Consider the following 72,089-nt stretch of genomic DNA (forward strand, 5'->3'; position numbering starts at 1 on the left):
TCTAGCTTCAAGGGTTAATGCTGCAGATTGTTTTTTTCGTTAAAATACCCCCACATTTAGAGGTTTTTCGGCCGTTGCTAGGCAACGGAGGGGTCCATAGCAACGGTTCTTTCTCACCCATAACTAGGACATACCATGAACTTACCATACCAGTTTCATGTATATCTGACTCATAGAGATATAACGAACTTCGTTTTTTTATTGTTTTCGACCAGGGTTCATTCAAAGTCTATCTTCTCCGACAGTTTTCATAGGATCGGGCTGGAAATTTTTGACAATATGGCTGAATGTACAGCCCACAGTCGCTCATGGCCAGATTTTTGATTTTCGAAAAAATGATTTTTTTAAAGATTTTTCAAAAATTTCAAAGTCCTGTTGCTCGGCAACGGTGGTGTCCAAGGCAAGGGTTCTCATTTGCACACAACTAAATCATGGTATGAACCTACCAACCAAGTTTCATCGAAATCGCCATTGTATTAACGGAGCACTGGACCGAACAGCGGGACAGACAGACAGACAGACAAACATATCGACGGAAATACTGATAAGGGTAGAAAAAAAAAATCTCTAAAATTTTTATTTTTTTATTTTTTTTTCGACTAGATCGACTACCCAACAGACAGACAGACAAACATATCGACGGAAATACTGACAATAAGGGTAGAAATTTTTTCAAAAAAATCTCAATAGATTGACTACCCAACAAACGAACCCAAACGCAATACCCTCTCCTTCTGCGTGGGTCATAACTCAACTCACCAGAAGCTATGATTGGGTTGGACAGGATGTAACGACGCAGACGTGACATAATATGTGAGTTTAAATCAAGGAGCTGGAGACGTCGAGGCCACGCCCACAAAGCCGCAAAATGTCATTTTGGATTGAATTAAATAATATCATTATTGATGGTCATTTAAAAAAAATTAAAAACAACCAAGTAGCCCATGTTCACCACGAGGTCGAACTTGATCCATGTGCCACGTTTGGTGGAAATTGGCCCAGTTGGCGTGATTTGTGTTACACACACACACAGACAATAACATTTATTACATATTTTTTCAATTATGTATTTTTTTTTTTATAAGCAGCTGGTGATTTTGTAGATTCATTCATAAATACTTAAATACGGTTATAGTCGGACCTTGGGTGTCATGTAACATCTAGGTATTATTAGAGTAAGTTCACAATCAAAACTGTAACATACCATCCTTGAGGCCATCACTAACATCGTGCACTTAAACAGAATATTGAGGATGGATACTTAAGTGGACAACAATCAGTCTTTGTGTCTTCAGCAATGACCCTAAGAGTTCGCAGAGCAGGGTTTTCCTTTTGCTTGATCAGTCCGCAGTGATCTGGGGTGTGTTCAGTTACGATTTTGTCATTTGTCATTTGTATTCGATTGGTCAAGTTGTGCGCGTCTAAAAAAATATTTTTTTGTTGTTGGGGGCCGAAAACACCTCCCCACACCAACGATGGAATGGAGTCAGGAATCATTTAATATTTACCTTTCACATAGCAATAAAGGCTTAGGCTTTATAGAGCGGTTTTAAAATGTCCCGTCGTGGTCACCTGTCCAACTCACAATCCGGTGAGATTTGCACAAACGCCGTGGAATAGCAACTGTCAAGTGACCATGGGATCCGAAACCAAGAGATTGCAAAATCAACTTCGCATATAGAGAAATGTACTGTACCCTACACAGTGGTCACAAAATCCCATTACCGCTCCCCCCCCCACTCCTCAATCATCATCTACCCTGGTACGTTTCATATTCACATATTAGATGTGTTCATGTTAATGTTACGATTTTGTTTTTATAATAATATGAGTCTCATGCATTCATAGTTCACATTTATACCTCTTGTGTGTTCATTATATTCATTTATCAAGTTCTGCGGAGGGGGTAACAGGACTTTGTAAACATCTTGTAGATTATTGGCCAAGAGGCACATTGTAAAAGTGTTACCTTAGAAGTGGAATTTGATGTTATTTGTCGAATGGATGATGCTCGTGAATATGCCATGCTGTTGATGGTTCTTGGGTTAAGTTTGTCCTGATATATTAATCATGATGCATTCAGGAAGAAGATGTACCGCCAACTTTTCCGCTTCCGGAAAAGGTTTATTTGTATTTCAACGTCTGGTAATTGTTTTGCATTTATTTATATGTATGTGTACTTGAATATAACTGGCATTAATCAAAAACGCTTCGGCACTATAGAATAGAGCGATGAAAAAAATATAAAATAAATGCAAAAACAAATCAAACTTTCATTTTCAAAGTTTTTTTTTGGCCTAAAACACTTCCTGGAATTCACTGATGAACTTCTAAAAGTTTGACGAAGATCCGTTCAGCCATCTCTGAAAATAGGACCATGCGTCCTGAAGCTCACCTGGATCAGGAGCAACAGTCACTCAAACTCCTCAGATCCCCGAGACCCAGATTTATTTCATGTCCTGACCAAACTTTGGTATATCATGAGTGATGAAGGTTGTGGTCAAGTTTCATCAAAATCGTATGTGTAATTTTGGAGAAGAGAGCAAGTACTTATATCGGGGGGGGGGGGGCTCAAATCCCCGCAGCCACCCTCAGACCATGATTTTTTTATGCCGTGAATAAACTGGTACATCACAGATGATGAAGGTTATGGTCAAGTTTGATGAAAATCGTGTGTGCAGCTTCAGAAAAGAGAGCAAATACGTTGGGGGTAGTGTGTGTGTGTGTGTGTGTGTGTGTGTGTGTGTGTGTGTGTGTGTGTGTGTGTGTGTGTGTGTGTGTGTGTGTGTGTGTGTGTGTGTGTGTGTGTGTGTGTGTGTGTGTGTGTGTGTGTGTGTGTGTGTGTGGGGGGGGGAGTGGTAAACCCCCACCGCCCCCACCAGAAAACCTTTTAATGAGCACAGATTTTGATGTGGTTAATACATCTTTATTGTAAATCAGATATTTAAGCTTGTGGCCATCAAAATTGTGTTTGGCTCAAGCAATAATGACTGAAGTGTTTACAGACTCACTGACTGACCCACGGACACTGCTTGATCGCATAAGCTCACCGGACGAAAGTCCAGGTGGGCTAAAATGGCGACACACACACACGGCTCTCTTACAGTATAGATTGAAAGACATGTTCCAAATGTTTGACCAGCTTGCAATTTTATTCAGGTCTGCAGAGAGTGAAGAGGCTGCTGCTTGCCGATCTGTTCATACACATACGTTCTGTGTGGACAAAACAAACAAACAGACCCAAATGCAACTGACACCCTCTCTGGCAAGGGTAAATAAACAATTCCCACGTTTTGTTTATTTTATAAGATGCACAAATGATGTTCCTCTTGATTCATTGGTCAAAACATCCTTCACAACTGAGTTGAAGTTTTCATTCACTCAGGAGGTTTATGAACCAAATTATAAATGCTGAGTTGAAAAAACAACAAACAAAATCAGCTTTACTTTAAACAGATGACCCACGTTTCATGAACGTGACTGTTGAGGTCACAAAATGAGTAATTGAGATGTACATTTTAAAAAGTAATGAGAAAGATGGACAAAAACAATTTTGAGGAACCTCAGTGTGCAGTGTCCCATAATGGAGGAATTACCTCTTCCCTCAACCAACCCAACTCTCCTGCACTCATGTCTACTACTTATTTAGCACGTTTGCCGGCGGTGGACGTTAAAAATCCATATGGTGTCCTTCACAAAGAGTAGCCGAGCCATCGCCGGCACCAAGGAACAAATTACAAATTCCTGCTCTAACCTGGGAGCATTTCATCAGCAGCATTGCCACACTCCCTCCACTCCCCTCAGCCAATGATGTTTCCCCACAGCCATATGCTGCATATGAAAGAAGAACAATCTTTTGTCCAAAGAACCTCTTTCAATATTTTGCAGATTAAAAATAAATTTTTACAATTTAGAATTTTATTATAAATGCCAAATTTGTAACGCCAATCCTTTGCTGCATAAACCTGCATGTAAGGAACGGGGCTTGTTAAGTGCCTTCGAATGTATGATATAGATTGCAGTATTAGAGTCTCAAACTCGGACGTAATGTGCTTTCAATGTACAAAATCAACTTGTGTCTATATTAGGCATAAAATGAAATGGTTAGATCCAACAAGGTTGTTGAACTGTGCCTAAGGTCAGTTGGGCAACCTAGTTATGAAGCCCGTAGGCCTTGCAGCACAAGCTCAAACCATGGGTGCTGTGGGCAAACGCACCCTTGGGAACAAGCGCAGATTCGGCCAGAATCCACATTATGTCTGATAAAACAGGACAAAACGACTGCCATATCCAAGCTGATGAACTTTAATAGAAAATAAAAAAAAAAAGAGACAAATGTACAAGTAATAGATCCAATGATTATTAATCTTTAAAATTAATGGCGTACACAATGCAAGAAGCTCTCAGAATAGATATAGGCTGAAAAGTGATTTTAGCAATAATGTGCTCTTACCATTAAAAAACATTCCACACGTGAGTTTTGCAATGAACGCATCGACATTGGGTACAAGTTATCCCTGGAACCATGACATCTGAAGGTAGACTTGATCACCTTTTTGCAGCACCGTTTAAGTTTTGTTGTTTTTTTGTATAAAGTCACGTGATGCCCATGATAAATTGTGCAAAAACGGAATGTGTTACAGACTGACATTTTTGGGCCAAATGGCCTCGTTTCCGGTAACATTACATATGATAGCTGTGTAGCAAAAAGTAAAACAAATTTATAGATAAAAGAAGTATTTTTCCCCCATTTATAAAAAAGATGTTTTTTTTAATACTGTATATCTTTATGTCCATATTCTATTTTATGGCAACTTCACCAAATATTTGAACCATTTAAACTGGAGGATTGTTAAAAACAGGTTTTGATCCAATGATGGAATGCTACGAATACTAGTAAAAAATACTTTAAAATCGAAAAACTTGTAGATCACCCTCAATGGAAACGATCCCAAATATATACATTCAAGGTGGCATTTTGTGGAACACTGCTGCTGTTGGCACGATGTGACTTTACAAGGTTAATAAAAACTACATTCCATTGTAAAAATCACAAACGTACCGCACTCTCAGGTATGATAACTTTCATTCTGCATACTTCAAATACTTCAAAACAAAGGAAATTCTGACACGCAGATTCACTGGCAAATGAGCACTTGTACAAACTCAAACCACCTGAATGCAACAAACGCTTGCCTCGGGTTGGCAATCTTTTCACCATGCGAGGATAACTTTCTACCTGCAAACTTGATGCTTATTATCCACCCAATAGCAGCCATTCAGAAGCTTCCAATGGGACGAGCGAAACGGACGATGATCGTTCCTTCACAAGCTGTGAAGCTCTTGGAGGGTTTGGTCCAAGACACGTTGAAGGCCTATGTTATCCTGGTTTGCTTGAGACACCTTCTCTGTTTGGACAAGGGGATGAATGGCAAGACAAAAGTGTCATTAAACAAGTGAAAATTAGCTTTCCTAAAAACCTCGTTTAAAATCCGTTACCCGTACAAACGATGTCGAGTGTCAAAACACGTGATATGAAAAAGATTAACAAAGCAATTTAGTCCATGAAGGTCAGTCATCGGTGCAAAGCTATCGCAAAAATATCGCTATCGAATAGGGCACACAAAGCACGAATCATGCAGAACATAACAAAACAAACAATGAAAATTTCCTGAAGCAGTGACCAACTACTTGCAATGCAATACCCAGAGCACACTGCAAAATGTGCACAGTTCAGGCAAAGATGAGGAAGATATTTAGAAGAAAATTAACATGGCATTGGAAAGGGTAGGGAGGATGAATATTTGAGATCGACCACAAAGCAACATTTAATTCACACCGATGACAAACTGAAATGATTACGGGTGAAGTTTGAGATGAGCAACACAAAAAGTTCAACAACTAGTGCACTACCGCTATTTTTGTCATGCTCGATGGACAAATGGCCACAAAAGGAGGGGGAAGTAAGGCACACTGAAAAGTAGGGATGTTCTTTTCTTACCCTGTGAGCTCTGTGAGAGGGATTGGGATTTAAATCATGTTCAGGTGACAATTCCTTCCTGGAGAGCAAACTCTCATAAAGTTCCATTGTTCGAAAGAGAACGCAAGTACGGATTATTCCCACAGCAAAAAACAATCCCAAAAATGGAAAAAGCTCTTGACGAGCTGAAGATCTGATGTAATAACTTGCAAATTTGCGTGTGGTTTGGAGCCGTGAAAAAAGAAGAAGAAGAAAAAAAAAGAGATAATCATATAAACTGGTTTTTGCATGAGATCATGAAGGCACAAGTTGTTATAATAAGCATCGTTAAAACTTTATTATCAATACACAAAGGGCAAAAAAAGTGCAAACAAACAAAACATGGTTTAAAAACTTCAGTGCTGAATCGACACCGGAAGGTTTGAAGAAAAGAAAAGGGGGGGGGGGGAAAGAAGAAGAAGAAAAAAAGGACAATTAAAGAAATAACAGGGAAGAGCAGGAGAATCCAGATCGAACATTTGAGAATGATCTCAGGATAATTTGGGGACATGCGGGTATAAGAACTATGTCATGGCGAGCTCTGTTAAAGCATCGCCCAAACGATCACTGATGTCTTTGTACTTGACTTTTTGGTTGTACATTTCATCTGTGGGAAAGAAGGAAGGAAGAAAAGGAAGAAAGGACAGAGAAGAGGAAGAGAATCAGCAACTAGAGCTGTATCCACTGACTAAATAGTTTTCGATTTCTGGTCGATTCAAATGGGGGGGGGGGGGATAAAATAAAGTAAAAAAACCCTTGGAAGTACTTTGTTGTGGAATGAATACCTTTCTTTGAACAAGAGGAACAAACCAAAAAAGCGTTCATGTTTATAGCAATATAAGTTTTGCATTGCACTAAGCACGTTGCACCATTTCCCTTCGAAGCTTGTGATGGCTTTTCAGTGATTGGTTTCAACGTGCTTATTGCGGATGGAGGGATTAAAACAATTTGAAAGAAGATCGGATCAAAGAACTTGCGTGGACAATGGTGCGAGGTTCGGTGATGCTCTTCAAATTACGAGGAAGAGCTCAAAAAGTTCCCGGAACAATGTACTCGCAACAGTCCAAGAAAGACCAACGAACATTTCATATTTCCATTCACTCCCCCCCCCCCCAGCTTACTAATTATACTTATTTAGTTATACAATGAATAATAATGAATGTTGGTGCATTTTAGACTGTTGGGAGTGGATCGAATGCCCCCGATATATAAAAATCTAAGAACGTTTGAATACCCAAATAAATAAGGTTATTTATGATCAAGCAGGGAAATCGATGAAAAGAATGATCACCTGAGTAGAAAATGCAGCCTTCATGTTGGAATTGTTAGTCAGCAATTTAAATGCTATGATACACTTAAATGAAGGATAATTTAAGACACACCATGAGCATAAGCACTAGATTAATAATCGGCAACATAAATGAGGTACAGAACTATGTACATAATTATACCTTTTAAATGGTGCAATTTATAACCCCCCTTTCAAGTTTTAAAAACTTTTCATCCTCTCCCATTCCTGAAATCCTTTCCTCTCTCCTTCTGGAAGGCAATATTAAGATGGCATCCCAAGCTAGGTTTTCCAACAAGCTACACGGAGGTGACGAGATGAGACTGCGAGATCCACAATATCATGATTAAATAAGATATGTCAAAGCCAACCCACAAACACAATGCAGGAACAAAGTCTGTGGTGATCAAAATCCATGAGAATTAGCAGAAAATGCTTCAACCAATAAACAATTTTCACAATTCCAGAGCAGTGGGAATAAAAACATACGTTTAGAATAAACCGAATTGAGAAGCAGATCAGAACAGGAGCATAAAGTATGGCCGAGATCAATGGCGAAACTAAAATGGCCAAAACATCATCGACTACGCTACATATGAGTGTGGCCTATGTCCGAAGCAAGAAAGCAACTCTTGTAAGGCACAAACGAGTGCAAAAGCAATGCGTGAAGAAATCAGAAAATGAAAACTATCGAGCAAGCACGAGGGGAAGAGGGAGATAAGATAGTGCAACTGATGATGGGATGCAAGTTACATGAAGGGGTGAGGGTAACAATCAAATAGGAGTGCAAGATGCAAAGGTCACACAACGTTGCCTGTTAGAAATGCAAAAAAAAAAACCAAAACAAAAAACGGGAAAATCGTGAAGAGGAGGCACACAGGGCATTTACATGGCCGTAATGTCGTTGAGAGCATGGTCCAGTTCCTCACTGATGGCTTTGTACTTCAGCTTCTGAGAATAGAGCTCATCTTGAAGGTGACAGAGGTAAAGGGCAATTGGAACAGAGGTGTAGGAGCGGATGCAAGGAAGAGGGGGCAGCAGAGACAAGAGGAAGAAAGCAACCAAGGGAGGCAGGTGGAGAAAGGAATGAAAAAAAAGGAAGAAGTGACAAAGAACAGATAAAGCAGAATGTTTCTGCACAAAGGTGGAATTCAAGATTCTCAAAATCCAAGGATCAACGTTCCCTTGTCATTTCAATGTTTTGCCAATAGTGTCCGTTTGCAGACATGAAAGAAAACTCCACAAAAATTAACAATGGATGGAATCAACAGGACATTGATCAAGGTGTGTTAACCGCCGTGGGAAACAAGAAGAAGTTTAAGTTTCGGGTAATTAACCCTTCATCAGAGCAAAAGAGCAGACGAAGGGTTAACCACCCCCCAAAAAAACGTCAGCTTCTCCTTGCTTCTCATTTCGGTTAGCAAACCTCAATGAACTTCCTGTTGATTTCATCGATTGTTCCACCTGTCCGCCGATGCAGATCGACACGAGCCTTCAAGATTAAAGACGAGTTCTTCATTAATTACAGGATCTCACGACTGTGCAAGTCTATTTTCAATATACAATGACTTCTATGGCTGAGGGGGTGGGGAGAGTCACAAACTTACCCTCCAAATCATCAACAGTTTTCTCAAGTTTTGCCACAGACCTCTCAGCAAATTCGGCACGAGTTTCAGCCTGTAAAACGAGGTGGAACTTCTCAGAATATTGTCATTAAAATATACCAGACATGTTTTTTTGTTTCGTTTAAAACACTCAAAAAATAAATATTATTTATTCAAGCAAATTTTATGACTTTTATTTGGACAATCGTTACACTGCTCACCTCCTTCAGCTTGTCTGTAAGAATTTTTATTTCTTCCTCATACTTGTCTTCCTTTTGAGAGTACTGGCATATGTAAAGATGGAGGAAAAATAACATTCATTCTATTAATTTGAATAAAATGTGCATAAAACAAAAGCATGTTAACCTAATTGATAACATTTATTTAAATGTTATATTATATTGTGCATCAGATTAAAAACAAACAATGAAGTGTACATATCATATGGCTCAACATTACAGCTTCTGCACCTTTAATCAAGCATTTTGATATTTACTACAATGAAATCACAACCATACAATGGTACATAAACCTCATTCCAATTAAATTCCCTTCAAACCAATGTGTGTCCAAAATTAATCACTTGTTTTGCATTAATGGCCAAAGGCATCTTTTGATATTCTGAAGCTTGCAAAGGATTACCTACCACCTTAACATATTAATGTTATGACCAAAAAAAATACAATAAAAATGCTGAAAAACGATCAAGGCTTACGAGCAGCAACACTTAAGAGTTGAAAGAAGCTGCTTTTGTCGAAATGCACAGTATCTTGATTGCTATGGATGGATTTGTGGGATATGGTCACAAGTGTTCAAATATTAATTGTTATGCCCAATGACCTATATAGACACCAGTTTTTTCTATCAACTTCTTGATGTCGAAAAACAGTCGATTTTGATTGGGCTGTGGTGGCCATTTTATTTTAGAAATACTAACTGGTAATCGTTAAGCACCCCGGTCCATCAATGATGGGTCTGGGGTTTCGTATTGGTCGATTCTGAAGAAGCCATGAAAAATCCAAGTTGACCAACAGACACCAGACTTAGTTGTGTTATGGTTAGAGCGTCCACTCAGTCTGGGAGGTCAGCGGTTTCATTCTGACCCTGTCAGCCATATCAAAGACTAAAAATGGTATGTGCTGCTTCCTTGTTTGACACCCAGCATTTAAAAGATAGGCATAGACAAACCCTGGATGTCCACATCCACAAGAAGAAATTTCTCCTAAATTTCCCCGCTGAGTGCGGAGAGAAATGTGATGTCACAAGATTGCGTCGCCGGTATCCAGAGTGCCTCAGAAAGTTACATCACTTCCCCCAAGCTCAGCGACTGTTTGTCCGAATTGAAGTCTGGTGCTGTCTCAGGCAATTGTCTGTTTGTATGCGCATGACTTCCTGGCAACCTGTGTTGCAACTCAACGAGCCTTTCAACGAACCGAGTTCATTGAAAAAAATGCACAATATCTGATAACTTGGCATAATCCTGCAAATTCAAGTTTATCAGTTTATCAGTGTAGTGTTCTCGTAGCGATATCGGTGTAAATGTAGTGAAAAAACAAGATAACAGAAGGAAATCTAGAAGGGCACTTGGTAGAGCACATACCTACGCCATGTAATGTCTGATCCATGAGAACATATCGGACCCAATACATTTTTGAAATATCATGCTACATATCGTTTTTGGCCCTATCTCTAAATGGTGAAGAATCACTTTGAAAATTAAATTATTCTCGTATCCAGATCTGGATTCGGATCTTCACTAAAATCAAATTAACTCGTAGTGGTCACACACCCAACCTGTCCACCAAGCTTCATCCAAATCCATCCTCAAGTTTTTGAGATATCATGCTATATATTAATTTAGACCTATCTCTCAATGGTGAAAAATCACTTTAAAAAAATAATCAGATCTGGATCCAGATCTTCACAAAAAATCAAATCAAATTTAGGACTTTCCATTTACAAATAGAGGTTATTTTTAAAATGAGCATGCCTCCCGTCGCTTCGCTAACTGGTTTAATCAAAATACAACATGTTGCACTCCATCTGTGAGTGTCAATGAGGATGTTAAATTAAGTAAAACATGCAAAAAAGGATCTTTTATGACATGTAATTGTTGTCATGGCAGTGGTTGTTGTTTGTGTGTTCCTTCCATGTACATTTATATATTTTTCTTTGGCTTCGAGAAGTAATACTATATATAATTTTGTGCTCCTCTGCATCCTTGTAAAAGGTTCCTGCTATAGTACAATAATAAATATTACCGTTGGAACCTCAACATTAACGCTTGAGGTCCCGCTTCATCTTCCTCAATCCCAGAAACATGAGCTTTTAAAAGAGACAAGTTTGTGATTAAAGAAATAAATGTTGTTCCAATTAAATCGATTATTACCTTTCGAAGGTAACCATTTGTATTATTGTATGACAGCAGAAATGCTTTAGAACAGACAGCAGACTTAGTGGTGTAATGGTTAGAGCGTACACTCAGTCTGGGAGGTCGTATTTGTATTATTGTATGACAGCAGAAATGTTTTGGGAATAAAGCGGTATGGGGGAGAGACTCGGCTGATTTTACATATACACTCGTATAAAAGCCCATCAAAAATGACTGAGTTGGGAGTTATTTCATTAAACTGGAAGATATGATGATTCATCGCAAGAAAAGGCCTTATTTTAAAACACGACATGGACAAATGTGACTCTATTTTCCCTATCGTCTAGGACAGTGTTTCTCAACCGGGGTTCCCCGGAACCCTAGGGTTCCGCAAGAGGTCGCTAGGGGTTCCACGAGAAACAATAATAAATAGGCTAATGTATTTTTGAGTAGTTTTTGTTTGATTTAATATTCGTAATTTTACTATACACGTACGGCATATTGTTGAAACTCCTTGGTTATTATAATAGAGGCTTCAACCTCATATTATTTACAATTATAACAACCATAGGGAATGTATTTAACGATATCTATATGGCGCCAGTGTGAAACCGCCCTCACTGGTTAGTGGACGTCCTGTACGCGGCGGATTCGTGTATCATTGAGTGACTGACTCAAGTACGGGACGCATGCACGGTGTCCATCTATCTTCTCTGTGCTTCCTAGCACAAATTCTGTCTGTGTCTCTGTGTCTGTGTCTGTGTCTGTGTCTGTGTCTGTGTCTGTGTCTGTGTCTCTGTCTCTGTCTCTGTCTCTGTCTCTGTCTCTGTCTCTGTCTCTGTCTCTGTCTCTGTCTCTGTCTCTGTCTCTGTCTCTGTCTCTGTCTCTGTCTCTGTCTCTGTCTCTCTCTCTGTCTCTGTCTCTCTCTCTGTCTCTGTCTCTCTCTCTGTCTCTGTCTCTCTCTCTGTCTCTGTCTCTGTCTCTGTCTCTCTCTCTCTCTCTCTCTCTCTCTCTCTCTCTCTCTCTCTGTTCTTCTGTTTACCTTTATTGCTTCAGCTGTAATAGTTTAAGTTTTGTTTATCAAGGTACATGAGGTGTGTTTTTTTTATTTTATTTGAAAAAGTTTTTTTTTTGTGAATTAAAACCTTGGTGTGAGGTCTCATAAATGAGCATTATGTTTTTTTTTTTTCATTGCCAATAAATTTGACAAAAAGGGGGTCATTTTTTCCTTAAACCAGGTATCCGAAAAAAAATATTATATTTACCACATGAACTACGATAAAAAATATAAAAGAGCTAGATATTAATAATGGTATATAATAATTTTTATGCAGGGGTTCCCTGAGACATGAAAACGATTTCAAATGTTCCACAAGGGTAAAAAAGGTTGAGAAACGCTGTTCTAGGATGTTTCGTTTTAACGGTACAGCTTAATGAGCATGCCAAAGTCTGAAGCCTTGGCCTAGTGTAAGATGTACTTGTATCTTCATTATTTGCTATCTTCTGGACGTAAATAAACCCTCGTTTTACCCTGCGTGTGTTGTACATCACATGCAGTGAATTTCACCTCCCTGCACCATATATATATATATATAAAAAATATACACACATATATATATATATATATATATATATGTGTGTATATTTTTTTTAATTCTTTTTAATGCTTATGTACACCACCAATGAGGCTCGGTTTGCATGTCACCATATACAATTCCAATAGAAGAGACATAATTGGCTTCGGATATTTTAAACAGGTAGAATGATAACATCAATTGTATCGGGCTTGGAGGTCCGTCGAGTCTTGCAAACTCACTTCACTGTAAACAAGTGCCGTGTTTACAGCTTACCAACATAGTCACTGAATCCGGACACGAGAATGAGTCAATGAGATACAGAGGTGGCAGGGTTGCATTTTGAGTTGGTTTCCTGGCATGCCGAATGCTCTTTTTTTGCCCACCCCCCTCTATCCAGCACAACGTTGGCCACAACCATGGGCCAGCAGACAGAGGGTGGGGCCATTTCCACAGTTCAACCCCTCACTGAGCTCCCACCCACAATGTTCTTCTGGTGTTCTGAGTCTCATGTGCCATGGGAGAGAGAGGCCTCAGAAGTGTAGATAGATCATAAATGTAATAATTTTGTGGCCCCTAAAAAGTGCCGGTCAGAGTGGTTTCCCCTCCCCCCCACCTCAATACGTCAGTGGGGGCTCAGCATAATCGCCTTTTTTGGTGTGTTTTCACCTACAATGCATAACATGCTATATCCTCTCTACATAACGTTATCTCCTAATTTTGACCTCTCCTACAATTTTTACAGCGCGTGCGCTCTCTACAATTGCACCAAGTTTGAAATGTCCCCGGTGTCTACCACGTCTCTGGTGTCCCCTGTCCCCCCCCCCCCCCACGTGCCTCAAGACAGCCAATGACAGCCGTCCGGTAGATGCAGTGCATAACCTAGACGGAAATACCCGATTATTTCAATGGAAATTTGTGAAACTAATGTGTTATATATGTGAAAACCATTTAATTTACTGCTTGACGGGAAAAAAAACCAAGAAACGCGCCCCTCTCATGTACGAACGAACGAAAGACGTCGTTTCCGCCCACCATCGCATTTTGCGCCAAAAGATGTCATTTCCTGCCCACCATCACATTTCGCACCGATCGCCGAATGCTGAAAGCTAAGTTCTTCTTATGCTATCATTCTTTTGCGGCCCCCTGCCACGCTGTATCAAACGGTTTAATTCCTTCTGTTATATATAAAGGTACTTATCACAATAATAACAAGATTTTTACATTTCAAATATTAAGTACGCTTTTTAATTGTTTTTCAACTGAAAAAGCATAAATTGCCTATTTTAACATTGGTGTACTCATTTGCTTCACCACACGTGCTGTATTGAAGGATTTCACTTGTTTATCCATGTTAGTCTTTCTACCTCCTTCTTACGAGCTTTGTTTGACCAGTATTGATGCACTTGATATCCATGAGAAATAATTTAAAGTTTGAAATGGAAAGAACTTTAAAGCTATCGTTATTGTTCACAAAACATTCGCGTTTTCTTTGTGATAAAATCATGGACAGATTATTTAATGGGGAAGGATGCAAATAAGAAAATGTTATTGAAATAAATTGGCACTGAAGAACTGAAGAAACGTACAAACTGAGCTGCAACACAAATCACAGAACACACAAAAAGTAGTTTTTGATTTTTGAACATCAATGCAAGACGCATGGTGGAAATTGCACATACATCACACATTAGACAATGACATGAGTAGACAATATACAAATCAACATATATAAATTATTTGAAGCAGAGTTCAACAGCATCACGAGCTGTGGGTTCAGATGGGTTCAACGTCAACCAGGCCAACTGACTTTGCAAAACAATGTCGCAAGCATAGCACCAACCTGAACCTACCTTATCAGCCTGAGCCTCCAATGATTTCAAGTTGTTGGTTACATTTTTCAGTTCTTCTTCCAACTCAGCACATTTACTGTTCATGTGACAATGGACACCACATCATATGGCAAATGTAGGGAAGGGCCAAGGCGAAGCACAATACAAGGAGAAATAAAAAAAATGAAGAGAAAAATGAAGAGCAAATAAGTTGCAGCTATCCTTCCATCTTTCATTACCAACACAAAAAACATTTTTTCATTTTGAAATAATCTGGTAAATCACCCTGAAGGACAAATCTCCACAATTTGGTCATATCAGGATACAACACCAATCTGTGGCAAATAAAAATGCAGGTGGTAGGGTCTTCACAGGGTTTTGGAAGTTAAGGCAGTAGTTTAACATGCACATCAAATTAAAGAAATTTCCTACTGGGCAGGAAGTGTAAGCAAGCATATGGGTGAAAGGCAGATGTTTCAAGCCAAGCAAGGATTATGCAGGGATTGTTAAAAACAACAAATGGGTGAACACAAGGTTTAGGTACAGATATCAAAAAGGGCGATTGTGCCAGCTAGTACCTTTTCTACCTGCAATAACAAGGACTTGGTGTTATGGTCCATAAGGTGAGTGTCCTCTTCAAGGCGCCTGACACGGCTGTTAGTAGTGAAGCAGGCGAGGTTAGACATGGTTAGTGAAGGCCAGGGAGACAAGCAAGCAGGGTAGGGGAGGGGGTTAGATTGCCAGCTCAGTACTGCCTACCTTCAACTACAAGAGCTTGGCAAAACATTAATATAGCTTCGAGCTCTTTCCAATCTAAGCTACAGTATAGTTACATCACACTTTTCTCACAACTTTTGCTGCAATTGGCCAGATTTCTGCACACCAACTCATATCCCCCAGCACACATGACATCAAATAATGCATGGCACATCTTGGAAGTTACAAAAACCATACTCTTCTAATCAGGGTTGAACATGGCAATCAATACAATACACAAAATTGCCACGTCCAAGTAAAAGGGATATTTCAAAAGGAAATTATCCGATCCTTACGTCTCCGCCACATCCGCACGCTCCTCGGTTCTTTCCAATTCCCCTTCAATGATCACCAGCTTCCTGGCAACCTGCAAGGAGGAAAAGGGAGGTGGGGGAAGGAGACCTTTCATTTAGGAAGTAAGTCATTAGATATGTGGAATACAAATTAGAATGATCCAAAAGGAATCAAAAGGCTATTGATGAAATGATGCAATCAAAACAATAGGTGGATGTGAGGCATGGTGGAAGGTGTACAAATTATCAAAGTAAATACAGGTCAATCATGCCTTAAAATCATTAAAGCCCCTTCAGCTATAACATTAGAAAATAAAAGTATAAATTTCAATGAAATCGTATTCCAGCACAATGAGGTGAAAAAAAGTTTCTGAAAGCAACTACATTGCTGCAATAAATAATAAATGTAGTTTCTCCTTGAAAAATGTTTGGGGGGGGGGCAAAAAAAAAACTAATGATAATAATAATAAAAGCAGGAATAATGAGTGTAGACTAGTGTATCAATGAAATAACTCAATAGAAGAAATATAACATCGTTTGCTTGGTTACGTTAAATGGATTGTCCAAAATATATAAAAATAATAAATAAATAAAATAAGCCAGACTGGAGGAAAAGTTTCATCAGCATCAGCCCAAGGATGTCCGAATCACTCACAAATGAGTTTAAGCATCACAACGTGGTGTAAATGATAACCATAATTCACCTCTTCATACTTTCGATCAGCTTCCTCAGCAATGTGTTTTGCCTCTTTCAACTGGATCTCCTGTAACTCCATCTTCTCTTCATCCTTCATGGCTCTGTTTTCTATCACCTTCATACCCCTGTGTAGGCCACACAAACCATGATGGTCCAAACTCTGTGGAGTTAGAGCATCCACTTTAAACAAACTTGGTGCCGTAATGACTAGAATGTCCGTTCTGAGTCTGGGAGATCGGTGGTTCGAACCGTGGCCCAGCCATACCAAAGACGAACCAGAAGGTATCCCAAAATGCAAAGCCCATCCACATCAACTTTGTACACAAACTAAAATTGACGACAACAACAGCTTAAAAAAATTAACAGAGAGAGAGAGAGAGAGAGAGAGAGAGAGAGAGAGAGAGAGAGAGAGAGAGAGAGAGAGAGAGAGAGAGAGAGAGAGAGAGAGACACACACACACACACACACACACACACACACACACACACAGAGAGAGAGAGAGAGAGAGAGAGAGAGAGAGAGAGAGAGAGAGCGAGAGAGAGAGAGAGAGAGAGAGAGAGAGAGAGAGAGAGAGAGAGAGAGAGAGAGAGAGAGAGAGAGAGAGAGAGAGAGAGAGAGAGAGAGAGAGAGAGAGAGAGAGAGAGAGAGAGAGAGAGAGAGAGAGAGAGAGAGAGAGAGAGAGAGAGAGAGAGAGAGAGAGAGAGAGAGAGAGAGAGAGAGAGAGAGAGAGAGAGAGAGAGAGAGAGAGAGAGAGAGAGAGAGAGAGAGAGAGAGAGAGAGAGAGAGAGAGAGAGAGAGAGAGAGAGAGAGAGAGAGAGAGAGAGAGAGAGAGAGAGAGAGAGAGAGAGAGAGAGAGAGAGAGAGAGAGAGAGAGAGAGAGAGAGAGAGAGAGAGAGAGAGAGAGAGAGAGAGAGAGAGAGAGAGAGAGAGAGAGAGAGAGAGAGAGAGAGAGAGAAACATTTATTAATTAGTGTCCTCCATATTCTCATAATAAAGGTATAAAGGTTTGTTGAAAATGATATGAGAAAAAGCTCAAATGGGAAAAAGGTAATGGCACAAGCACGCACACGATTACAAAACCCCATCTCTCACTATGCGGGGGGGGGGGGAGGGGAGGGGGGCTAATAACAGTTTAAATTAGAAATCACTGTGAAAACTATTTCAAACACAGAAATGGAAGATTGCAATTTCTCACTGTTAATGCCAATTAGACCTAGTAAAAGTACATCTATTCATTTTGTACCTTCAATATCCATCCATTCATCCATCCATTTGGACCATACTCTGTACAGCATGTCAGTGCTGCCAAAGCAGTCTCCTGGGCTATTGGGCACAATCCTGGACGGGTCGTCACTCCGACTCAGGGTACTCAAATGGCTTAATCATCCCAGCAAGCTGGTACTCATTTTGCCGACCACAGAAGGATGACAGGCCGAGTCAACCCCACCTGGTATTACTTCAATGATCGAGCAGGATTTGAACTCAGAACCCTACGATCCCAAACCCACCACCCAAAACCATTAAACCAACACCAGGCATACATTCAATATGGTGGGAATCAACTAGCCTCTTCCCATGTAATAAACAGATGGTCCTCCAAGCCAATCCTCAATAAGAGTTATGTTTTCCTCTGAAAGTTTTACAAGCAAAGAATCAACACTGTAACCAGATTCTTACCGTTCGCTTTCATCAGCCGCCTTCTCAGCTTCCTCCAGCTTCTGCAAAGCAGTGGCCAGACGTTCTTGGGCTCGATCTAGTTCTTCTTCTACCAGCTGGATGCGACGGTTCAGAGAGGCCACTTCAGCTTCAGCCTGGTGAGAAATTCGGCTTTTATTGGAGTCAAACTTGCATGCATGCAAATCCACTTCAATCTGGATTGTTCATTCTTCGATCTACTGCAATCTATCTACCCCAGCAAGGTTCTGAATTGTTATATTCTCTTCTATTTGAGATCGTTTATTGTTCATGACAAACAACAATATCTCACAGAGTTTTAGTGACTTGAGATGGCAACTCAAGACACAATATCAATGCACAAGTTGTGTTATGGCCCTGATAATATGCATTTTTATGAACATATACAAAAATCAACAATAATAATTCTTCTTTTCTCATCAATCATCCTCCTCTTCTTCTAGTTTCTCCCATTTTTACAAGGGGTCACCACAATCTTGGTTGATCACCCCCCCCCCATCTCCTCCTGTCAATTGCACATTCTTCTTCCAATCCCAAAACTTCTAAATCTCTCATCATCGCATCATTCCATCTTGTTTTCAACCTTCCTCTTCTGCTTCTCACTGGCAGTCCCATCTCCATCACTCACCTCACCACATACATACTCTTTCTCCTTTTTTCTTTCCTTCTCTGTCTGTCACACACACACACACACACACACACACACACACACACACACACACACACACACACACACACACACACACACACACACACACACACACACACAATTCCAATCTAATCTCTTCTTGGCTACTTTCTTCGATGCTCCCACCATCTTTGCCAACCCCCTGATTCCTAATCTTGTCCTTTCTCATCCATCTCATCATCCGCATCTCATTTACATTCAGTTTCTGTTCCTCATTCTTTGATGTTGCCCAAGTTTTCACGCTGTATAACAAAGCCGAAGTCACAACTGTCTTGTAAATTCTTCCTTTCGGTTTCAACGGTACTTTTCCATCACACAACATTCCACTGCACCTCCTCAAATTATTCCAACCAAAACTAATCTGTTGCTAAATTTCCATTTCCATCTTCTGCCACCACTGACCGACTCACTTTCTTGATACTTGAAGCTCCTCATTTTCTACAGATCTTCACCCATAATGCTTACACTTTCAGCCTTCTCCTCTCCCCTCGGCTCAAACTGACAATCCATATATTGAGTCTCTGGTGTACTGATCTTCATACACCTATCTTCCAGCACTGATCTCCATTTCTCTACTCAGTCATATTCTCATTCTCTTTTCTAATCAATAACAATAAATAATTTTCCCCTCCCTCAACTCCCTTTATTCTCTCCCTCATACATATATGTAGCACAGGCACAGAAACGAGATGGGGAGCAGTTATGATCAAGGTCAGGTGAAAAAAGCATAATAAAAAATAAATACAACAGCTTCCTTAAATTGTGTGCGATGCTATGAATGTCACCATTTAAATGGAGAGTTTTTCACTCATACAAGATGAAGCAACAGAAACACCCATGCCAAGAAGAAAGCATTTTTGGGAGGATTTTGATTCACAACAGTGATTCTGGATTTTGCGAGGTTCAACAGAAAGGGGCTAATGGTGGACCACATGCACCCTGCAGATACGGGGGGGGGGGGGCAAATGATGGAGAGAACAGTGCAAGACAAGTAAGGAGGCAGAAGAAGACAGAGACCAACGACCTGTCTGTGATGGCAAACCAATAGGCCCAAAAACAACTTCATTGTGAGAGATTTCAATGATCTTGAAGGCCTTGGTTTCCATGGCATCAAACTGAGCAAGATGTGAGGCAGGGGAGGCAGCCCAGAAGATAGAGCAGTACTCCATCAAGCTGCCGATGTACGATGTAAGTAGATAGGAGTTCAGGTGTGCCAAGGAAAGACTGTATGATGGAGGATGTGTGTGTGTGTGTGTGTGTGTGTGTGTGTGTGTGTGTGTGTGTGTGTGTGTGTGTGTGTGTGTGTGTGTGTGTGTGTGTGTGTGTGTGTGTGTGTGTGTGTGTGTGTGTGTGTGTGTGTGTGTGTGTGTATGTGTGGCTGGCTTTGGAGGAAACTTTGAAATGTGGTTTGCGCAATCATGGCTGACAGTGAGGACCAAAAGTTTGATTGACTGAACTTCAAGAGGATTGTTAAGAAAGTAGATAGGAGGGTTTGTCAGACAGTCCTTTTGGAGGGAGAGAGGGAAAGAGGGAGATTTGTCAGAATTGAAAGATGTTTTCCAAGTGTTTGATCAGCTTGTGATTCTATCAAGGTCTGAAGACAGGGAAGAGGCTGATACCTGTCTATCTGAAGGGATGGATGAGGAATGGCACAGCAGAGGGTGGAGTCATCAGCAAAGAGATAAAGAGGATTTCCTCAAGAGTCGGAGTGATAGTTAATGATGTTTAGGAATAGTATGGGGCCAGAACATTGCCTTGTAGCACGCCAGCCTTGCTACGGAGAGGAGATGAAAGGATTCCGTTGAGAGCCACATATTGGCTCTGAGAATAGAGGAAGTCAACAACCCAATAGTGGAATTGGCCTTGGATGCCTCAGGCAGAGAGTTTGGGCTTTGGATTTAGATTCACAACAGCTGGAGACAGAGCCATCAGGGTTGTTGAGAGGAGGAAAATATGACGCACAGAATTTGATGGAGATGCACTTGGCCAAAGACCTGAAGGCACGACTGCTGCTGACGAGGGAGGAGGACTTGTCAGAGGTCTGCGAGATAAAATGCGGCTTTATGTAGTTGTTGCTGTGGAGATGATGTGCATGTAGTTGTTGCGTACAGCCATAAAAGTACTACAACTATGATCTGAAGGTGAAGCTTTCCAGGATTTAAAGAGGTGGTTTTTCAAATCGACAGAGAAAGCACAATGATTGAAGATCCACATTGGGAAAGAGGCTTTTCTGCATTTAGATGAGTGGGGTATGTAAAGAGAGGTACTTAGAAGGATGATTTCAGCCATTTGGTCGACTATAGTGGAAGGATCAGCAGAAAACAGGAATCTTCCCGGGGTAGTCTGCAAAAATTGGTGAAGGTTGTCCCAGTTGGAAGAGTCTTAATGCCAAAGGTTGTGAAAAGTAGACTGAGAATACTGATACTGGTGGAAAACGATAGCATGTGGTTATGATGCAGTGGTCAGAGGATCAGACAGATTGATGCAGTAGCATCAATGAGGTTGGTGTAAAGATGAGGCTTTGGATTGAGAAAAAGATTGAGAGTTGGAGCTATTGGATGAAAAGTCAGGAATATGGGGGTGGGGGAGGGGGGCGGAGGAGTGGGGTCAGAGATTATTCGGCAGAGGTCATTGAGGATAGTGAAGGCTTCAACTTCTTCTTCAGTCCCAGCTTGGTTGGTACGGGTGGAATGGAAAAGCCAGAAGCAGGTGTGGATTTTGAAAATCTCCAAGATTTCAGAAGATGGAGAAGATTGTTGTACTATTTCCTCAATACAGGGGGTGAGGTTGTCAAATAGCTGCAAGTGATTGTCAGAGTTTGGAGAGTGGTAAAGGCAACAGATGAATATTGAGATTGAGGAGGCAGACTGTGCCAGAGAAGTTGAAAAACATGGTTGGAAATCTCAAAATAGGGAAGGCGGGTGGCAGAAACATTGAAGTGGACATTGATGCATATGCCAACTTTTTAGCTGAAACGGTGATAGAGAATGTAGCCAGAGAACTAGAGGTGGGTAGTAGAGATAAGTTCAGCAATCTAAGTCTCAGTGAGAAACAGGAGATCTGCTCTAGATGATTGCAGCAGATAGTGGGTAGGGTTGAGGTGGGAATGAATACCTCAGACGTTGCCAAAGCAGAGAACTAATTTACTGGAGAAGAATGGGGGTTCCACAAATGATTGGCCCACAGTAAAATATTTAGATTATGTTTGTTGTTATGCATCATGAGATTAACAACAACAAAATATACCATCAGAGATGGGGAATCCCCCGCCATTGAAAAATAATTGAAATCAGATAAGCGGTTTTCCATTTATTACAAAAAACATTTTTTTCAAGATGGCCACCACAGTCGGCCATCTTGGATCTGGCCACGCCCAAAATAAATAGGGTTCTTCCTTTTAAGGTGGTACATGTGTGACCCAAATTTCAAATCGATATGGCGAACAGTTTATGAGTTATCGCACTCACAGCTATAAATGTTGATGCCCAGCCAGCCAGCCGGACGACCGCCCCAGTCGGCCATCTTGGATCATGCCACGCCCAAAATCAATAGGGTTCTTCCATTTCCGGTGGTACATGTGTGACCCAAATTTCAAATCGATATGGTGAACAGTTTATGAGTAATCGCACTCACAGCTATAAATGTTGACGCCCAGCCGGACGGACGGACGGACAGCCGGACGACCCGGGTGATAACAATATCCCCCTTCTGCTACGTGGCGGGGGATAAAAAAACTAAGAAGGAGGGGCGGAGCTTCAGGGGACTTTGTTGACAAACAAGGAGCGTTCCAGATGGCATCAACAGTGCAAACTAGTGGCTTCGGAAGGGCCTCCTGGAATATTGTGCTTGCTACGGCTCCGGTCACGAACTGGCAGAGAAGGCGCCAAGAGATTATGCCCTCGATGATGAAACAACATCCCAGGATACTACACCCGGGTTCGGGCCTCTAGCTTTTTGTGGCAAGGCTGTGGGAACACCGGCTACAACGGTACCCTCCAGCAGGCTCTGCAGAACCAGGAATACTCATAGAAGAGTCTGATTGACTGCTCAGAGGAGTGCCAAATGCCTCACCAAGATGGTAAATGCTTGTTTGCAATGCCCTTCCTGAATAACTCAGCCAACTTTTATCTGACACCAAATGCAAAGAGAAGCCCACAACTCCTACACAGCTGAGCCACTTTTTGAGAATACTCCAAAGCTAGTGCATGAGAGTCTGTCATAAAATAAACATGAAACAAGTGGAACACAGGACATAGGAGGTAAGCAAATACAGAGTACTACAAGTTCATAAGAAGAAGAAAAATCCCATTCCCAGGCTAAAACTACTTCCGATGAAGGGTCGGTTAAGGAATCCGAGGTAACACATGCAACTGTCTAAACAATCTGTTGTGATGTCATTCGTGACCATGCTGACCAGGGCCCACTTTTGGCACTGCAGGAAAAGCTATGGAATTTGATAGAATGTGCTATTATAGGTTTGCAATCACAATACTCGACTTTCAAAATGACGTAATCCACCTCAGAATGTTCTGTGTGCATTTGCAGAAACACCCTAGATACAGCAGAGTCTGGGCACCATAAAGTATACAGTATGTGCGAGATGAGGCTTGTTACCTAAAGTGGCTCACAAAGCTTCCAAAAGAAGCCAAAAGTATTTGAAAAAGTACCAGAGAGAAAGGATTGTGCCTCCACACAACAAAGTCCTGGAGAACTTTCTCAGCTCGCTGAACGGGCAACTGCCCATGCTGCAAACTCTCAACCATGTTGGCCGGTGCAAGGCTCGAGTGCTACACAAACTTCCGATGGATCGCTACCAGTGAATGGACTTTGAACCTTGTGGGATAGCTTCCTGTGAACATGGCGGGCTTGGTGATATATTTAATGGACGCATGCAATTGGAAAGACCATGCCGTGCATCATTACAAGCAACGGGAACCAACTCTTTGGCAAAGGACATCTTCACGACATGAAAATACACAAATCTTGTGTATCTGCATTGGGTGGTTCTGAACATCGATTGGAACGACATATCTGGTGCTTGTGAATGCACAGGGAAAGTTTTAAATGATGATAATTACTCTATCATATTGGGAGGGACAGAGGTAGGAGCTATGGGAGCTCTTATAGATACTATCAAGCAACCCCACCCTCCCCCCCTCCCCCACTGGGTGGAAGTACCCATGTCGGCCCACCTTCAGTGGCCAATGTACTGTGGCACAGTCTTGAAAAGCACTTTATTAATGTTTGTAATTTTTGAAATAAATCTTAATGATCACAACACGTGAGGAAAGCTTGTGAAAGAGACACCGCACCATGATCACGAATACTGTAATCACTGTGGTGAGAGGTGAGGTAACATGAGGTGAAGAAAGCGTGCGATAAAGATGCCACACTGTAATCACCGCTTTAAGAGGTGAGGTATCATAACGTGAGGAAAGCGTGTGATTTTCCACACCGCCTAGATGGACTGTTGTTTGCTGATGTGGAGACACGAATAACGATGCTCGGAAAAACGGACACACCCAATTGGTCAGTTCCCTGACCAATCGACGAGTGAATATTGGTGACATAGCTACAGCCACACAACCTCAATCTATTAATAATATATTGTTGTTTGGTTCCAGGGCCACAACAGAAATACTATATTTTTGCATCGATCATGAAAAGGAGAAGTACCGTGTCTCTGTGTGTTTATATATATATATATATATATATATATATATATATATATATATATATATATATATATATATATATATATATATATATATATATATATATATATATATATATATATATATATATATATATATATATATATATATATATATATATGTTGAGCCTGGTGTTGGTGCAGTGGTTGGGGCAGCGGCTTGGGATCCAAAAGGTCCTGAGTTCAAGCCCCGTTGGGCCACTGAATTAACACACCAGGGGGTTGACTCAGCCTGTCATCCTTCCGAGGTCGGCGAAATGAGTACCAGTATACTGGGCCGGTGTATACCCCGGTTAAAATAGGTGGACCATATCCCTGTGTCGTAAGAGGCGACCAGGGTTGCGTCAGGAAGGGCATCCGGCGTAAAACATGTGCCAAATCACTATGCGGATCATACGGATGATCCGCTGTGGCGACCCCTAACGGGAGCAGCCGAAAGAAGAAGATATATATATATATATATATATATATATATATATATATATATATATATATATATATATATATATATATATACGTATATACATATATATATATGTATATACATATATATATATATATGTATATACATATATATATATATATATATATATATATATATATATATACATATATATATACATATATATATATATATATATATATATATATGTATATATATATATATATATATATATATATATATATATATACATATATATATATATATATACATCTCCTGCGGCCGCTTGCTTGTATTAACAGGAAATGATAGGAACTCAACACGTCAGTCTCACCCACCGGTATTTCTCGTATTTCCTACATTTCCGTGAGTCTGATTTACATCGAGGAACAAGAGTTACGGTTAACCATTTCGTAATTGCCACTCTTTCGTTTAAATGCTGAAGTTTATGTTAAAAATACGACGTCACTCGCATATTTTGCACGAGTAATCAACGGCAGATTAAAAGTGCCTGGACGAGCTGAAAGGGGTCACTGGAAATGCAAACACAGCACATGCGCAGAAGGCCTGGTTAACACTCACACGTCATTTCAAAAGTCGCATATAGACGGCTTGCAAATTCAGCACCGAGAGTGGTAGTAGACAATACCAGTCGCTAGAAATTCACTTCTACAGGAATGATACATGGGAAAGAAAAATGAAAAGGTTAACAGAACTAATTCCCATGTTTCATTCTTGCTATTGTTACTACAAATTCATAATTTAGATGTCAATACAAAGGCATACTTGAGGCCCAACAAGAGAAAGTTGTTTTCCAGGCAGAAACCAACAATACGACTTTGGGAGGTCGGTGGTTCGAACTCCGGCAGAATCATAGACCAAAGACTGAAAATGGTACATCTTGCTTGCTGACTTGCTTGATGCTCAGCATTAAAAAAAACGACGAAGCACGGAGAAACAACCATTACGTAGGTTTGATGAGCCTCATGATCTCCTGTGTTGAAGTTCCATGCATGGGAACTAACATTACCATAATAACAAAGCTGTGCTTGACAAGTTTCAGAAGTTTTATTTATTTATATATCAGTCATCACATTCCTACACATGGTCCGGCTGGGTGTACCATTGTTAGCAAGCCCCAGCAGTCCCAGGAGGCCTGTAGAAGAGTCCTAATGACTGCTCAAAGGAGTGCCAAAAGCCTCACCCAGATGGTAAATGCCTGAGCCATAATGATGAAGGCAGATCCATGGAGCAGAGCACAGTTGCATGGGAGCACAATGAGTGCCATTAATCAGCACATCCTGTGCTCCTCTGATTCGTTTAAAGGATGCACCCAAATCCATGACGATAAAATTAAAGAACATGACAGAAGAAAAAAAATAAAATAAAATCACCAAAAATAAACAATAACTTTAAAACAATGGCAAAAAAAATAAATAAGAAAAAGCTCTGGTATTTCCAAAATCCCAACGAGAATACAGCTCGAGGGTTTCAGATCCTTCGTGACGTCACTCACGATGAACGGATTAACGAAACACCAACAACGCCCACGCCCCACCCCCGAGCTGTTCTTCCTCAGTACAGCCGTCCGGTCGTGATACATCAATGATGGCAACCCAAGTGGGAGGGGAGGTTAAAGGAAAATGAATCCCTGCGTGGTTCAGGCTCCATAAAAGGAGTGCTATTCATTGCGTAATTTCACACGCATTTGATTTTGCCAAATGTTACCTCACGACCAAACGATCCACGGTTTGAAACATTTTCGCTTGCGTGTGGTAAAAGGGAAACTAAAACACAATTCATGTGGTGAGCAAGCTCCGGCTCGGCCCAAACTCGAAACAAATACCCTTTCCGCACCACTTATTACGATCAACTGGAATCGCCATGGCGCGACGACCGTCACAAGGAAGAAAAAAAAAGAACGACGTCATAAAAATCATATTCCACGCATTTACTTCAGGACGGTCAAATATCATTACATTAAAATAACCCGAATAAGCAGAAGACGAGATTCAGGCGGTTTTGTGACGGGGGGAATTGCTCACGAATGAGGTAAAGGGTTTGAGAGCAGCAGCTCGCGAGAGCTCCCCTCACAGAATGGGCGCGCGAGTTGCGATGAGCAAAGCGTACCTGCTCCCGCGCGAGCCTCTCGGCGTCCACCTCGCGCTGCAGCAGCTCCGCTTTGTCTTGCGCATCGTCCGCCTGATCTTGCAGGCTCTTGATCTTTTTCTTCACCGCCTCGATGGAGTTGACACCCGCCATATCTGGCCACGCCGAACACGACCTGGAGTACGATGGGTACCCGCGTACGAGCCTGACGAATTTTCCGACAAAAAAAGCCCCTCGAAGAGAATCCCAAAAAGCCTCGTTCCACTCCTCCGGAGCAGTGAAAAGGCGGATTTTTCGCGCAAGCCACGCCCGGCGAGCGCCGCACGACCAATAGGAAAACCGCGTGATTTTGTTTTTTTTTTAATTTTCGGACGATACAAACAGTGGAGATGGAAGGAGGAGGAGTTGTCTGATGCAAGGCGGAGCCGAACTGATGGGAGAGCAGGGGAGGGAGTGGAGGCTTACTCTGAGGACGAAGATCATGAATCGCTGATTTGGCACAGCACGACCACATTGGCGCAAGGGAAAAGGCGCCTCTCTGCAGCCTTCCGGCTTTCCTCCAGAGAACACCTGACTACACAAAGGACGAAACTCGGACACAGCAATAATCACACAATTTTCCCATTACCTTGATGTCGAGGGATTGTTACAAATCAAGCTCCTTTGGCTTTTTATCCCTTTCAGTCTTCAGAGGCACATGTTAATTCAAACGTGCTTGGGATTTGTTTTCTTCACGAGAATAGAAAATCCCAAAGAAGAGCTGAAGAAAAATTGCTTCAATCATCGAACAATCGACAGCACGGTGTGAAGGTCACATGTCTCCACCAGTCAGGGTTGGATTCGCAACAACACAGAAACTGTCCCATCGGTACTTTGCAGGCTGGGCGTTGGATCACGAGGTGTGACGTCCTTCGGAGACAGGTAAACTACAAGCATTAGTTAGTTTAGATTAATAAGTTAGTTAGCAAGCCTTTGTGGACATGAAAGATCCCAGGGCGTCTTTCATGAAGAGTGGACGACTTGTCGACAACACCCTCGCCAGATGCAGCATCGTGCATCGACAACGGGGAAAGCAAAGGCAAACCACCAAATGTAATCCTTATTACGCTGAGTGTTGTCACAGCAATGAAACCTACGCTCGAGCGGAACACCTCAGTGCAAGACAAACGAGAACTGAGCGAGGCGAGAGATGCAGATATCTCTATATCTCTATATCTCTATATCTCTATATCTCTATATCTCTATATCTCTCTCTCTATATCTCTCTATATCTCTCTATATCTCTCTATATCTCTCTATATCTCTCTATATCTCTCTCTCTCTCTCTCTCTCTCTCTCTCTCTCTCTCTCTCTCTCTCTCTCTCTCTCTCTCTCTCTCTCTCTCTCTCTCTCTCTCTCTCTCTCTCTCTCTCTCTCGCAGCCTGTGGCTGCTGGTTGCCTCCAGTCAACCTCCTGGTGTGTTTTAATTCAGCGGCCAACAGGGCTTAAACTCAGGACCCTAGGATCCCAAACCACCACCCTAACCACTAAGCCAAAACTAGGCTTAGAGATGCAGATGAGAACTGAGCTAGGTGAGCGAGACCTGAGCCAGGAAAGCCAGACGCGAGTGAGAACTAGGCCAGAAGAGCGAAACGTGAGTGATAGCTTAGCTGGGAGAGCGAGATGCGAGCGAGAGCAAGATGAAAGGGCAAGCTGAGCCAGGAGACAAAGACGTGAGCGACAGCTCAGCCAGGAGAGCCAGATGTGAGTGAGAACTAAGCCAGGAGAGCGAAACGCGAGCGATAGCATAGCTGGGAGAGCAAGATGCAAGTGAGAGCTGAGTCAGGAGAGCGAGGCACAAATAAAAGCTGAACCAGATGCGCATGAAGTGAGTGAGAGCTGAACTAGGTGAGCATGAAGAGAGCGATAGCTGAGCCAGGAGAGTGAGACGTGAGCGAGAGCTGAGCCAGGAGAGTGAGACATAAATAAAAGCTGAACTAGGTGAGTATGAAGTGAATGAGAGCTGAACTAGGTGAGCATGTAGTGAATGAGAGCTGAACTAGGTGAGCATGTAGTGAATGAGAGCTGAACTAGGTGAGCATGAAGTGAGTGAGAGATGAGCTGGGTGAGCAAGAGCTGACCTTGACGAGCAAGACATGAGTGAAAAACAAGTGAACGATAGAGGAAGCGAGAGTTGAGCCAAGAGAACGAGCGAGTGTTCGAGAGCTGAGCTGGGCAAATTAGTGAGTGCACAGGTAGGTGAATGAGCAACTGTTCGAGAGCTGAGCCAGGATAAGTATTGAGTTCAAGGAAGGTGAACGAGCAAGAGCTCAGGCGGACAAATGAGTGACTATGAGAGCTGAGACATGTGAATGAGAGAGCTCAGGAAGGCAAACGAGCGACCATGCGATAGCTCAGGTGGGCGGATAAATACGCGAGAGCTCTTGTGAATGAGCGGGAGCAGAGCTTCACAAATGAGAGAAAGAGTGAGAGCTTAGCGAGGTGAACAATCAATAACCGAGTTGGGTAAATAATATAATTGAGCAAGAGCGGGTGAGCAAGAGCTCGGGCGGGCGGGCGAGCAAGATCTCAGGTGGGCGGGCGAGAGCTCAAGTGGGTGGGCGAGTGAGAGTGTGGGTGAGCGAGAGCGCGGGTGAGCGAGAGCTTGGGCGAGCAAGAGTGCAGTTGAGCGAGAGCTCGGGCAGGTGAGCGAGAGTGCGGGCGGGCGAGCGAGAGTGCGGGCGGGCGGGCGAGCGAGCGACAACGCGGGCGGGTGGGCGAGAGCTCGGGCGGGCGGGCGAGCAAGATCTCAGGTGGGCGGGCGAGAGCTCGAGCGGGTGGGCGAGCGAGAGTGCGGGCGAGCAAGATTCCAGGTGGGCGGGCGAGAGCACGAGCAGGCAGGCGAACGAGAGTGCGGGTGAGCAAGAGTGCAGTTGAGCGAGAGCTCGGGCAAGTGAGCGAGAGTGCGGGCGGGCAGGCGAGCGAGAGTACGGGCAGGCGAGCGAGAGTACGGGCGGGCGAGCGAGAGTGCGGGCGGGTGGGTGAGCGAGCGAGAGTGCGGGTGAGTGACAACGCGGGCGGGCGGGTGGGCGAGAGCTCAGGCGGGCGGGCGAGCAAGAGCTTAGGTGGGCAGGCGAACGAGCGAGCGATAGCTGAGGCAGGCAGATGAGCATGCAACAGATAGCTAGGTGGGCGAATGAGCGAGCGAGGCATAGCTCAGGCTACCGGACGAGTGAGCGAGGGATAGCTCAGGTGGGCGGACGAGCGAGCGAGGGATAGCTCAGGGGGGCAGACGAGCGAGCGAGGGATAGCTCAGGTGGGCGGAGGAGCGAGCTAGGGATAGCTCAGGTGGGCGGACGAGCGAGCTAGCTCAGGTGGGCAGACGAGCGAGCTCGGGATAGCTCAGGTGGGCGGACGAGCGAGCTAGGGATAGCTCAGGTGGGCGGACGAGCGAGCTAGGGATAGCTCAGGTGGGCGGACGAGTGAGCTAGGGATAGCTCAGGTGGGCGGACGAGCGAGTGAGCTCAGGTGGGCAGACGAGCTGCGCGATACGAGTGAGAGCTGAGCCGGGTAAACAAGTAACAGTTGAGCTTGGCAAATGGGTGAAAGAGCAAGAGCAGAGCCAGGTGAATGAGTAAAACCAGTAAGACTTTTTTATATATATATATATATATATATATATATATATATATATATACATATACATATACATATACATATACATATACATATACACACACACACACACACACACACACACACACACACACACACACACACACACACACACACACACACACACACACATATATATATAAAATCGCCACCAGTCAGTCAGTCTGTCCGTTCAGGGAGGGGCTTCACAATCAAATTGCCACAATTTTTAGATCCTCGTGGAGGATCTCTAAGTCTTCCTCACATTGTTGTTCTTCATCTTGTTCTTGTGGACTTTTTAGTTTCACAGCCTACAGTTTTTATCGAAACTTCCTGAAACTTGGCATGCATATATATATATATATATATATATATATATATATATATATATATATATATATATATATATATATATATATATATATATATATATACATATACATATATATATATATATATATATATATATATATATATATATATATATATATACATATACATATATATATATATATATATATATATATATATATATATATATATATATATATATATATATATATATATGTATATGTATATATATATATACCCTGCGTAGACAGTAACCATCTCCGATTTTGAAAATTCCTCCTAGAAAAAAAGTTATGACTTCAAAATATCTCTGCTAATGGAAATCGCCTAAAAAGTTATCTCCGAAACTAGGCAAGCTTTTTGAAATGTTTGCGGGAATCGAACAGGGCATTAGCAGAGATGAATTACCGCACATATGATACATCACTATGACGTCATATCAATTTTTATGACGTCGTTCCTATTTTTTGACATTTTTTTGTTTCACAACCCAGAGTTTTCATCGGATCTTCGTGAAACTTGCCATGTATATTAGTGTAGTAGATCGTAGATAAATCGTGCAAATTATGATACAAGCATCACATTTGGCATTTCTGTTCAGCAGGGCTTTCTGATCAAATCTGCCCAAGTGGCCATTTGAAAATCCAAATTTTGAAAAAAAAAAAAAAAAAAACTTCTAAAAATTTGAAGTCACAGCTGGCTGAAATTCTTGAAGCACAAGTGAACATCCCAGACAGAGAACCAAGGGGAGATGCAGTCATCATTGATGGCTCAACACTTATCAATGCCCTACCTCCACGCACTTCAAAGATATTTGATGACTATGCTGAAGAAGACATCATCCCAAAGGTGGAATCCTATGGTGCCAGGTACGAGAGGGTGGACGTAATGTTTGATGTGTACAAGAAGTCAAGTCTGAAGTCCGAGGCAAGGTTGAAAAGGGGGCAAGGAATCAGAAGAAGAGTGACAGGAACCAGTAAGACCCCAAGTAACTGGAGAAGCTTTCTTCAAGATGACAGCAACAAGACTGAGCTGCTTCACTTCCCTGCGGAAAAGATGTGTGAAGCACAGACGACAAGCACAGTCATTGTCACAAAAGGAGAAGATGCCATTAACAACACAAGGAAGTTACCGGATGCTGTGTCTCCATGTTGTCATGAAGAAGCTGACACTCGAATATTTGTACACACCAGGGATGCAACGACGGATGGTAACAAGTCCATTATCATTAAGGCTAATGACACGGACGTACTAGTCATAGCAATATCTGTACTGCCATCCTTACAGGAACTAGGTCTTGAGAACATGTGGATTGCCTTAGGCCAAGGAGCCAAGGTGCGATGGATTCCAGTCCATGAGGTAGTTTCTGCAATAGGTAGTTAGGTAAATGCAATTCGTCTGCAATAGGTACCCAATAGGTATTGGGAAAGATGGGAAAGGTAGTTTCTGCAAATTTTTCAAAATTTGGATTTTCAAATGGCCAATCAGGCAGATTTGATTAGAATCCCCTGGAGAACAAATGTGCCAAATTTGATGCTTGTATCATCATTTGCACGATTCCTCTCAAAAATTGCTGTTATCTGCCCCACTATATGCAGAAAGCCCACTCGCAGGCAGTAACCATCTCCGATTTTGGAAATTCTTCCTCGAAAAAAAGTTGACGTCATAATATCGCCGCTAATGGAAATCGCCTATACCATTATCTCCGAAACTAGGCAAGCTGTTTGAATTTTGTTTGCGGGAATCAAGCCGGGCATTAGCACAGATAATTTATCGCAAACCTGATACATCACAATGACGTCATATTCGTTTTTATGACGTCATCATTAAGAGGATGAGGATCTTAGCTCATTTGAGCTTTTTTGCTCTGTTTCCTCTTTTGTGAGGCTCACACTTTCTTACACGCTCAAGGCTTTATCTTAACTCGTTTCATTTTTCATCATCGCCAAGATGAAGTAAATAAACACATATTATGTGAAGGAAATAAACACATATTACGTGAAGTTAGAGGCGACAAAAATCGGGTTGGTAGGAATCGAAAGCGGGTTTTATTTTACTTATTTATTTTTACCTAACTTGCTAAAAACGGTTTTTGAGAGATTGTCAGTGAAAGAGGATACACTACAATACTGAGATAGCCATTTATTTACGAGCAATGATAAAGAGGTTCCATGGAAGGAAACTTCAAACTTGGTGATTGTGGTGACATGATATTAAATAAACAATGATTGATGGAAGAATGCCATCTTGCTTTTATGAGCAGGAGGAGGGGAGGATGGAGAGTTAGGGTTCTGTGGGGGAGACAATAAAGATGAGACAAAGTTGGGAGGGGAGATTGAAACTTTGGGGGTGGGAGGAAGGGAGGTTGAGGAGTTGTGGTGGGGGAAGGGGGTGGAGAGGGGGTTTGAAGGCTTATCGTGGGGAGGGGATTGAAGCTTTTGGGTTGGGAGGTGAAGGTTGATGACCTGTGGTTTGGGAAGGGAGGGGGGGAATGAGTTGAATTCTTGAAATCACATTTTACAGTCTGGGTGTTCCATGGATCCCTACTAGTGTATAATATACTCTAAAATTGCTGCAGAACAAACTCTAGCTGGTCAAACTAATTGGATTTCCCTTCTTGGACATATGTGTGTCAGGACAGCTGGGATGTGGCTGGACAATGGGTAAGGTGTCAGTAATGAATACTGCCTCATGAACAGATGGCCAATGTGCTAAAGTGGGGCCAGATAAATACTATGCAAGCACGCACGCACACACAAACACACCTGTAAAGCTCTATGCTGATAGTTGCTCAACTTGGTGATACTGTGGAGAACAATGCAGAAGTCCAATAAGTAAATGACACAAACTTAAATACTGTATTACAAAAAACACCACTGCAGTCTAAGGTTAATGAAACAAATCAAAATAAAGACCAATTACCACACCGTAGACCCAAGAAGGGGCCAGACATCACCACACACACACACACACACACACACACACACACACACACACACACACACACACACACACACACACACACACACACTCATTCAAGATCAAATTTGGTGATGTTTCAAGAAGTTAAATCAAACATTCAGAAACATCTGCTTAAGTACATGGCTCCTTATAAAAAAAAATTTTTAAGAAAGGAAGATATGTAAGAATGATGTCATTGAGAGTGGTGCCTTTGTCATTTGTGGATTTGGGTTGTTTGAAGAAATTGCTGAACTGGTGGGACAAAAAAGGGGGAAAAGAAAGGGTGCAGAGTTGTTTGAGAATTTATACTGTTTTAAGGGAAGGAGTTTGGAAAGATGGGAGAAGGGGAAAAATATGTTAAAAATTCTACTATTTTTCTTACTTGACATGTTAGAAGGGCCTAGAAGATGAACTGCACATTCAGCCTTTTCCTGACCAATACAGTATTCCGAAACAGACTTTGTGACACTGCCCTTCAGATTTAAAGGAAAGGAAGCACACAGATGTACCACCCGAGATGTTAGAGCAGGAAGGGTGGGAGGCTTGGCATTGAGACAGACGTTGCCGTGTAGATAAATGCATACAAATAGTCCCAGCAAAAAGAAAAGTTCAGCATGTTTTTATTATTATTATGGGAGCTCCCTTATTGCCTTATAAGCAAGTTCTCATGAGGCTGTGATCCCAGCTTTTAAGTCCCATTATGCATTGTTCACTCTCTTGTTTTCCCAATAAGATGAACTTTAAAATGTTCTCTACCAAGGATAGATCATGGCTAATGGTGAGGTCGAGAAGCTGCTTATGGGTACGAGTGAGAAATTCAAGTGGTTGGTCATAGAATGTACCAATGTGCATCACACGTAGGAGTAGGACAAGGGTATTATATCAAGCTACAGGTTATGAGCCTCTACTAATACTCAGCTTGCTTGAGTATCCATGCTGCCTCATAATTTGTTCAAATGTTATGTGTGAGTCATCTCCCTTTAACCATCTCAGCGGTCACGCCACCCTCCCCTGCCACCCCCCGCCCCACCCCCAGTTCTTCCAAGATGCACATGTTCTTCCAGCAACTCCCTCATTGTTAAACTTGCAAAATCCAGGAATATTGCACATCCCACGTCATCCCTCACGATTACCCACAGTATTTTCTACCCCATTAACCCCACCGAGCCAAACTTTTTTATTTGCAGGTTGCTGTGTTCTTCCCCTCTCTCCCCTCTTTCCCGTTAGTTCATTCCCTTGCTTGTGTGCAACGGTTGCCATGCTGCTCCCATCTCATCAATTCCCCCATCACCTTGCTCTTCCATGAGCCTCAATCTTAAAGAAATATAAAGCACTTAGTTTTCCCACTAAATAAGTGTAGTGTAGTTAAACTGAAAGCATAAAGCTCGAGCATAGCTCTATTATTTATCACAAATAAATAAATAAATGCTCCTGGGTGACCTATATTGAGAAAAGAGCAGATAAAAGCAATTACATCAATTACAGCAAATGGCATGTAATCTTAAGATTTCCTGTACTAATGCTGAAATCATTTTATTCATCAACTAAACAAACACAAATCATATTCAGATAAAAGCAATTATAATAATAAGTACCAAACGAGCAAATATGACGAAAATAAACCAAAGCACAAGACAAAAAATAAGAAGAGGAAGAAGAAGAAGACGAAGAAAAAGACGAAGACGAAGACGACGAAGTCGAAGAAGACGAAGAAGAAGAAGAAGGATTTGCAGCAGCAGCAACAACAACATGGTACAAAATGTTCGGATGAGGACACCAAATCCACCAGGAAGATATAGAACCGGATGCAGGTTGCTCAGAAAAAGATTGAAACCGAGCATCTGATGCAAGAACCAACAAGAGCAATCGGTGAGATAATTTGATCCCACCAAAAAAACCCCACAGATCCGTCATGATCTGGAGAACCCAAGTCGTAAATGAATGAGGCTACCTCCCCCAACCCCCCCCCTCCACCCAGAAACCCCAAAAGAGGTTTTGGGAGGGTTGCAATCACGAGTTTCCGAGGAAACAATGTACCTTCACTTATCCTGGAAACAAGAGAGCAATTTTGCCAGTTCCTCCATAAAATGGTTCCACAATTAGCATTTCTTCAGATTATGGCAGAGATGTGTTTCAACCAGACAGTAACCATGTTTTATTTTTTATAATTAAACTGTATATGCAAGATGGAAGGGGAAACAGGGGAAACAGGCAGCAATTGAGGGGGAAATATGAGAAAAGGGGAGGTGGAATGATACAGAGATTTATCTGAGGAAGGACATAATTGCCATAGAGAGGGTTCAGCGTAGAGAAACTTCATTGATTCCAGAGATTAGTTACACGATGTCATGAGGAGCGGCTGCAGGAGACGAGACTTGATACATTAGAAAGGAGACAATCACGAGGGAATCTGATTGAGATGTTTCGGATAATGAAGGGTACAGATAAAATAAGTGCAGAAGAGGTTTTTCTAAACAGAATGGACAGTGATAGGACTCGGGGGCCACAGCCTGAGAGTTAAGAAGAGGAGATTTAGGATAGTAGTAAGACGGGGTCATTCACTCAGAGAGTAGTTCATGCATGGAATGGTTTCCCTGGAAAGGTAGTAGATAGGTTGATAGGTTTGAACTGGAAATAGATAAGTACCGAGAAACATTGGGTATTGAAGGGTAATCAGTAATGACCTGACATGAAAATGCTCTTCAAATTTCAAGTCAATCGGATGAAAATTGAGGATTTTAGAAAATATGGCCTAAATTGGCCTTTTGGCCTATGTTTACCTCAAAATTAATAGGTGGTTGAATTCAGTGACCTGAAATGAAAATGCTCTTCAAAGTTCAAGTTAATTGGATTAAAATTGAGGATTTTAGAAATTTGGCCCAATTTGGCACAACTTGGCCTTTTCACCTAGATTGATCTCAAAATTAATAGGTGGTTGAATTCAGCGACCTGATATGCAAATGGTCTTCAAATTTCAAGTCAATCAGAAGAAAATTGACAATTTTAGAAACAATTTTTTTAAATGGCCTATTTTGGGTTGATCTTACGGCCTATGTTGACCTTTTGACTGATGATAACCTCAAAAGTAATAGGTGGTTGAATTCAGCGACCTGATCTGCAAATGTTCTTCAAATTTCAAGTCAATCAGATGAAAATTGACAATTTTAGAAACAATCTTAAAATTTAGCCTATTTTGGGTTGACCTTATGGCCTGTGTTGACCTTTTGAACTATGATAGCCTCAAAATTAATAGGTGGTTCAATTATTTGACCTATTATGCAAATCCTGTTCAAATTTCAAGTCAATCGGATGAAATTTGAGGATTTAAGCAAATTTGGCTCAAATTGGCCTATTGGCCTATGTAGACCTTTTCGGTCGACCGAATTTTACGAAACTTCAATGCAGGACCGTTGCAGGGTCGGTGACATTAATCTCTGAAAATTTTAGAATGGTTGGTTGAGCAGTTTTGGCTGGAGACAAGCGAACAGATAAACACACAAACAAACTAGAATGGGCACTCATAGAGCGCATACCTTCGCCGCCACTACTTTTTTTGTTCTTGGTATGAGTGTGGGGAACTGGTTTCATATGAATGGTCTTATGACACAAACCACATATCTATAATGTCATGACCCCCCCCCCGACTTTCGGGGGCTACGGACTAAACAACAATCAACTCACGTCGTTTTGGCGAGTCTTCACTCGCAAGCTCGGTGAATACAACGTTTCAACAAGAGAAGGTAATCTCGTTTGATGCCGATTTCATGCAAATCGAATAAGAATTGACTGAGTTATGCCGAAAACCGCATATTTTTCAAGGGCGTGACCCCCCCCCGACATTTTACCCCAACCGGTGACATGTGTTATGACGTCATTGTGTCACAAGATTGGGCATTAAATTCTGAACATTTTGGTGCTGGGTTCATGTAAAGCGGACAAGAATTGACCGCGTTATGACAAAAACCACATATTTTTCAAGGTCGTGACCCCCCTGACCTTTGACCCCTAACCGGTAACAAGAGTATGGGCGTCAATGTGTCATATTGCATATCACAAGATGAGGCGTTGAATTCTGAACATTTTGGCGTTAGTTGCATGCAAATTGTATAAAAATTGACCGTGTTATCGTAAAAAGACGATTTTGACCTTTTCGTGACCTTGACCTTGACCTTTGACCCGAACGATCCCAAAATCTAATCGAATGCTTCCTGGCTAATAACCAATCATCCCACCAAATTTCATGCAATTCGGTTTAATACTTTTTGAGTTATACGAATCACAAGATTACAAATAAATAAATAAATAAATAAACTAGAACGGGCACTTATAGAGCGCATAACTTCGCCGCCACTACTTTTTATGTTCTTGGTATGAGTGTGGGGAACTGGTTTCATATGAATGGTCTTATGACACAAACCACATATCTATAATGTCATGACCCCCCCCCCGACTTTCGGGGGATACGGACTAAACAACAATCAACTCACGTCGTTTTGACGAGTCTTCACTCGCAAGCTCGGTGAATACAACATTTCAACAAGAGAAGGTAATCTCGTTTGATGCTGGTTTCATGCAAATCGAATACGAATTGACTGAGTTATGCCGAAAACCGCATATTTTTCAAGGGCGTGACCCCCCCCCCCAGATATTTTACCCCAACCGGTGACATGTGTTATGACGTCATTGTGTCACAAGATTGGGCATTAAATTCTGAACATTTTGGTGCTGGGTTCATGTAAAGCGGACAAGAATTGACCGCGTTATGCCAAAAACCGCATATTTTTCAAGGTCGTGACCCCTCTGACCTTTGACCTCTAACCGGTAACAAGAGTATGGGCGTCATTGTGTCATGTTGCATATCACAAGATGAGGCGTTGAATTCTGAACATTTTGGCATTAGTTGCATGCAAATTGAATAAAAATTGACCGTGTTATCGTAAAAAGACGATTTTGACCTTTTCGTGACCTTGACCTTGACCTTTGACCCGAACGATCCCAAAATCTAATTGAATGCTTCGTGGCTAATAACCAATCATCCCACCAAATTTCATGCAATTCAGTTTAATACTTTTTGAGTTATACGAATCACAAGATTACAAATAAATAAATAAATAAATAAACTAGAACGGGCACTTATAGAGCGCATAACTTCGCCGCCACTACTTTTTTTGTTCTTGGTATGAGTGTGGGGAACTGGTTTCATATGAATGGTCTTATGACACAAACCACATATCTATAATGTCATGACCCCCCCCCCGACTTTCGGGGGATACGGACTAAACAACAATCAACTCACGTCGTTTTGGCGAGTCTTCACTCGCAAGCTCGGTGAATACAACATTTCAACAAGAGAAGGTAATCTCGTTTGATGCTGGTTTCATGCAAATCGAATAAGAATTGACTGAGTTATGCCGAAAACCGCATATTTTTCAAGGGCGTGACCCCCCCCCAGATATTTTACCCCAACCGGTGACATGTGTTATGACGTCATTGTGTCACAAGATTGGGCATTAAATTCTGAACATTTTGGTGCTGGGTTCATGTAAAGCGGACAAGAATTGACCGCGTTATGACAAAAACCGCATATTTTTCAAGGTCGTGACCCCTCTGACCTTTGACCTCTAACCGGTAACAAGAGTATGGGCGTCATTGTGTCATGTTGCATATCACAAGATGAGGCGTTGAATTCTGAACATTTTGGCATTAGTTGCATGCAAATTGAATAAAAATTGACCGTGTTATCGTAAAAAGACGATTTTGACCTTTTCGTGACCTTGACCTTGACCTTTGACCCGAACGATCCCAAAATCTAATTGAATGCTTCGTGGCTAATAACCAATCATCCCACCAAATTTCATGCAATTCGGTTTAATACTTTTTGAGTTATACGAATCACAAGATTACAAATAAATAAATAAATAAATAAATACACGCCGACCAAAACATAACCTGACCAAAACATAACCTTTCGCAGAATGCGAAGGTAACAAATGGAGGCGATCAAAATACTTGTCAAAAAAAAGTTTTTTTTGCCAAAGTAATAAACAATAAAATGTGAAATCTCATCTTGCTCTTTTATTGCCTTGTCAGTTCATTTGATGTGGTCTATGGTTCAGAGTTGTTGTTGTTACGAAATTGGATGTTTAACAAATTGTTCATCCCACCGCTAATATACATCTCTATTTCATTGATGGCCCCAATTATTCCTACCTTTTTGTGGGGTCGATGGGGGAAAGTTTTTGTTCCCGGTCTTTTACAAACTGGCTGCCCAGGCCTGACGTTCAACTAAAGGTGGTTTTAGCTGGAGTTTGCAACTTGGCCAGAATGCTGGCGATAACGTGCCTACTCTTCACAAAAGACACCTTGGGACCTTTAATGTCCACCAACGAATGCTAACACATGCGACACCGAGCTTAAAGACCATCCGAGGGATGATGCATTTTGATGCAACAAACCAATCCGACAGCTTATACTTGTATTGGGAATCGAATCCAGACTCGACATCTCAAAAACCATCCTGTTATGCACCAACTTTAATGTATCTTAAAATGTTAAAAAATACATTTTAAAAGATTAACCACAAACGTAGATATGTGCACAAAGCGATCACGCAGGGTAGCCACACCACCCACCCACCCCCCCCCCCTCCCGGCGCTCGCAATCCAATGACGACCATATTATTTTCAGATCGCCATATGACCTTGACCTTCAGCATTTATGGATAGAATGTAAATTAAGAAAATGTGTTTTTTGTTAATTGGGTCACAATCTGAAAAAAGTAGGTCAAGGACACAAATTAAATATCAGGTGCAAACTTCAGTGCAGGTACACTATTATGATGCAAGAACATCTTGGAAGGCCAAGTGGTCTGAAATTCTGCAAATAGCAAAATTGAGTGATATCAAAACATAAAATCCGTTTTGTTTTTTCAGACCACCATTTGATCATGACCTTTAACCTATAGAAGTACGATGTAAATTAAGCATAAATGCGCCTTGATCTACGCTATCTGGAGTAGGCAATTCTGTTCCAATCAGACACAACCCTAGTCGAGTTATGGTGAAAAATGTTAGAATAGTTATAATTAGGTCATGACCATAAAATTATGTCAAGGTCAAAAAATCACCCCTGCATACTTCGTATTCACATTATCGATTCAAAAATTCATTCCGAAAGTCCCAGCGAGCTCCGCGATGTAGATCGGACATTGGCAGAAAATAAAAAGAAGAAAAGAAAAATCCCTAAATGGTGTTTAGTACTCATCGGAGTCCAAGAAACTCTGAGATACCATTAAAAATTTGGAGAACTAATTGTAGAAACAAATCCTACAACAGGTACAAGCTTTCCGTTATTATAGAGGGGGAGGTTTAATTAGATACACCAACTGAGCAAAGGTGACAAATTGTTTTGAATAACATGCACTCTCCTCACAGTAATGATCAGTTCAAGCATTTCCTCCATTTGATGGTCACACAATTACCTGTTTTGCCAAGTGATTGCAACACAATAAAATGTAAATCTTTCCTGTGCATGTCCAAAGCACAAATTAAATAAATCAAGCAGTACAATGGGATTAAACGCTCGACCACATCCAAAGGACATTTGGACATTCTATTTCCAACTGTGTTAATTCACAAGGCCAAGCGTGAAATTCCTTTGGCTCAAGTACACCATCTGAGCTCAGCTGCATGCAACGGATGACAGGAATAACGATCGTGGCAATACGAGGTGCCAACATGGCATTGGAGATGGTTGGGGTTATGTGGACAATGGATCTAAAAAAAAAAAAAAAACACATGCACACACGCACACGCACACGCACACACACCATTTATTTGTTCAGAGCAAAAGTCAAAATGACATTCGGAAAAACAAACAGAATACAGAATTTGCCGCAAATGTGTTCATGGATGTCAACCCACTGCTATGTTTGATCTCATATGAAGGTCACATGAAAATGTAAAGGTGACATGAGAGAAAGTGTGAGGGAGAAAACATCACATGCTTATAACTTGAGTTATGATCTGCAATATTATTTTCAAACAGAACATAACCTTTGACCTGTTGATCCCAAAATCGAATCAGTTCATCTTTGTATCACAGTCTACACTTTCACCAAATTTGGTTGAAATCCCTTAGGTGGTTCACAGGTTATTGTGGTCACATAGTTTTCAAATTTGAGGTCACATGATGATAGCATAGACCTTTGACCTTTTGAACACAAAATCGAATCAGTTTATCATTGTATTACAGTTCATAGTTGTGTCAGGCTTGGTTGGGATCCATTCTGTGGTTCACAAGTTATCATGGTTAACGACAATCTGCTACACATGCACGAATGCATGGACGGACAACCCAAACACATCATGCCTCCGCAGCCTTCAGCCTTCAGCTGCGGAAGTATGAAAATAAATAAACAAATCACCTATTCAATGTAAACAGAGATTAGTGTTAATAATCAAAAGTGTTTTTATTTCTACTTTCAGCAATGTGCCATCCCCTCCCCCCTCCCCCCTTCCACTCCCTCCCCCGCACACTCACATGCACAGCCTTTGTTTGCATAATGCTCTGTTTACCATGTAAGGAGCAGTGACTGATCCAATTGTTATGTCACTGCTAACTTAAGATAAGTAAATGCGAGGAGAATCCAACCCTACCCCAATACTGATGAAACACTTTTTTGTTTTTCTCCAAGATCAAGACTCATGAAAGTGTAAGTTGACAGAGGGGATAAACTGACAGTGGGACAGCGGGTCAACAGTTTGACACAAGCAAGGGAAGGAACAGCTCGGAAATGAGAGAGATAGAGAAAGAGATAGAGAAAGAGAAAGAGAAAGAGAAAGAGAAAGAGAAAGAGAAAGAGAAAGAGAAAGAGAAAGAGAAAGAGAAAGAGAAAGAGAAAGAGAAAGAGAAAGAGAAAGAGAAAGAGAAAGAGAAAGAGAAAGAGAAAGAGAAAGAGAAAGAGAAAGAGAAAGAATGATGCACTACAACCTGCAATAAGGTCGGGTTAGGAATTGTTAATGGGGGATAAGATCATGGCTGGGGATGACATAAGATGGCAGTGTACCATCTGCTTGAAGCTCTGGAAGGAAGAGTGGGTAGAACAGCCGAATAGCCTCTTTAAGTTGGTTATAGATGGGAGAAGACACGAACTAAAGAGTTTAAATGCAGTCAGCCTGGATTTTTAAAGTTTAACAAGGAGTGGGTTAGTAGAAGAACACATGTATCTTAGGGAAGGGTCACAGGTCGAAGAGGCCAGGAAGTAGACTGGTGAAGAACAGACAAAACTAGAGGGGGAGCACTCGGTAGAGTGCAAAACCTCCGCCGCCAATACTGCTAGGTCACTCAAGTGAACCTGATATCCTATTCATTCAATTTGACGTCAACAGTGCTCACAGAGTTATAGTTTGCAACTTTCCCTTTTACAGTTAACTTTTACATACTCAATTCATTCATCATAACTAGATTCCTTAAGACAGAAATTGATTTTACGTGGGTATATCCACCTGAAGTTCCAAAATCAGCCGCAATTATAATTTTGGCACGTTTTTTGTTGGAAATCACTTATAACATGTAGAAATGCAAAAAAAAAATTTGCAAATTTTTTTTTACTCTAACAATTTTTTTGGGGGGGGGGTTGGAAATCACTTAAAACATGTAGAAATGGAAAAAAAAGAAATCGAAATTTTGTCGAAAAAAAAAGTTAAAAAAATTTTTTTTCTCTAACAATTTTTTTTTTTGGGGGGGAGGGGGGTTGGAAATCACTTAAAACATGTAGAAATGCAAAAAAAAAAAAATTCAAATATTTTTTCAAATCGGCCGCCATAGCGGCCATATTGGATTTTGGACCAAGTCCAAAATCTAATGGCATGATCCGAAGACAAGACCTTACCCCCCCCCCCCACCAAGTTGGGTCGAAATCCGTCGAGGAGTTTTTCCGTAATACTGTTCACAAACAAACAAACAAACAGAAAGGGGTGAAAACAGTAACCTCCATCCATCTTCGATGGCGGAGGATAAAAACAAAAAAAACAAACAAAAAAATCCACAAAAAACAGGGGGTCCACTAAGCTGCCACAATGTGACAGCAACAGGCCTTGTGCTTCAGCCTCACCATGGGAGATGCCAATAATTTTGACAGCTTTAGTTTCCATCCAATCCAGCAGACAGATGTGATGCTAGGGGCAGCAAGACTACTTCAAGTTACGGACAAAGGCCTAAAATAGACTGAATCGCACTGATTACGAGGAAAGAACTGAAATGATGGGGGAGGCCGAGTCTGCAGCAGGCTTTGAATGTCAGCTTCACCGTCCGTCCGCCCCAGAGAGGTATAGAAGTTGAAGAGACTCATTATGAAAGACTTCCAGTGGCTGACCATGGAAATATAATATCTACATAATCACTATCGAGCATATACAACTTGAAAATGATTTGCAGCAAATTCAAAAATCGTGCCATTTCTGAATAGAAATGAAATTATCAAAATACTGAAAATCCATGATTGCACTGCAAGGGGTCAGTTTGAGGGGGGATTTTTTGAACCATACATCCAGTACACATGCAGCCTGGTGTTGGCACAGTGGTTTGGGACCCAAAAAGTCCTGAGTTCAAGCCCTGTTGGGCCACTGAATATATATATATATATATATATATATATATATATATATATATATATATATATATATATATATATATATATATATATATATATATATATATATATATATATATATATATATATATATACACACTGCATATGTGTGTGTATATGTATGTATATATACACATATATATGTATATACCAAGTTGTATAACACCAGGGGGTTGACTCAGCCTGTAATCCTTCCGAGGTCGGCGAAATGAGTACCAGTGTACTGGGCCGGTGTATACCCCAGTTAAAATAGGTGTACCATATCCCTGTGTCGTAAGAGGCGACCAGGGTTGCGTCAGAAAGGGCATCCGGTGTAAAACATGTGCCAAATCACTATGCGGATCATATGGATGATCCGCTGTGGCGACCCCTAACGGGAGCAGCCGAAAGAAGAAGAAGAAGAAGAAGACATCAAATACACATGTATGACCAATTTATCACATGTACATGCATTTCATTTCATAAGTATAATCGTTATAATGCATTTGGGACCATAATGACAGCGGTTTTCCATTGGCATGGGAAAAGTCATTCCGAGCATTGATCTGGTCCGATATCATCCGATTAAAAGTGGGGCTGGGCCGATATCATCCAATTAAAAGCGAGTCTGGTCCGATATCATCCGATTAAAAGCAGATCTGGTCCGATATCATCCGATTAAAAGCGGGTCTGGTCCGATATCATCCGATTAAAAGTGGGGCTGGGCCGATATCATCCAATTAAAAGCGAGTCTGGTCCGATATCATCCGATTAAAAGCGAATCTGGTCCGATATCATCCGATTAAAAGCGAGTCTGGTCCGATATCATCCGATTAAAAGTGGGTCTGGTCTGATATCATCCGATTAAAAGTGGGGCTGGGCCGATATCATCCGATTAAAAGTGGGGCTGGGCCGATATCATCCAATTAAAAGCGAGTCTGGTCCGATATCATCCAATTAAAAGCGAGTCTGGTCCGATATCATCCGATTAAAAGCGAGTCTGGTCCGATATCATCCGATTAAAAGCAGATCTGGTCCGATATCATCCGATTAAAAGCGGGTCTGGTCTGATATCCGATTAAAAGCGAGTAACACATGGGTTACATTCCATGGCTGCTCAGCGGAAATTTCCATACTCTGCTATGGATTGGCAATTATCCAGGATTTAACCTTAGCCATGGAAATGCTCATGACGCGTCATATTCCGCAAAGAGCATGGACCTCCACCACCCGCTTTAATTTTATAGCTCTGTTGTCATGATCTTCATTCACCAGGAATGAAATCTGTTGAGATACAGCTAAGCTTTTTGCACCCCTACATACCGTGTAATGCAAAGGTCATGAGGGCAATTGGTATCCCTCATTTGGAGGCTGACGGATACAATTGCTTCTTTATCATTGCAAATAAAATTGGTAACGTATGGTTTTCTATCACCTCACGTCTGTCATGTCCAACCATCCCCTCTTAACCCTTCCTCCTTCGAGCCCTTACAGGTTTCATGTGCTCATCCAGCAATCCATAGGCTTATTTATTATATCTTGTTACACTCCAAAATGTAAGCTGACTGTTCACCTCCAATTCCTATTTAAGCCAACTCATTTGTTGCCCCCCCCCCACCCCATCCCCATCTTCAATCGGTGGAATTGCCTTACAGTAAAGTTCTTCTCTCCACCTCTTCGAGAGCGATCCCACTCATGTTGTCTCTATTCCTACCTCAGGTCTTTTCAACTTCCTCTGAGACTCACCTCCAGTCCACCCGCATATCATAAAGGACACCACATGCCAGATAAACTTCACTAGCATAACTAATTCCCTAATTTATAACCACTGCAACAGCCATTCACAAATAGTGGTCTTCCAATAAGACCATGCCACAACCAACTTTGCTCCCATAACCAACTCTCCCGCTGACAATTCCCACAGGCAGCCACGACAGGAATCACTCACATCAGCAGCCTTCTTCTCAGCAAGCTCGAGTTTCTCCTGCGCGTCTTTGAGTGCCTCGGAGTACTTGTCCAGCTCGTCCTCTGTGCCTTTGAGTTTCTTCTGCAGGGCCTGTAGTTCATCCTCAAGCTGTGGAATAGGGGAATGGTGAGAGGGTGAGATGGTTTCATCTCCAGCAAAAGGACGCTTCCCTCATTCTCTAGGCATCATTTCCCGGGATACAAAGTGCTCTGCCTTCCATACAGTCATGCTGAATGGGTTCCCAATTCATGTCAGAAGAAGATAAACAACTTCAAAATAATTGGGGTAAAACCAGCAAAATGCTCATTAAAAATTTCACTTCACCAAGTAAATCCCAAAGTCATTCCATTCCATTTTAAATAGGGCCATCATTATGGGTAGGGCTGGCAGGATGGCCTAGAGTTACGTACACTCGCCTCCAAGCTGTCTCGCCTGGGTTTGGATCCCGACCCAGATATAAACTGCCATCCTGGTGTGTCACGGGCAGGGCGATTCATCAATGTGTGTGTGTCGTCCCTCAGACAGATGTTAAACTGGACGTCCCATGTGCAGGCATTAGTTGGTGGATGTTAAAGATCCCATGGTGGCCTTCACGTGGAGTATGCGAGCTATCGCCGGCACCCTGACCAAATTACGAATTCCTGCTCGAACCTACAAAGAGCACTGCATCAACGGCACAGCGACGCCCTCACGCTACCCCGCAGCCATGTGCACCATATGAAAGAAGAAGATTATGAGGGGGGGGGGGGGAAACGGAATAGTCAGGGATGTGGAGTTGAGGATTCCAATTTTGTCGAAATGCATGCACGGGACGTCGCAGCACGAACTTTGTGCAAAAGTGAACACGACTCCCCTCCGTGGTCCCACCGGGCAGAATATGCATGCACGAAAGCACAAAGCACCGATAAAAAGCCCCTGAAATCACCAATGCGTTATTAAAGAAGTTCAGGAAAACATTTTTTAAACTTTCATAAGGGACGAGTAAATAATGCGAACGGCAATTAAAAAAACTCGAATGTTTGAAATAGCAATGAAAGGCACGGACACACAGATACCAACGGATAACAAGGAATAAAAACACTTCACATAACAGAACAAGTACAAAGCATCACACTAAAGTCGAAAGCACGGCATGGCATGGCACAACACGGCACAGCATGACGCAGCACAGCACGGCACGGCATGGTGTGCGACATGGCGTGGCATGGCACAACACGGCATGGCACGACATGATACAGCACAGCAAAACACAGTGCACGGCACGGCGTACAGCATGACGTGGCACAACACAGTACTGCGCAGCACGGCACTGCATGGCATGACACAGTGTGCGGCACGGCATGGCGAAACACGGCACAGCATAGCATGGCACAACACGGCACGACACGGCACAGCATGACATGGCACAACATGACACGGCACAGCATGGCATAGCACAACACGGCATGGCATGACACAGCATGACACGGCACGGTGCATGACACGGCACAGCACAGCATGACATGGCATGACACAACATGGTGCAGCATATGGCATGGCACAACACGGTGCAGCATGACACGGCATGGTACAGCATGGCATGACACACTGTACGGCACGACACAACATGGTGTGCGGTGCGGCACGGTAGATCACGGCATGATACGATGTGCGGCATGGCACGGTGTATTGCACACGGCTTGGTCGAGCACCGCATGATAAGATGTGCGGCACGGCACGGCATGGCACAGCACGGTGCATGACACGGCACGGCGCTGCACGGTACAGCACGGCACTGTGCATGGCACGGCACTGCGCAGCATGGCCTGGCAAGGTGTGCGGCACACAGCATGGTCGAGCACGGCATGATACGATGCACGGCATGGCACGGTATAGCACAGCAAAACGCAGTAGAGCATGGTATGATACGATGCACGACATGGCACGGTCCATGGCATGACACGGCACAGCATGGTACGCGACATCACATGGCACAGGACGACACAGCACGGAACGGTGCATGACATGGCACATCAAACCTGTCTGGCTTTCTCCTCCGCAGCCTTCTTGTCAGCCTCAGCCTGCTCAGCACGGTCCATAGCATTCTCCTTATCGAGCTTGAGCATTTGCATCTTCTTCTTGATGGCCTCCATGGTGCTTTCCTCGACCCAGGCGCAGCGAGCTGCTGAAGGTACAGACAAAGGTGAAGTTACAGGTACAGGTGCAGATGCAGGTGCAGATGCAGATCCGGGCGGGACGCGTGCGAACCACGTTCCGCGCCTTCGCACGTCCTTTTAAACCCAGGGCTACGCCTCTGGCTCCCGCGGGTCCGCCCTTTCCCCCTTTATCAGCGCCCTTGGGAAAGGCAGGGTTGAGGTAGTTTAGCTGGTGATGAGGAGAACGACTTTGCGGTTGGGGGGGGGGGGTCAGAACAGAACTTCCACCAAAATCAAAACTGGTGAAAACTTTGAGAAACCATTTAAACCATTTTAACCAAACAATAATTGCTCTGTATTGAACTTTCTCTCGGCTATTAGCATTTCCCAAAAATTATTTCCTTAAAGGTTCGAAATTGATTCAGCTTAAAGTGATCGGGTTTTTGTGTTAACTTTGCACGTCCAACGCTCAGTAAACCCATGAACCCAGCAAGTAACCGCCATTTAAATACACATCAACACATGGAGTCCTGTGTCATGATAGATAATCAGGTGATCGGTACTCAGGGGAGCATCGTATGATGGTTAAGCGTGAATGACAACCTGAGCGATTGGGAAGAGAGTCATCAGACAAGCTGGAAGGTACATCAAGTGAGTCAAGACCTCCGTGAGATATATACATATATATACGAAGGCTCCAGTGTGAAAGCAGCGCCACCAGGTGGGAATGTATTGAAATAAACCTTTACCAATTAAACTGACCAGGAACAGATTTCAAACAATCTTACTCGACTCGCATGATCAGGTGTGATTGGTGAGTTACTTTTACTCTCGGTCACCGGTCGTTCATTTCATTATATATGTGTGTATATATATATATATATATATATATATATATATATATATATATATATATATATATATATATATATATATATATATATATATATATATATATATATATATATATACACACACACACACACACACACACACATATACACGAGGTGTGTTCAAAAAGTATCCAACCTTAATTTTTCGTGCGTAAACAAATGAAGCTAGGGAGGTGTGGTTTGGTGCACGTATGTAGGCGATCCTAATCCGTATGCGTGAATATTTCCCCGCCTGCAGAAGCTGTCAGTCGCCGACAGACCGCCGATGAGTGAGGAAGTGTAAGCGAGCGCCGTCGGATTTTCGTTTTTGACAAAATGACGGAAAAAACTTGAACAACGCTACTGCATCAAATATAGTGTAAAGCTTGGTGATTCCCAAGTGGAAACGATTCCGCAAGATTCAACAGGACTTCGGGAACTAAGCAATGGGCACCACACAGATAAAAGAGTGGTGCAACCGCTTCAAAGATGGTCGCACATCAGTGGAAAGTGAAGCACGTTCTGGTCGGCCCTCAACATCCCGAAATGGGATCGTCATTGACGAAGTGAGGACCCTGCTGATGCAGGATCGTCGAATCACGATAAGAGAACTTGCAGACGAGGTGGGCGTCAGAATTCGATCCGTTCATTCCATTGTGACTGAGGATTTGGGCTTCAGGAGAATCTCAGCGAAGTTCGTGCCAAAGCTGCAAACGATCGAGCAGAAGCAACTCCGTTTGGGGATCGCACAGGACATGCTGGAGACTGTGAACAGCGATCCCAACTTCTTCAACACAGTGATCACTGGCGATGAGACCACATTGATGCGTCATTTTGTCAAAAACGAAAATCAGACGGCGCTCACTTTCACTTCCTCACTCATCGGCGGTCTGTCGGCGAATGACAGCTTCTGTAGGTGGGGAAATATTCAAGCATACGGATTAGGATCGCCTACATACGTGCACCAAACCACGCCTCCTGAGCTTCATTTGTTTACGCACGAAAATTAAGGTTGGATACTTTTTGAACACACCTCGTGTGTATATATATATATATATATATATATATATATATATATATATATATATATATATATATATATATATATATATATATATACATACAGATATAAATATATATATATATATATATATATATATACATACGGATATGTATATATACATACGGATATGTATATATTACCGGGCGTAGTGGCATGTGCCTGTAATCCAGCTACTCGGAGGTTTGGGTTGGAGGATCGCTTGAGGACGGAAGCTCTGCCCTGGGCTGTGCTATGAGATGGTGTAGGGCAGCCCGGAATCATGGCGAAACCCAATCCTTATCCCTGTGTCGTAAGAGGCGACCAGGGTTGCGTCAGGAAGGGCATCCGGCGTAAAACCTATGCCAAATCAGAATGCAGATCATAACGGATGATCCGCTGTGGCGACCCCTTGTACTGTACTGAAATGGGAGATGCTTAGCAGGCAGACACGAAGCGGAGGAACAGTCGAGCCGGGCTGTGTTGCACGAGTGCGAGCGCGGGCGTACTGTGCCCGCGGCTCCCCTTTATTCCGTACTCGGTACACTCACGAGCCGGCCGACTCCAGCATTACTACGACGCCTCAGACGGCGTGCACACCTCATATCCCTTGCCGACCCCCACGGCCACCTCCCATCATCACGCCCACCATGCAACATCACCATGCCCTTCCCCATAGGCCCGCAGACTCCACCACACTCCTCCCCCCTAAAACTATGATTATTAACTGATTATCATTATAAGAAGCATGTAGAACACGAAGGACTTCGTATAATAATCATGGAAATAAAATGAAAATAGCAAAGTATAATAGCACACCACATCATATAATGTGTCGATGCGAGCGAGTGGAGCAGCAAAGGTCAGGTCTGACCGCGTTACCGATATGAAGCAGCAAAATGAGAAGCACAGCAGCATTATGCAGCAAAAACGCCCCCAGGCGGCCCATGCTGACATGACCCTGGCCAAGGTCGTAACGACCTCTCGAGCCAACCTCCTCCGGCCCCATCAAACGCCTCCAGCCCCCTCCCCCCAGGCAGACCCGACGAAGATAAACATCCCGAGGCCGGCAGCCCGCTATCTGGAAGTCGTGGCGCCAGCCTTAGACCTTGGCCGGGGGCACTCAACAGCGCCGCTGGCTGCATGCATTTAATGCGCCAAAACAACTCACGCACCACCATCAGTCGAGACGCCAACGCCCGTCCCAACGGCCTTGAGCGAACACAGCGAGTTGCGCTCGCAATCAGAGGTGGGGGTAACGCCGACCAGGGCACCAGACTTGGTTCCGAGTCGATCTCCGAGACCCCCACGGCCGCTAGACGGGAGCAACTCCACTTAAACCACACTGCAATCATAGGCTCGTTATAACTCATTACGAATAATATTCGAAGCATCGCAAATTCATTTTTCCGTACAGCGCGCTTTTTTGATAAAATCCCAGCACATGACAAAGCAATTACCTGCGGCCCGGGACAGTGGACGGCCAACTCAACCTTTTCATTTGCCACCACCGCCCCTGAAGCCCCTACATCACATTGATCATAATCCAACTCCCATTGACTGATCTCCGCCACATCCACTTTTACACGAGAACTGCTGGCATTTATTTCAACAACGTTAAACTGCATCAATAGAGCAAGGAAAAACACATATGCCATGAACAACAACCCACAACCCGCATCACGAGTCCTTTCCTTGGTTGTCGACTCGATGTTGTGACTCGCGACTCCCTCCAACGCCACAGGCCCATCGTCACCTGTCGAAGCTGCCTGCATCACACCGACGCGCATTGCCTCACGAACCCTGCCACAGCGCGGGAACTCATCGCGAGCGAAGCGCGGGAACTCATCGCGAGAGCTGATATGGCTCTCGCCGCTCCCGAACCGCACATCACTGCTGCCGGCAACAACGAACGGTCGCTCCTGCTGCATCGACCCGGCCCCCGCCGCCAGAGCCTCGCCCTCGGTACTCGACGAAGGCCTCGAAGAGAGCACTGGCACATCTGGAGGTACGAACCGGAGATCCAGTCCGAGGTGCGCCAGCCAGTCCCGACCCAAAAGGGGGGGCCCCTCCCCTCGTACAACGAACACCAAGAGCCGGGCGCGTCGATCTCGGTAGCGCACTGAGACGTCGGCCCTCGCAAGCGGTGCAATCGCCTCACCGGTGTACGTGTATAACGACAAGGCCGTCTTGACCAGGCGAATACCGCGAAGACCACGAGCCGCCCGCTCATCCATGACCGACACTGCCGCCCCGGTATCCACGCAAAACACAGTCGGTTGGCCATTCACTTCGACCTCAACCGTGAAAGGCGTCGTCATCTCCGAACCAACGGAAAACAGACTCAACCGTGGTTGCATCTCCCGCTCCGGCTCGCCGGCATCGTCAGGCCCCGGTTGCAGGCCGATCTCCAGGTCACTGGGGTCCTGCTGCGGTGCCCCTTCGCTCCCGGTGCGACCGTGCTGCGGTGCCCCTTCGCTCCCGGTGCGACCGTGCTGCGGTGACCCTCGTCCCGCACCGCCAGGCGCGCGTGCGACCTGCGGCACTTGAGCCACCGCTCGGACTCCGGGCTGCGTGACTCGCGGCACTTGTGCGGTTACCGCATTGACTTCGGGATTAGCCGCCATACTCCAGCTGGAGCTACTCATTGCGTCCTGGCCAGCAATGGCACGGACATCCGTGAGCGTCTGCTCGACAGACGAAGCAGTCACGACCACCGAGTCGAATGTGATGTCGGTTAATCGCAGGATAGCCGCTACCATCTTTGCGTCTCGCAGACCAGAAATAAAACGATCTCTGAGCCTTGTTGGACGCTCCTCTACCGTGAATTTGCAAGGCACAGCCGAATGTTTCACTCGTGCCACGAAGTCCGCAACGCGCTCCTCGCCACCCTTAGCGAGATGATCGAACTGGAACCGCGCGAGATGTAACGACTTTTCCGGCGCCAAGTGGGTCTTCATTTTCGTCACGATGTCCTGAAAGGATAGCACATCATCACTGGGTCTATTTGGAGCCACCAAATCACTCAGCAGGCGGTAGTGCTCCGTTGATAGCGAGGCGAGCAAGATCGCCTTGCGTTTCTCTTCATCCTCTACATCATTCGCCCGAAAGTAGCAACCCAACTGTTCAGAAAACAACTCGAACTCATCTCCCCCGAACACGGGTACACGTCCGTGTGCCGTGCCGCGACCTTCCGCCATGTTCCTTGAGACACTTGGCTCCGTAGCTTGGAACCGCCCTTACACACGCCGATCCGCCGATCCTCGTTCGCCAACTGTACTGTACTGAAATGGGAGATGCTTAGCAGGCAGACACGAAGCGGAGGAACAGTCGAGCCGGGCTGTGTTGCACGAGTGCGAGCGCGGGCGTACTGTGCCCGCGGCTCCCCTTTATTCCGTACTCGGTACACTCACGAGCCGGCCGACTCCAGCATTACTACGACGCCTCAGACGGCGTGCACACCTCATATCCCTTGCCGACCCCCACGGCCACCTCCCATCATCACGCCCACCATGCAACATCACCATGCCCTTCCCCATAGGCCCGCAGACTCCACCACACCCCTAAGGGGAGCAGCCGAAAGACAAACATCAACATACAGATATATATATATATACATATATATATATATATATATACATATATATATATATATATATATATATATATATATATATATATATATATATATATATATATATATATATATATATATATATATATATATATATATATATATATATATATATATATATATATATATATATATATATATATACAGTGGGGAGAACAAGTATTTGATACACTGCCGATTTTGCAGGTTTTCCCACTTACAAAGCACGTAGAGGTCTTTAATTTTTATCATCGGTACACTTCAACTGTGAAAGACGGAATCGAAAACAAAAATCCTGAAAATCACATTGTATGATTCTTAAATAATTAATTTGCATTTTATTGCATGAAATAAGTATTTGATACATCAGAAAAACAGAACTCAATATTTGGTACAGAAACCTTTGTTTGCAATTACAGAGATCAGACGTTTCCTATAGTTCTTAACCAGCTTTGCACAGACTGCAGCAGGGATTTTGGCTCACTCCTCCATTACAGATCTTCTCCAGATCCTTCAGGTTTCGGGGCTGTCGATGGGCAACACAGACTTTCAGCTCCCTCCAAAGATTTTCTTATGGGTTCAGGTCTGGAGACTGGCGAGGCCACTCCAGGACCTTGAGATGCTTCTTACGGAGCCACTCCTTAGTTGCCCTGGCTGTGTGTTTCGGTTCATTGTCATGCTGGAAGACCCAGCCACGCCCCATCTTCAATGCTCTTGTTGAGGGAAGGAGGTTGTTCCTCCTTCCCTCAAGGGACCTATAAAGTTCCCAGCAGATTCTCATTCTCATTCTCATTCTCATTCTCATTCTCATTCTCATTCTCATTCTCATTCTCATTCTCATTCTCATTCTCATTCTCTCTCTCTCTCTCTCTCTCTCTCTCTCTCTCTCTCTCTCTCTCTCTCTCTCTCTCTCTCTCTCCCTCTCTCTCTCTCTCTCTCTCTCTCTCTCTCTCTCTCTCTCTCTCTCTCTCTGTCTCTCTCTCCTGCCTCTCCTGCTCAAGCTGAATTTCGACTCTACCTTCTGTCATCATCAGCGTGAGTCCGCCATCTGTCGTCATCATTGGACTCCTCCTCCTCTTCTCCGCCCACACGACGCTGACTCCACCCACCCACCTGGTCCCGCCTACAACTCAGTACACTCGCTCTGGACTCCACCCTCCCGACTCAATCCCCTCCTTCATGCCCACGGTCTCGACGCGAGCTGCCCGAAGCAAGAGACAACGCGCCAGCTGTCTGGGGGGTACCGCACCATGGAGCATTGGTGGCACGTTCGGGCAAATGGGCATTGGCATTGGTGGCAAGTTCGGGCATTAGTGGCACGTTTGGGTACCCCCAAACGTATTGGTGGCACGTTCAGGCAAGCGTGCAAAGGTACCGAGAGACCGTAGCCTCAACTCCTCTCCTGTCTTGCTTCAATTCCTCTTCATCGGGATTTATGTGTGTGTGTGCGTGTGCATGTGTGTGTGTCCTCGCACCTGTCTATATAAGTAAGCCTGCAGAAGATTGTTGTTATTATTTTCGGGTTAGGTCTGCTCTGTGTCCGCTTTCATAAATTGTTGCTTGTTATTGCCGCACCACACCTTTCTTCCCAATCTCTGCTTGCACACCCCAATAAATCTATTGATCGTACCACAAAACCTTCCTCACCTGCTTGTTAATAAATCATTATTAGAAATCTTCCCTGCTCGTTTTTGTATTTTCCTTCATTGGTCCAGCATGGTCCGAATCCTAGATTAGCCAGGAATTTATTCCCAACGATCCGTTCCTTTTCGCCGGTACGTCCTTGGCAGTGTCGCTCGGCTGCATCCGATGCGGTGAAGTGATCTGGTCTGGTAAAGCGATCCGGTTTGGACAAGGCATACTGAAGGCGTGTTCCCCGGTAATTAAATCACGTGACTAATAAGGTAACCCAGTTAACCCATAGACAGGAGGACCCTAGGTCACGCGGTTGAGTTATTGGCGTCCACGTTCGGTCAAGCGACCCGCCGTCACGAAATTATCTGTGTGCGACGGCCTACAATTCTGGGGAGTCTGGTGGGAGCCAAGATAGCTTCCTCCCCTCCCCCCCCCCAGTGGTCTTCTCACCCAACCCCCGACATATATATATATATATATATATATATATATATATATATATATATATATATATATATATATATATATATATATGTATTGTTACGGCTGTGGAAATTCGCATTTCACCATAAAGGGCCCTCAGGTGAGATATCTTCATAGGTACATGTGTAGTTAGCCCAAACCCGTTGTCAAGAGGGAATTTATGTGATCCATTCGGGCTGCGATCCTCCAGTTAGCCATTTTTCTGTTCTATCTTTTATTTCAAACACACAGCATCTCAACAACCACGCCATCCCCATCAAAGCGCCAACCACACTGCAACCACGACACCTCCACCATCTACGCTACCACATCTTCGCCACTACGTCCGCTTCCGAACGGCAAACAAAGGCGCCAAGGAGGGAACTGCGAGGATGCGCAGGTTTCCCCGCCTGTTTCTCCCGTCTGACTTTCCCGCGCTTTGGAGTGGAGGAGGGGCGATGCAGGTCAAAGGTCAGAGGTCATGTGAAAGAGGGGTCTCATTTTGGGGGAATAATTCTCTGGCCCAGAGCCAAAAACTGACTCCCTCAGCCCCCGCACGGGGCGGGGTGGATGGAAAGCGTGAGGGAACGCCCTTTTCGGAAGCCTCTCGAAGGAAGGTGGAGCGAGAACGGGGCGGGGCGAAGGGCGGAGCCCCACGCTATAAAAGACGGACACGGGCGCGTGCGCTTGCGCTTCATCTTCCGCCTCTTCCTCTTCGTCTTGGCTGGTGGTCTGGTTGGTCTTCGGTTGGTTTTTGTGGAGAGTTGGTCTTCGGGAAGAGGTCCTGCGCCCGCGCCTTGGAGAGCGGCCCTGTCACGAAGGCACGGACGGGAGACGCGGGAGCGCCAGTAGTGAGGTGGACCTGCGCGTCCGGACGGGGAGTGCCGGAAAGGGTTCGCCGGCCGCGAGAGAGGTCGGGGCCAGGCGCGACCACGCTGACGGTCGCGGGAGAGGGACTCACCAGCCATAAAAGGGAAGTCGCGACTTCCTTCTTTCTTTTCCTTCCTTTGCGTTTTGTATAAATGACTGTGGGAGGCGCCTGTCCGACAAGTAGAACTGTTTAAGTGTTGCCGTGTGTACGCGTATTCGGTTGTAGCTCTGCATCGTTTCTTTTGTTACATTTGCTTTTTGTGCATAATTGTATGGCTGTAAATACGTGCCTTCCGTGCTTGTCTGTGTGTGCGTGTGAATAAAATGCTTGCTTGTTGAACTATTCCCGCTCTGCTTCATCTCTTTTCCTTTTTTATTGACCCTCCATCTTGCATCACGTAAGGGGTTTGTAGTGGGTGCAACATCCCAGTAATTAATCGGCCGTCGAGGCCGACGATAACACTGCTCGGTTATCACTGTAGCACGGAACGGACCGCTTAAGCGGTTCGTGTCCGGAGTCGGCCTGTGGCGTGGTACGATCGCCCGGTCGACCATCCGCGCAGGAACTTAGGTAGATCGAATTTGGCGAGCAACCCTATCCTGCGTGGGTGGGCAATTGGCATGGTCATGGTGGGGTTAAACCCCCACCCGTGACTAGCTCCCGCGTTGTTCCGAGAGGGTCACGACAGAATTGTCCGTCCGGTGGGCGACGTGCCGCGATTCGAGTTTCGTGGCCGTCCGCACGACGGCGGGTGCGAATTCGCAACAACATATATATATATATATATATATATATATATATATATATATATATATATATATATATATATACACACACACACACATTGTATATATATATATATATATATATATATATATATATATATATATATATATATATATATATATATATATATATATATATATATATATATATATATACAATGTGTGTGTATGTATATATATATATATATATATATATATATATATATATATATATATATATATATATATATATATATATATACATACACACACATTGTATATATATATATATATATATATATATATATATATATATATATATATATATATATTGTTGTGGTTACCAAATTCGCAAACCACCATTAAGGTCCCTTAGGTGAGGTATCTCGGCAAGTATATGTGTAGTTAGGCCCAAACCCGTTGTCTAGTGGGAATACATGTCATTTATGCGTGCTGCGACTCTTCAGGATAGCCGTTTTTCTTTTGCTATCTTTATTTTGGACCAACCACCATGATTACCACCACAACCACAACATCAACCACCAACCACAACGCCGCTTCACCACAACCGCCACGACCTTCACGTCACACTTCGCAACCGTCGCATCGCCACCGTTCTTGCGCCGCCTGTGGGTACCGGTGTTGGACTCGTGCAGGGCGCGCGCCGAACAGCGTGTACAAAATCACGGATTTTGTGCTTCAAAAACGGATCAAAAACGACACACGCCCACTTTTTGCCGTCCAATCGGTGAGCGAGGGGCGAATTGGCCCCGCCCCCAGGGCGATCGATATATGCAAATTTATGGATCAAAAAGCCTTCACGCCCACTTTTTCTCGGGCCAATGGGGAGCGAGGTGAAAGGTCGAAGGGAGGGGGTCAAAGCTGAGAGGGCGAAGCTACGGGGCGGATAAAAGGACCGTGTTCGTCAGTCCAGAAAGTCCAGAGGCGGAGAGTAGGAGAGTCGAGAGGCGGAGAGTAGGAGAGTCCAGAGGCGGAGAGGGGGAGAGTAGGAGAGTCGGAAACAGAGAGTCAAGACTTCGCGGGCGGTGGAGCTGCTCGTCGTGTGCGTTGGAGTCGGAACGGAGGGGACGAGCTGTGGAAAGGCGGCGACACCAGACGAGGGGGTGCTCGCGTCGTGCAGGAAGCTGCACCCGAGGGAGGCCGACAGCGCGACCTGGCCGAGGTGGAGACGCTCGTCGCGGGATAATAAAGATCCTCTATACCCCGAGCATCAGCAACCCCCTCCTGTTTCCCCCCGCGCTGAGATAGTGCGACCAAGGGGGCCCCTTTCCCACCCCCTACCAGACACTGCCCGCGAGGCCCGCGGAGTTGAGGCACCATCGCCGCTCCGCGTCTCATCACCAGACGGGTAGGCGCGACCCGGTCTCGGCCTCAGGCCCGCCTCATCCTTGAGGGTATTTCTTTTCCTTGGTTTTGGGTATGTGTTGTCGGCGCCGTCTGTGAAGTAGAATTGTATAAGTGTTGCCGTGTGCTCGGTAGTCGGTATTAGCTCTGCATTGTGTTTTCGCTTTTACATTTGCTTTTTGTGTAAATGGAATTGTGTTTTTCTTTTCTGTGTGCTTTTGGTGGAATTGAATATGTGTGCTTCCCGTGTGCCGCGAATAAATGTGCTTTATTATTGAACTGTTCTCCCGCTTCGCTTCGTCATTTCTCCCATTGAATCCCCATCTTGCTTCACGTAAAGGGTTGGTAGTGGGCTGAATACGCCCGATAATTAATCGAACCGTCGAGGTCGACGATAACACCGCTCGGTTATTCTGATAGTACGGAACGGGTCGCTTAAGTGGCCCGTGTCCGAAGTCGACCTGCGGCGAGGTGCGATCACCCGGTCTACCCTCCGCGTGGGTACTTAGGTAGGTCGAATTTGGCGAGCAACCCTATCCCACGCGGGGGCTGATTGGCTCGATCGCGGTGAGACCGAAAGGTCCACCCGTGACTGGTTCCCGGCGTTAGTCCGAGAGGGTCACGACTGGATTGTCCGTCCGGTGGGCGACGTGCCGCGATTCGAGTTACGTGGCCGTTAGCACGCCGGCGGGCGCGAATCCGCAACAATATATATATATATATATATATATATATATATATATATATATATATATATATATATATATATATATATATATATATATATATATATATATATATATATACACACACATATATATATATATATATATATATATATATATATATATATATATATATATATATATATATATATATATATATATATATATATATATATATATATATATATATACACACACATATATATATATATATATATATATATATATGTATGTATTCACTGTATACACATATATATATATATATATATATATATATATATATATATATATATATATATATATGTATTGTTACGTTTGAGGGGGAGGGTATGCATTCAAAGGGTAATTAGGATGTTTAATTAGGTATGCCATGCTGTTCGAGTTTACCAGGATCTCAATGTAATAAGTAGCAATTCAGTGGTGATAAGTTGTCTAGTAAATGTTCATTTCTTCAAGGGGGGAAATGATAATTGTCACATAATTAGATAGGGACACAGGATAGGGTAAGTGTGTCTGCGTAAACCCCTTTTGGTATTCTCTGGAGACTGGCCGTGACGTCACAGGACAGTGCAGTGGATGGCTCCGCCCCGTGATCACGATTGGCAGAAGGCGACGGCGGTGGGCCAATAAACGGCTCGATTGGAAGTGACGAGGACAGGAGGATAAAAAGGTTCTGTTCGGGGTCGAAAAGGAAGAGGAAGAAGATCACAACCAAAAAGATCATGTTTTTTTGGTGTAGAGGCTGTTGCGCGGGGAGCGTCCTTGTTGTTGTGCTGATTCGATCGTGTTTTTCATCGTGTCTTGGAGCCTTGCTGAGCCTCGTGCCTCACCTTGGTTGGCTCTGGGGTTCTGCTGACTCGGAGTACAGGGTCGAACGGCGGGCGGACCTGCCTCCCTCTCCTGCTCACAACTTGGCGCCAGAACTGGTTCCCTGGCGGCTGTGAGCGGACTTGGGCCAAGACCAGGAGGTCGACAGCACCACGGTTTCTCCTGCCCCCCCCTGACGAGAGCAAGGCCAGCTCGTCCAACGCCGATCCAGGGACAGTTGCGTCCACACCACGGTCCAGCCTGACCACCAGAAATAGCTACGTTTTGTGTGTGTGTGTGTGTGTGCTTGGCACCTTAGAAGGTTTGAGATCTCTATATTCATTGGAATTGTCTGTGTTTTTCCCCACGCCCGATCCCACACCATCCCGTCGAATCGCCCCGGATCCCTCTTCTTGCCGAGTCTTGTTATTTCTGGTAATAATAAAAACAAATAAACATCATCAACTCAGTGAAAAGCGACTCGTGCCACCTTCCTCGTCCCGTTTGCGGTAGAGCGATTGGAACCGCAATCTTTGGGTTAAATAAATAAACCGCCTCCATCGTTTCGGCTCATTCTACGTTGGCGGGACTGTTCAAGTCCCGTGGACGTCACTATATATATATATATATATATATATATATATATATATATATATATATATATATATATATATATATATATATATATATATATATATATATATATATATATATATATATATATATATATATATATATATATATATATGCCTGGTGTTGGCGCAGTGGTTAGGGCAGCGGCTTGGGATCCAAAAGGTCCTGAGTTCAAGCCCCGTTGGGCCACTGAATTAATACACCAGGGGGTTGACTCAGCCTGTCATCCTTCCGAGGTCGGCAAAATGAGTACCAGTGTACTGGGCCGGTATATACCCCGGTTAAAATAGGTGTACCATATCCCTGTGTTGTAAGAGGCGACCAGGGTTGCGTCAGGAAGGGCATCCGGCGTAAAACCTGTGCCAAATCACTATGCGGATCATACGGATGATCCGCTGTGGCGACCCCGAACGGGAGCAGCCGAAAGAAGAAGAAGATATATATATATATATATATATATATATATATATATATATATATATATATATATATATATATATATATATATATATATATATATATATATATATAGAGAGAGAGAATGTGCTGAAACGACTCCATTCTGGGATGAGATATTTGTGTCGAAGTTGTCAGCAACAACCTGAACGAGGCCAAATTCAGCATTGGCGGTTCCCCTAATCCCAAAGTGAACAGTTGCAGCCTTTGCTGCTGATCCCTTAAAACGCTGAAACTCATCATAGGAACAGGTCACACGATAGTTGTACAACTGCTCGATGAGGCTTTTACGACTGACTAGTACTCCCAGTGCTATTTGGAGTGGAGTTGGTCGATTGGTGATCATATTCGTTATGATATTTCCTATCAGAGCACCTGGAAGTGAGCAGTCCAGTTTAGCTGATATTTTGGAGAGTCATCCACAAAAATGCAATGTTCTTTAAAGTCAAACACTGTCGTCTTTGAACGGCGGCTTCTTTTGCTTGTTGAAGCATCGTCCAAACAGACATTACTCATTCGTTTCAAGTGTCTTTCTCTGGGTGAGCGTGATGTGTACATTGACATACAGTCTCTATGGCATTTGAGCTCGATAGATTCGTCTGCCTGTAATCTCTGTTCAAGCTCTTCATGTATACCATCTTGTCTTGCTTTGCTTGACCGGATGATACTTCGCACTCTGTCTGGACCAACTGTTACCAGATGTTTTCCAGCTTTAGTTGCATCACAGGGACTGAAGAAACAGTCAGTCTCCCATGGTGATGGAGCCTCAACCTGTAACAATGGAGGTAATTATAAACATCAGTAAACATTTAATTTAATTATTCATATTTTTAAAAATTCTCAGGAAACAGGTTCCACCCTGTGTACTTTTAAAAATAAATAAAATACACAGTTGCTTTCAGACAGATCATGTTAAATAATAAATAAAAAAAATTGCTTGCAAATAATATCGATCATTCTACTGTATCAGAAGACAATACTCTTACTTAAAACTCAGTTCTCCAAGTTTCTTTCATTACATTACAAGCCTCAACTTACTTGATCAGAAACAGTTCATGCTGTTGATTTTTTCCTGAGGTCAGCCATTTCTTTACAACTGTACTGGGGATAAATGGCTCTGCGCAAGTTATTTTCAAACAGTTTTGTTGTTGTATAACTGTACTGCAAAAATGCCAATCGGCTTGGACAAATTCAGGGGGTAGGTCTATGCTAATTTGCATATTAATGAGCTAAATTTAAATGTTATTAAATTTTAAGTGGGTTTATCATGACCAGTTACCCTAAAAACATGGGTGTAGCCACCTCAACCAGGCTATTTGGATGCTTACTTTTGGAGATATTAAGAAAAATAGTAATTTCGACAATGGTGACTGCTAATTTGCATATTAATAGGTTTCCACCAAAATGCTCAATGGTGCCAGCGTCGCATCAATCCGAATATTCATTCAGATGGTCTGGTGATCACAAAAATGCAGAAAAACATTGTGCGGACCCGAATGCAAGGTCATCTTGAAAAATGGTGTTTGACATCCGGACTATATATATATTGTTGCGGGCCGGCGGGGTCGGGTGAGAAGACCACCAGGTGGGGGAAGCCACATCGATTCCCACCAGACTCCCGGGAATTGTAGGCCGTCGCTCACGGATAATTTTGTGATGCGGCGGGTCGCTTAACCAACCGTGGACGCCAATAACTCAACCGCATGGCCTGGGGTCATCCCGCCTATGGGTGAATTGGGTTACCTAATTAACCACGCAGTTTAACCACCAGGGAACCACGCCCTCGGTACGCCTTGTCCGAACCGGATCACTCTTCTGGATCGGATCTCCTTTTCGGATCGGATCTCCTTTCCGGATCGGATGCAGCTGAGCGGCACTGTCTAGGACGTACCGGCGAGAAGGAACGGATTGTTGGGAATAAAGACCCGGCTAAACCTGGATCCAAACCATGCTGAACCAATGAGAGAAAAGACAAAGGTGAGCTGGGAACATTTCTACAACAATTATTTATTTACAATAAGTGAGGAAAAGCATGTGGCACAACAAAGGTTTATTACCTTCGCATTCTGCGAAAGGTTATGTTTTGGTCGCTGTGTATTTATTTATTTATGAATATGTGTGTTTGTTTGTTATTCGCATAACTCAGAAAGTATTAAACCGAATTGTATGAAATTTGGTGGGATGATTCGTGAGTATCCAAGGACGATTTGATTAGATTTTGGGAGCGATCGGCTCAAAGGTCAAGGTCAAGGTCATGAAAACGTCAAAAACACTCTTTTGAGCATAACTTCCTTCATAATACAGCTATCGACATGCAACCACCGCCATATTGTTCCATGACGAGATACCTTTCGGATATGTAGTGTCGGATTTGATGTAACATCATCCGAAGTGCGTCTAAATGACGTCACAAGATGACGTAAATTTTCAATTTTCGATCTCATCAGTTTTGATCATACCGTTTTGTAGGACTTACCTTAAGGACGTCACACACCAAATTTGACTTCGATCGGACTGACCGTTATGACGTCATTGACGTTTGAACATAACGTTTTTCAATTGTGGCTAAAATGTCCTGATATTTTACATTCAAATATCTATATAATTTATAAAGCAAAGTCTCCCAAATCCAGGCATTAGGATCAGTACCAAAATATCTGTTTATTGATGTACAGGTTTTGCCAATTAACTCTGTAGTCAAGGTCAAGGTCACACTCAAGGTCAAAATATACTTGTAGGCATAGCTTCAGATCTAATAGAGCTATTGACATGAAACTAACGTTAAAACGTTCAGTGAACTACGAGCTTTCAGAATGGTAGTCCCTGATTGGACGTGATGTCCCCGGAAGTGCGTCAAAATGACGTCAAAAGATGACGTCATTTTTCAACTTTTTAATTTTTCAGTGTTTATCATTCCATTTTGTTGGACTGCCTTCAAGGAGGTTACACACCAAATTTGACATCAATCGGACTGACGGTTGTGACGTCATGGACGTTTTAAAATGACGTTTTTCAAATGTGCCCGGAAAAAAGTTGCGGCAGCGAAGGTATGCGCTCTTCCGAGTGCTCGTTTTAGTTGGGTATGTAACACGGAAAGATGAGAGAGATGTGGGGTGCGGCAATTATACAAGCAATTTACAAAGCTGACTTGACGCGAGATTATTCACAGTAACAACTAGAGGAAGAGCACTCGGTAGAGTGCAAAACCTCCGCCGCCAATACTGCTCGGTCACTCAAGTGAACCTGATATCCTATTCATTCAATTTGACGTCAACAGTGCTCACAGAGTTATAGTTTTCAACTTTCCCTTTTACTTTTAACTTTTACATACTCAATTCATTCATCATAACTAGATTCCTTGAGACAGAAAATGATTATATGTGGGTATATCCACCTGAAGTTCCAAAATCAGCCGCAATTATAATGTTGGCATGTTTTTTGTTGGAAATCACTTAAAACATGGAGAAATGCAAAAAAAAATCGAAATTTTGTTGAAAAAAAAGTTGCAAAAAAGTTTTATTTCTCTAACAATTTTTTTTTTTGGGGGGGGGGGGTTGAAAATCACTTAAAACATTAAGAAATGCAAAAAAAAAAATTAAAATATTTTTTCAAAATGGCCGCCATAGCGGCCATATTGGATTTTGGACCAAGTCCAAAATCTAATGGCATGATCCTTGGACCATACCTAATCCCCCACCAAGTGTACGAGGTGTACGATAAAGAGTGTACGAGGTGCAGTGGGACGCAAGAAGCACGCGCGCCAGCATCAGCTCCGCTTTATTGCGCGACCAGAAGTACACTCCTGCCACCCCTAGCGGGCGAGGCATGATATACGAAAACCCAACCACGTGACACAGCACACTCCTCCCCTCGTAAAATGACCCGTCACACGATGAACGGACAATCACAACATGACCATCTGAAACCCATCAACACTCATAATCCTCCAAGTACCGCGGCCGCACCCTGACCCGCCTCGGACGGGCAGCGCCGCCAGACAGCCCAGGCTCAGACGCCTCCCGGCTCGGTCGAGGTGACACCCTCGCCGGACTCGCACTTTCCGCAACACCAGCCACCCCCGACCGCCCAGCCTGCCCGACGTCCCCGGGTAGGACGGCATCAGGCGAAGACCCCCTTGGCGTCGGCCCAACCAGCCCCGGCGATACAACGTCAGGTGCCGGCGATACTACCGGTGGGGGTCCCGTATCGTTCGGCCCGGGGAGGTGTGGGGGGGGGGGCGACGCTGAACAGCGATCATGCATTTGGTCCACGTGCCGCTTCCACACATCCCCACCATCAGTCCGCACCATGCAATTCGCCGGCCCCAGCACCACAGAGACCACCGCCGGCACCCATTTGGAACCGTGGAAATAATCGCGCACCATTACCCGCTGCCCCACCTCGAAGCTGCGCAGCCGCGTCGGACGCGACATCGCCCCACTCCCCGACCCTCCAGGTCGCAGCAAATCCAGCCTGGACCGCAATGTCCGTCCATAGAGACGAATGGCAGGCGAATCGCCCGTGACAGGATGAACTGCGTTCCTGTAATGGAGCAAAAAGACATCGACCACCGTCTGCACAGGTGCAACACCCCCCCTGCGCAAAGCCCGCTTCAACATCTTGACAAACGACTCAGCTTGGCCATTCGTCTCAGGATGATACGGTGCGGACCTTAGATGTCGAATACCATTCTGGCGCATAAACTCATCAAATACACCCGCGAGGAACTGCGGACCATTATCAGAGACCAGGATCTCCGGCAACCCTTTATTAGCAAAGATCGTCCGCAGTTTCTCTACTGTAATGTTTGCTGATGTATGCTGCATTACTACAACCTCCGGCCATTTAGAGAATGCATCGATCACAATCAAAAACATTTTGCCATTAACCGGTCCCGCAAAATCTACATGGACCCTCTGCCAAGCTCGGTCTGGCACAGGCCAGAGACCCGAAGCTCGACGCGGGTTATCAGCATCTGTCTGGCACGCGGCGCAACGCTTAACCAACTGCTCAATGTCTTTGTCCAACCCCGGCCACCACAACAGGCTACGAGCAAGACTCTTGGTCTTCACGATGCCAAGGTGACTGACATGCAGTTCTTTCAAACACCGCTGCCTGAACCTCGGTGGAATCACCGTCCTCATTCCCCACATTACGCACCGTTGGACCAACGACAGCTCCGATGCGCGTGACGTGAAAGGTTGAAATGCCGGTGTCGAAGGCAGATCGCTCCAATTCCCCGTAGAAATCGCCTGGACGACACGGGCAAGCACCGGATCACGAGCCGATTCCACCGCGACCTGCCTGGCCGTGACCGGCCCGCTTTGGACCTGGCCCAGCGCGAACACATCGACCCGGTCGGCCAACTCAGACGCAGCTGGACCCTCCGCACACGGCAAGCGTGAGAGCCCGTCGCAGTTAGCATGCTTCTCGGTGCTTCGGAACTGAATATCATAATCGTAAGCACCCAGAAACAGACACCACCGCTGTATTCGCGCGGCTGCTACCACCGGCACCCCGCGTTCGGGTCTCAGGATGAATTGAAGCGGTTTGTGATCCGTCTGCAAAGTGAAATGCCGCCCCAGCAGGTATTGATGAAACCTCCGCACACCCCAGACGAGGCTGAGACCCTCACGCTCAATCTGGACATATCCGCGCTCTGCTGTGGACAGGGTCCGGGATGCAAAACAAACAGGCCGCTCGGAACCATCGTCCATCCTGTGGGAGAGCACTGCCCCGATGCCATATGCAGAGCTGTCGCATGCCAATAGGAGCGGACGCGCAGGCTCGTAGTGCACGAGGACCATATCCTCTGTGAGCAGCCGCTTGACGCGGTCGAACGACGCCTGGTGTGCAGGCCCCCAAGCCCAGCGCTCGTCCTTCCTGAGCAACTGCGTCAACAGCGCAAGTTGTGATCTGAGCCTGCGCACGAACCTTTGGTAATACTGGGCCATACCAATGAACGAGCGCAGCTGCGTCTTGTCGCGAGGCGGTGGCATGTGCTGAATCGCCTCCACCTTCCGAGGACCTTTCAACAGCCCCTCCGGCGTGATGATGTGCCTGAGGTATTCCAAGCGCTGCTTGAAGAACGCGAGTAGGGTAAGAATACTGATTCTGGCTCACTTTTCCCCATGTAAATGAATGGGGGATTTTCAGCGATTCATATTTTTTTTCCCTAAAAATAAACCCCCCTTTTTATCCCAAGGTATATTTATTTGTCTCCCCTTTTAACTTGGAGGTTGAACCTCATTGAATTGAACACCTGGGGGTTGAACAGCTCACTCATTGAACCTATAAAGATTTGTTCATTCTCAAATTCCTTCAATAGTTTAATTTTCTTTGCACAATAATCCCCATCTAAAATATTGACAAACAAAACATTTGAATCTTTATATTTTTTAAGATACCCCATTTGTGCCATTACGAAATGATAAACTTCTCTTAATGCTCTTGTTTGACCACCTCCTGAGCCACAGGTTATTTTTGTTAAGCCCCGCCCACTTTTCTTTAAGCCCCGCCCACTTTTGTTAAGCCCCGCCCACTTTCCACAAGGTATTCAATAAGCCCCGCCCACTTTTCTTTAAGCCCCGCCCACTTTTGCTAAGCCCCGCCCACTTTTGCTAAGCTCCGCCCACTTTTCATAAGGTATTTTTTCTAAGCCACGCCCACTTTTCCTAAGCTCCGCCCACTTTTGCTAAGCTCCGCCCACTTTTCATGAGGTATTTTTTCTAAGCCACGCCCACTTTTCCTAAGCCCCGCCCACTTTTGCTAAGCTCCGCCCACTTTTCATAAGGTATTTTTTCTAAGCCACGCCCACTTTTCCTAAGCTCCGCCTACTTTTGCTAAGCCCCGCCCACTCTTACATCATTTCCAGTTCATCTCTGACTCACAAAGAAATCACTAGAAAATTACAGGATGTTATGGTTTTGAAAAATTTCCCAATGAAGGCTTGCCTAGGCTTGCCCAGGGAATTTCCAAAGGAAACCACACCCACCAGTCTTTCTCTATAAAAGCTTCAAACCCAGGCTCCATTTTAAACATTTGTTTTTGCTGGCAATGGTGTTTTGTGTGCTTGTCTCGAACTCTCTGTCTTCTATGGAACTAAACCTTCAAGTTGATGAACTGGATTCAAACCTCTTATCTATTGAGGTAAGATTTTTTATTTTCCTATTTTCAAACTTTGATTGAAGCATACTCATTTAATAATTAAATAACTTAATTAATACATTATTATTTTCTCTCACAGGAAATTGTGTCTGAAATACGAAATGAAAATACTGCTTTTGCTACAACTTGGGGGGAAATTGTTGGCTTGGTTGAAGACCTTGAGTGGGATGACTTTGGTGTTCCTTGGAACTCTCTGTCTTCTATGGAACTAAACCTTCAAGTTGATGAACTGGATTCAAACCTCTTATCTATTGAGGTAAGATTTTTTATTTTCCTATTTTCAAACTTTGATTGAAGCATACTCATTTAATAATTAAATAACTTAATTAATACATTATTATTTTCTCTCACAGGAAATTGTGTCTGAAATACGAAATGAAAATACTGCTTTTGCTACAACTTGGGGGGAAATTGTTGGCTTGGTTGAAGACCTTATGAGAGACCAAGACCCACAGAACGAGTTCGTCCTTGATGACCCAACCAAAGAGTTATACCTTGGAGACCAGCAAAATCCTGAAAAAGAGTTTTACAGCAATAGTACTCATTGTGAGTTATCAAGACAATACCCACTGAACAAGTTATACCTTGATGAGCCAGAATACAAGTTTTACCTTGGAGACTCACAAATTTTGAAAAAATCAAGAAATGAGTTCTGCCTTGATGGTTTAAATAACTACCTTGGAGACTCAGGAAAAGGGTTCTGCCAAGATGGTTCTAAATATGGGGCCTACCTTGGAGACTCACAAATTTTGAAAAAATCAGTAAATGAGTTCTGCCTTGATGGTTTAAATAACTACCTTGGAGACTCAGGAAAAGGGTTCTGCCAAGATGGTTCTAAATATGGGGCCTACCTTGGAGACTCACAAATTTTGAAAAAATCAGTAAATGAGTTCTGCCTTGATGGTTTAAATAACTACCTTGGAGACTCAGGAAAAGGGTTCTGCCAAGATGGTTCTAAATATGGGGCCTACCTTGGAGACTCACAAATTTTGAAAAAATCAGTAAATGAGTTCTGCCTTGATGGTTTAAATAACTACCTTGGAGACTCAGGAAAAGGGTTCTGCCAAGATGGTTCTAAATATGGGGCCTACCTTGGAGACTCACAAATTTTGAAAAAATCAGTAAATGAGTTCTGCCTTGATGGTTTAAATAACTACCTTGGAGACTCAGGAAAAGGGTTCTGCCAAGATGGTTCTAAATATGGGTCCTACCTTGGAGACTCACAAATTTTGAAAAATCAGTAAATGAGTTATCCTTAAGAGACTTTGTAAGTTGGTTTTACTTTGAATACTTGAAATGTGGGTTCTGGATTGATAACTCACAATGTGATACATATCTTGGAAACTCAACGGGAATGTGGTTATACCTTGAAGACTTGGAAAGTTGGGTTTATGTTGGACACTTGAAACTTTTTTGGGGGCTTTTATTTATTTATTTATTTATTTATTATTATTATTATTTTATTTATTTATATTTTGGAGACTTTTGGAGTTGCTATCACTCTTTGGGATCTAAACCTATCGATGTAGTTCTTTGTTGGATGGTGCTTGATGGGAGCAAGATCAAGAAAGTTCTGGGAAGAAAGTGCAGGCTTACTCCCCCTTTCTACGTCATCAAACCTGAAAGTCTTAAAAGACAGAATTGGAAGAAGAAAAAAAAACGTAAAAAATATATATATATAGGTGGAAATCTCATTTTGAAAAAGACATTGTGTTGGGCGAGGATTGAGTTGGGGTTGAGATTTTGAATGTGAGGGTTGGGGTTGAGATTTTGAATGTGAGGGTTGGGACACACACACATACACATCAACAAACAAAAGTTAAGCCTTGACTATTCAGTTGAGGATTCTGTGTTTGGGGTTCACAGATCTAAGAACGTCCCCCTTGACACACATTATATACTGTTATACACCTCGGACTTGGCCCTCGAGTGTCCACAACGGTGTATAGTAGGAGGGAGTGAAGCGCCAACCTATTGCTCCCATTGCACACACACACACACAAACAAAAGTTAAACCTTGACTATTCAGTTGAGGATTCTGTGTTTGGGGTTCACAGATCTAAGAACGTCCCCCTTGACACACATTATATACTGTAATACACCTCGGACTTGTCCCTCTAGTGTCCACAAAGGTGTATTATCTGCTTAGTTTTGTCTTTTGTAATTCCTGTGAATAAAATGAACCTAAAATCTCTTCCCTTCCAAATCATATATTTTATAAGTCCAAGGAACTGTATCTATTACATCAACAATTTTAAAAAGTTCTTTCGTCCATCGTTCAGTAAAACCCTTTTCAAAATGAGATTTCCACCTATATATTCTTACGATATCACCAACTTTGAACTTAGGTTTTCTGACATTAATCTCTTTTTCATATTTTAATTTTGTAAATGTTTCTGATGGCTTCATATTCGTTGACGTGTGAATCGTGTCATTATACTTATCCACAATATCCTGAATAAAAGATAACCATTGTTGTGAACCGAGTTGTGTGAATTTTTTATATAGTCTCTCTTTTAAGGTACGATTAAAACGTTCAACAACAACTGCCTTCCCTTCATTAAAGGTACTGTATAATGTAATACTGTTATTTTTTAGAAAATTCATAAATGTCTTGTTATAAAACTCTCTACCCTCATCAGTCCACAATTTCTTAGGTTTTCTCTTACTTTTATTAAATATCTGTTGAAAAGCTAACATAAGAGTATTACCTGTTTTGTTTTTTAAAGGGACAACCCACGCATATCTACTCCTCAAATCAATAACGGTTAAAGCATACTTGTACCCCTTATCATTATTGAGTTCAATCAAATCAGCAGACCAGATATAATCAACTTCCTTGGAATAAACTTTCCTTCTCTGAAACTTTGTGAATATTGGTTTATGTAATTCATCAGCTAATTGCTCTTCAGTCTTAATGGCA

At 43.4% G+C, this 72,089-nt stretch overlaps 2 protein-coding genes across 8 annotated transcripts; one reads left to right on the plus strand and one right to left on the minus strand.

The window, feature by feature from the left end:
- Positions 1–4,289: 4,289 nt before the first annotated feature.
- Positions 4,290–48,915, minus strand: LOC147015534 (tropomyosin alpha-3 chain). Of its 7 annotated transcripts, XM_085850358.1 has the most exons (10): positions 48,641–48,915; positions 46,605–46,730; positions 18,112–18,245; positions 16,442–16,559; positions 15,741–15,811; positions 14,710–14,785; positions 9,133–9,195; positions 8,915–8,984; positions 8,197–8,275; positions 6,290–6,626 (listed from the first exon to the last, which is right to left on the minus strand). In XM_085850358.1, the coding sequence occupies exons 1-10, from the start codon at positions 48,752–48,754 to the stop codon at positions 6,623–6,625; spliced, it is 855 nt and encodes a 284-aa protein (XP_085706484.1). In that variant the 5' UTR covers positions 48,755–48,915; the 3' UTR covers positions 6,290–6,622. The 7 variants fall into 7 exon arrangements, with proteins under 7 accessions (XP_085706486.1, XP_085706490.1, XP_085706484.1 ...); XM_085850360.1 differs by lacking the exons at positions 6,290–6,626; positions 8,197–8,275 and adding an exon at positions 4,290–5,408; XM_085850361.1 differs by lacking the exon at positions 8,197–8,275.
- Positions 48,916–68,094: 19,179 nt separating this feature from the next.
- LOC147015535 (uncharacterized) lies at positions 68,095–71,642 on the plus strand. Its single transcript, XM_085850365.1, has 2 exons — positions 68,095–69,422; positions 69,520–71,642. Exons 1-2 carry the CDS (start codon positions 69,369–69,371, stop codon positions 70,408–70,410), a joined length of 945 nt encoding a protein of 314 aa, XP_085706491.1. The 5' UTR covers positions 68,095–69,368; the 3' UTR covers positions 70,411–71,642.
- The last annotated feature ends 447 nt before the right edge of the window (positions 71,643–72,089 follow it).

Source organism: Eptatretus burgeri, chromosome 12 (genome assembly GCF_056783735.1).
Source record: "Eptatretus burgeri isolate ZD-2024b chromosome 12, Ebu_testis_v1, whole genome shotgun sequence".
In the NCBI taxonomy this organism is placed as follows: domain Eukaryota; kingdom Metazoa; phylum Chordata; class Myxini; order Myxiniformes; family Myxinidae; genus Eptatretus; species Eptatretus burgeri.

Bases quoted from the DNA above. Each gene is read 5' to 3' on its own strand.
- LOC147015534 (XM_085850360.1), bottom strand. From the start codon at position 48,754: ATGGAGGCCATCAAGAAGAAGATGCAAATGCTCAAGCTCGATAAGGAG. The intron at 8,985-9,132 runs GTGAGCAGTGTA...CTCGTTTTACAG, and splicing joins TTACAGACAAGCTGAAGGAG to GCTGAAACTCGTGCCGAATT. The intron at 5,409-8,914 runs GTAAGTTTGTGA...TTGTCCAAACAG, and splicing joins AACTGTTGATGATTTGGAGG to AGAAGGTGTCTCAAGCAAAC.
- LOC147015535 (XM_085850365.1), top strand. From the start codon at position 69,369: ATGGAACTAAACCTTCAAGTTGATGAACTGGATTCAAACCTCTTATCT. The intron at 69,423-69,519 runs GTAAGATTTTTT...TTTCTCTCACAG, and splicing joins CAAACCTCTTATCTATTGAG to GAAATTGTGTCTGAAATACG.